Source organism: Triticum urartu, chromosome 7, assembly GCF_003073215.2.
Source record: "Triticum urartu cultivar G1812 chromosome 7, Tu2.1, whole genome shotgun sequence".
NCBI classification, from domain to species: domain Eukaryota; kingdom Viridiplantae; phylum Streptophyta; class Magnoliopsida; order Poales; family Poaceae; genus Triticum; species Triticum urartu.
The window spans coordinates 268,563,687-268,635,775 of record NC_053028.1 but is presented as its reverse complement, the minus strand read 5'-3'; the positions used below and the strand labels follow the sequence as shown (position 1 = coordinate 268,635,775).

General features: G+C 44.7%; 2 protein-coding genes across 2 annotated transcripts; both read left to right on the top strand.

Moving 5' to 3' along the window:
• Positions 1–29,107: 29,107 nt before the first annotated feature.
• Positions 29,108–33,451, top strand: LOC125520024 (ankyrin repeat domain-containing protein 2A-like). Its single transcript, XM_048684812.1, has 8 exons — positions 29,108–29,316; positions 30,170–30,288; positions 30,518–30,727; positions 30,827–30,975; positions 31,054–31,225; positions 31,832–31,924; positions 32,886–33,025; positions 33,106–33,451. The coding sequence occupies exons 1-8, from the start codon at positions 29,280–29,282 to the stop codon at positions 33,203–33,205; spliced, it is 1,020 nt and encodes a 339-aa protein (XP_048540769.1). The 5' UTR covers positions 29,108–29,279; the 3' UTR covers positions 33,206–33,451.
• Positions 33,452–33,603: 152 nt separating this feature from the next.
• LOC125520023 (disease resistance protein Pik-2-like) lies at positions 33,604–41,503 on the top strand. Its single transcript, XM_048684811.1, has 3 exons — positions 33,604–35,338; positions 35,706–36,449; positions 39,417–41,503. Exons 1-3 carry the CDS (start codon positions 34,268–34,270, stop codon positions 41,370–41,372), a joined length of 3,771 nt encoding a protein of 1,256 aa, XP_048540768.1. The 5' UTR covers positions 33,604–34,267; the 3' UTR covers positions 41,373–41,503.
• Positions 41,504–72,089: the final 30,586 nt, after the last annotated feature.

Sequence of the window (72,089 nt, the reverse complement as noted above, 5' to 3'; positions counted from 1 at the left end):
TAGTAGGCAGGCTTGAGCAAGGAAAATCCTACACTAAAAAAATTTTTTGTGCTACTTCTATTACTTTGGACCTAGGCCACTGCCATACTAGCTCAACTCTCAGGCCCATCGACAAATGCACAGCTCAAACGCGCAGAGATAAATAATGATGGCGTTCAAGAGAGTCCATCACAGATAGCTAAGTTGTCTGGTACCTCACTGCTTGTCATATATTAGGATAAAATAATCGTATTTCCCGTTACTACGAGTGCTCAGTGGACAATATATATAACATGTAGAGTAAAAAAAGAGATGCAACAAGTGTACAACCTCTTTGGCGAAGCCATGTCGATCTCAGTGTGATTGGGTTGGCCGGTGAGGATGCTCCGGCTGACTTGGCTGTTGGAGGAGGGGAAGAAGATCTTAGGCATATGGAGATGGAGCCCGAGGTACTGCTCCGCTGTGATGGAGGGTTTTGTCTTTGGAGCAGCTCCGGTGAGTTGTACGACGCCGAGGCTGAAGCAGGACAAGAGAGACAACGAACAACGTTAACCTGAGTGGAATTCTAATAGCATCTCCAATACATGACGTAAAATACATAAACACAAAGTGCTAGATGTAAAATACATCATCCGCTCATCTCTGAACTTAATTGTCGAAACTGAATTTAACTGTCGAAACTGAACTTAACTGTCGAAACTGAACTTAACTGTCGAAACTGAATTTTGCTGTCGGAACTGAACGCACTAGCAAGGTGAGGCTACACGTCGCTCGACTGACTTTTTCATCTCTGCTCAGTCGATTTTGCAGCCGTTGGATACGAAATCAAGGGCCTGCGGTTCATCTTCAACCTCCACCCCCCTGAGCCGGCCAAACAGCAGCCCGCCGCCGCCCGCCGCCGGCGGTGCGCCGCCCCGCCTGCCCCGAAAACACTCCCCACCACCGGTCTGCCGCCGCCCCGGCCATCCCTCTAGGCCCCCTTGTGCCGAGCTTTTTCTCCGGCGATCCCCATGCCACCGCCCCGCCAACGCCCCACCACTGCCTCCATCCTGAATCATAAGATAGATAGTGTGGTACCTCTCCGGCGAGCCCCCCTCCCCGCTGCGGCTGGTTCTTCCTTCACCCCGGCGGCATCGGAGTGAAGTGTAGCTAAATCGGAGCAGCATCGCAAGCAAGAGCAAGAGCGAGAGCAGTAGCGCGAGCAAGAGCAATAGTAAGAGCAGACTAGGCAGGGGACCGAGAGCAAGAGCAGAGCAGCAGCGCGAGCGAGAGCTAAAGCAGCAGCAGGTTCTACTAATGTGGACGTCGCCGCCGAGGGAGCGATGCCGTGGAGGAAGTGGCCGGCGACGCCGCCGTGGATGGAGCCGCGCCGTGTCGGCTCGGGACCGAGCGCCGGCAGCACCGTGAGATCCAATCAAGAAGAAAATGTGGCGATTAGTGTACAACCTCTTTGGTGGCGCCAATTAGGCCGCAGCTTCATCCGAGGAAACGGTGATGATGATGCTCTTCCGGTGGTGCAGGTGAAGACGACGGTGTGGGAATGGAGGTGGCGTGAAAGACGAGAGGAACGTCGGGGCAGCTCCTTGGAGGTGGAGGACGGTGTGGCTGAACCGGCGGGACGATGAGATCGACGACGGATCCTCATCCGGTACGATGGATGAGGGACGTCGAGGTGTTGCTGTGGACGACGTCGTCGGTGAAGAGGCTCCGGCTGGGTGGCGGGCGGAGCAGGGTGTGGGGTTTCGTCGCAGGTTTTCGCGGCCTTGGTGTACGAATGGGTGGGCGGATGGGATGGCAGTGGGGAACCATGGCTTAGAGACGCGCTTGTCCGAAATGTGGGGTAAGTTACAAAAGTACCCCCACCGATTTGAGGCGGTTCTTTCGGTTCAGGGGTACCATGGGCATTTCGCGTGTCGGGATTTCACAAGAGGTGGGAGTTTTCGCACGCGTTGTAATTTCGGAATAGCAAGGCGCAGGTTGAGATGGAGGGAGTTGTCGGAGCACAACGAGACAAAGATATATCTTAAATATTTCGGGCTAACAAGGCGCGGGTTGAAGAGGCGGGAGTTTCCCAGCACGATAGACAGAGACGCTAGCTTGAATTTTCGGCATAACAAGGCGCGACTTGAAATTTCGGAAGAACAAGCTTAACGTGTACCCAAAAAAGACAATTTGCACCTCAACACGCACAACACACACACAACACCATTTAGACTAGAGTAAGGTACACGTGCATTGCACGCATGAGATTTGGCAACCAAATTATGAATAAATACCACATTATAGCATGCAAGATTTGAGTCATATATGCATTATGTAGATGTTCGTTTAATTCTTATAGTTCATTTCATTCAATATCATCTAGTTTTTATAAGAAAGCTATTCTATTTTAAGATTCATGGAATTGTGCGTCGTAAGACATAAAGTAAAAATAAATAATGGAAAATCATGTAGAAAAACATTTGGGCAATTCTGATACGGAAGATTCTAGAACAAATAAGAAGTGCTTGTGTTTTGATGTTTGTGCATTATGCTTAAGTTCAACCATGGAGTCTTCTAGATTATACATGTGGCGAAATCTGGTGGAATCTAGATGGTATCCAACGGCCATTAGTGCTCAAATTTGCCATCTTTGGACCATCGGATTCGCCTCATCCAACGATCATCTTTCAAAGTTAAAGTTACCCGCACACAATATAAAAAATATATAAAATATGTGATGCAAAAGCCGCCCATCATCTCCAATTAGAATAGCGTGTCCATGCATGGATGCGACGTGGCCAAATGATGTCTGCCATCGGTATCTCAAATTCAAATCAGTCTGACCTTGTTCAATGTGTATACATTACAACATGCTCGTTTCCAAACCACACCGCGCATATCTCCGTTATATTCATGCATGCATGGGTTTCAAACATCAGGAACTCTTATTCAAATATTTGAATTCAACTTTACATTGATTGTGACCTCACCTATTCAGCTATTCTTTTACACCCACACAGTAGTCTTCTCTTTATAATTGTACCACTAATCTTCTCTCATGCATGCATGCACACACACTACCAGTCGGCATTATCCATCGCACGCATGCAATCTTTTTCTTCAGGTCGGTCTCCCATGAAGGCACACACCAACACACCCCCCCTCTCCATCATATCGGGCATTCTTTATCTCTCACGCGTGCATGCGCAACGATCGATGTTCCTCTATGTATGTGTGTATATAGCTAGGTCTTTCATAGTTTTCCACACAAACCGATCAATCGATATATCCAGTGAGGTCTCACCCTCTTTCCCACGTCCACATCGATCAATCTATACCTCTCTCTATAGGATTAACATATATAGCTAATACACCCACATTAATTATGTATCCAACGTCCCCCTCTCATCATCCATGCCTTCCGCTTCATCTCTCAGACGCGTGCACAATGGCGAAGACAGGGGGCAGTAAGGGCCCTGCCCCCCTCCCCCCTAACATCACTATATATCAAGGCTAATATGAATGTGATCATTAGACAATTGCTACTAAAAATGGTTTAAGTTCATGAATTGACCCTCCTCGTAAAGGATTAGCAATGCTTGGCCCCCTAGCTCATTTATTTTTCATGGCTCCGCCACTGCGCGCATCAGCGCATGTGTTCGCCCTCTCTCTCTAAATATCGATCTCGCACTTGTGCATTCCTTCATAGTCTCCCTCCACTCGGCCGCTCGCACCATCTTCTAGCCCCCCACCGGATTTTGCCACATGTACAATCTAGCAGACTCCATGGTTGAACTTAAGCATAATGCACAAACCTCAAAACAACAGTGGTTCTCTTTTGTTCTAGAATCTTCTGTATCATAACTGCCCAAACTTTTTTCTAGTTGAATTGCCATTATTTGTTTTTACTTTATGCTTTACAACGCACAATTCCATGAATCATAAAATAGATTAAGGGCTTCTTTGATTCAAAGGATTCTCAAAGGAATTTTAGAGGATTCTAATCATTAGGAATTTTTCTTCCTATCTTGGTTGTTTGATTCATAGGATTGTAAACCATAGGAATTTTTCCATATGATTCATTTGCACTAGATTTCATAGGAAACATCCCATCCACTCAAACCTCTTTGAAAGAATTCTATGTTTTTTCTATGCACAATCAAACACTTGTACAATCCTGTAGGATTCAAGACGACATTCCACTATAATCCCATGCTTTTCCTATTCCCGCGTTCTTAGCTTTTTTATAAAAACTAATTGATTTTGAATGAGATGAACTATAAGAATTAAATAAAGGGCTACATCAGGCATATATGATTCAGAGCTTACATGCTATAGTGTGGTATTTATTCATAATTTGGTTGCAAAATCTAATGCGTGCAATGCATGTGTACCTTACTAGTACTTCGAGTATGTGCAAAACACGTAAATTAGAATACCAATGGCACGCTACACAGTGTCTCTCTTACAGTTCATGAAGCCACGTGGCACATGTGTAGGCGTTGTCGCGACCTCCTTGCATGGATTGATCACAGTGATGTGCTGCTGGTTCCAGAAGAATGTACTCGTCCTCCCTGAGCCATACTGGTGGCACATGCACGAAGCGAAGATGTACACGCACGCCATGCACGCACTGATTCCTCGCACGCACATGCGGGTACACGGGCGGACGCAATTTTGTACCAAGATCCACCCCATGTGATAATTTGACGCGTGTAAAGTCGTTCACTTCATTGATGGTCAATTAATACAGCGCATGCAAATTGAGTGGACGTGAGGGCGGAAGAAAGACATTATTACTCCACTGCGCGCATGCGAGTAGTTAAATCGTGGGTTGCTAGTAGTACTTCCATTGGTCTCCTTCGTATTTTGTGCCAATTTTTGACAGTAACATAATATTTACGCATTTGAGAAGTGTAGTAATACTTGAAATTTATGTTCCCCTAAACTCATCGGGAGCCGTTTTGGGCCTCGAAACCAAAACCATCAATTAATCTTTACCTTGTTCCCATCACATTCGAAAGCCTGCTCACACCTACTAGTAGTACGTACCAAACCTGAACGTGTTCCCACTATGCAGGTATTAGTACTAGTGCTAGTACTTAGGTTATAAAAAGGGGAACTACCTAACCGAAAATCACTCTACCTTTCCTCCTCATAAGTGCTTCTTCTTCGTTCGTCGTTGCCATGGCCGGTGAGCAGAGCTCTAGGTCGAGAACTACTCGTAACAAGGGAGCGGCAACCAAGGCTGCGGAAAAAAAGAGAGGGCTCGCCGCCACGCAGAGACCTCGAAAGATCTCTCACGGGCAGGCAATGGCTCCCAGGACGCCCTAGCCGCGGAGGCGAACATGCCGAGCCGGCGGAGCTGGAGTCGTTATCCCTCGACGGCATGCCCGATCAGCTCAATAAGCAGAAGGAGTTCATCCAAGGCTTGATGGAGTTGCTGAAGGAGAGCCTCGACGACATGCCCGCTGAGCTCAATCAGCAGGGGGAGTTGACCGCCGGCTTGGTGATGCTGCTGAAGAAGAGCATTGCCTCGGAGAAGAAGGCGACCGGCGAAATCCTGCGACTTCGGGAGGACAATGCGAAGCTCTGCCACGAGATCGACCTGTTGAAGGAGAAGAACGCCGGCTGGAAGAAGCTGCATGAGAATAGTAGTTCCTCGATGAAGATGCTGCAGGCCCTCGCCATGGAACAGAAGGAAGAGTTGGCGAAGCTCCGCATCGAGCACCCGGCTGCTGTCAAGGTACGTAATATGGCCGTGGAACAGATGATGAAGGCTCGCGTCGAGAAATGCCGCGTCATGGACACAATGATGAAGATGGCGGAGGAGACGCGCAAGGAGATGGAGGTCGTGGAGGCGATGAAGAAGCAGTTACGACTCCGCGGCGAATTAGATCATTTGGGGTGATAATCTTCCTTCTTCTTTTGCTCCTGTGTTTCATCTTTTGCTTCGGGTGTTTCGCCGCATGTGTCACGTTCTTTGTGAGGCATGAATAGAACAATGTTTTTGAGGGAATGAATAGAACAATGCTAACAATGAGATGACTAGAAAATTAGATCATTTTTTATCGCCATATGGCACTGGGCTGCCGTGTTTCGTACTCCTCCATCGCAGTACTACTCCAGTGGAAAACTTGAGTACACTGCACGGTTCTTTGCTCCTCCTCGATCAGGTCGTCGGCGCATTTATACGAGCAGTCAAATCACAAGGCCCCGCCTTCCAACAGTAATGAGCTGTCAAATCACAAAGGCCCTCGCCTCTCGTGAAACCGACCAAGCTAGATTGCCCCGACCTCTAGCCTTTTAAAAAATGTATACTTTTGTACAGCAGTAGTATCGATGGATTGCGCCATGGAGCAAAACTTGAAATTAAAAAAAGGTGGTACATATAGATAGCGCTCATCGCCAAATTATGCATATAGTACTATTAAAAAGGCTAGTCACAATAATGGTGTCCAGCACAACCCACCCCTCAAATAAAACTAAGAGGGTGCTTGGATACGTTTTAGTCCCATGACTAAAAGTAGTGGGACTAAAACATGCTAGCCTCACTCATGCTTGGATCCAAATACTAAAAAGGCTAAAATCAAGTTCATGAGCATTTATTATCCTCCAAACCCTCCAATCCAGAACTCGCATGTGTTAAAGGAGAGGAGTTAAATGAGTAGAGAGAGGACTAATCCACATTTTAGTAGGGGTACCCCTGACTAAAATTTTTTAGTCTCAAGACTAGTTTTAGCCCCTCTTTAGTCACGGGTGCTTGGAACTTTAGCCTATTAAAGAGACTATTTTTAGTTAGACTAAAATAAGTCCCTTGGATCCAAGCACGCTCTAAGCATCCTGGAATTCTTTGACAAAACTAAGCACCCTGAAATTCTTTAACAACTAAACTGCTGGCTATATGATGTTGGCCATATATATTGTACGTATATAATGTGAAGGAACGAGTGGTAGAACTATACCAACTAAAAGATGAAATGTAAGAAATACTAGTATGTACGTACTGAAGAGTTAAAGTAACGAGAAGAAACATAACATAGTTCTGCTGGGGGCTCAGCACAACACACCCCTCAAATTAAATTAAGCACACCTAAAATTAAACTTTGCAACTATTCCGGTAGACACTGCATTAGAACCACCATGAGAAACGACACTGCCACCTTACTCGGAGTCCTCGTCCACGTCCTCGACTTCGTCCTTGTCCCTGTTCCTCTTGGCCGATACTTCTTTGCTTGAACCGCACACTTGGTTGTTGCTCTTCATCCAACCCTTGTAGATATTGAAGCAAAGGTAGCCATCCATTGCAGCGTAGTGGATGTGGTCTATATCTAGTACATTCCGCTGCCATGCATGACGATGAAACGTGTAATGAGGTTTCTCCAGTTTACCGTACGAAGGATGAACCATGGCTCCTGCCAGGGTCATCATTGAAGGCTGACGAGAGGACACCAGCCGATTCTTCTGGAGGTCGAAGGTGTTGCCTACAACGAGGCCTATCCGATGCAGGACTTCTTTGTCGTTACCAAAGTCTACAGTAACGAATTTGACTAGGTTGCTCTCGAGGAAGTCCTTAAAATCCTGGCACTCAACGTCGGCATGGCATATGTGGTAGACCAAGCATAAGTCATGCACGCAAACCTGGATCACGGCGGGCTTCTTCCTCTCTTTGCCCTTTATATACTTCTCTCGTCCCAGGACTGTGGTGTACTCAACATCTAGAACAGCGACCCACTCATCATCTGAGTCTTCAAACATGCGTCTGAAGCGAGAAAGGCATCCTTTCACCGACGCAGAAGAACAGGTGTAGATGACGTCGAACTCATCGCCGGTGATGGTTCTAACCTTGTACTCACCGCCGATCGTGGAGATTTGGGACGCCATGGATTTGGGAGGAGGGTTAGGATTAGTGGAACTGCCGTAATGTGAATGGATGGGACGAGTAGGAGCGAACCGCCGTAGTATTGAAGGACGTGCGGGGACGAGTAGGAGCGAACTGCCAGCGTGCGAACGGCAGGGTAGTGGCTTTCCATTCTCCCATGATACGAGCTTCCGAGAGCCCTTGGATCTGAGATCGAATGGTTGCATGGCGTGATTCTAGACCTATGGGTTAATATCCTATCCTGGAGGGTTATTCTGCAAATTTTCAGCAACTTAGCATGCGACCGTTTGATCTCAGATCCAAGGGCTGCCAGCAGCCCGTATCATGGTCGCGCCTACCATGACCGTCGCGTTGCTCGCACGGTCGCGCCCTTGGAGATTTAACACGGTGCGTTAGGCTATCTGATGTTGGCATGTCATACATTGTCATCACTTAGTCACTCATACTACAACAAGGTTGTCTATAAGTGTATTTTGTTTTACTCCTCTCTATCTCTTTCTTCGTACTCAAGGAACAAACGGTGCTAAGTGCGTGTATTTATTGCATTTGTCAAGGAGTGACCTCTTCAAATGAAATGGTGTTGCTAAGTTTGCTTCATTTAATTAGCTATAGACTCAAAATTGTCTTTTCACCTAGGTACACGCGTTTAGCACCGTTTCTTCCTTGGGTCACCAAACTAGTCTCTCTCTTCTTGATTAACTTGCCACATCAGACTTTATGCTTATGTGGCAAGCTTAAGCACCTGTAGGAGCAAGTAAAAGTAAGTACAATAGTGCGCTTTACATGGCATTTTTGCATATGTGGAGGAAAGAGAGGCAAGGAAAAAGTGGAGAAGTGGGCTCTCATGCAAGAGCCAGCCTCTACTACATGGTGGAGCATTGGGAGAGGCACCTATATGGAGGTGGTCAGGAATCTGGGAGACTCACGCCGGTCGTAGCGCCGTAGTTAAAATGATAATGGCAAGTCAAATCATGGGGCCCCACCTGTCCAGCAGTAACTTGCTGTCAAATCACACAGCCCTACGTTTGCAGCAGCCTACTCCCTCGTCTTCTCGCGTCTCTGTCGAACCGACTAGGCAGAACTGCCCCGCCGCCTACTGCGCAGGAAAAGCCCCGCCCTCGACTTTTAAATAGTATATAGTATACTAATTTTGTATCCATGGATTGCACCCGCGCCATGGAGCAAAGTGTCTAGAAAACGGAGGAGAGACAGTGGTATTGCAATAGAGAAGAGGGAGAGGCGAGACGGTGGTTTTGGAATGGAGATGATGGAGAGGAGAGGAGGTGGTTTTGCAATGGAGAAGAGGGAGAGGAGCGTGCGGCAGCGATTTAGGATTGAACGAGAGGGCCGGCGCGCTCTGACTGGATCAAAATCAAAATCAATTTGGTGACATGCATTCACATTTTGCTTGTCAAATACAGTACGTGGTCAAATTTTGACCCAAAATACGCGAAACAATAAAAAAATACTTCCAAGACCAACGCCGCTCTTCTCCTCTTAAACCACCGCCGCTCCTCTCCTGTTCCAATCTAAATGCAGCGCCGCTCCTTTCCTCTTCCATTTCAAAACCACCGCCCCTCCTCTCCTGTTCCAGTCCAAAACCAGCGTCGCTCCTGTCCCGTTCTAATCCAAAACCAGCGTTGCTCCTCTCCTCTTCCATTCAAAAACCACCGCCAGCGAGTGAATGTGCTGTGGAGAAGTAGATCGATGGAGGAGTACAACCGATACGTGAGGATCGCAGACGGCGACCCTGTGAAGCTAGCTAGGATGTTGGAGATACAGTCTTGGTTTGACAACAAGGACCAACTAGCGGCGACGGCGACATCCATGGCCAAATATCTACAACAGAGCGAAAAGGCGGCGATACTCCTGGAGGGAGTCGCGCCGGAGTACATAGAGCTGCTCCTTTGGGCCATGGAGCAAACAGATTCACTGAATCCGATCGTGAGGGAGCGGTGGTGGGAGTATCGATCCCAGATGGAGCATCCACCAGAGATTGAAGGACCGAGCATCTACAGGGTGCTGTTTGTGAGGGTGTCCTGCCAGAGCGAGCCGGTGGAGTCTTCGTCGACCGAACCCAACTGCAAGAGGAGAAAAGCAGTTGGCCCGACAACGCTTCCCCACCATCGTCTCCCTCGCCGTTCACATCATCTCACGGGGCGGCTGCCTGCCGCCGAGGAATATGAGGGGGCTGCCCCCCCCCCAGCCCAATACGGGCAGGTTGTGAATTGTCAGGAGGAGCTTAGGGCTGTCAGTATTTGCAGGTTGTGAATTGTGTTTTGTGTTGTGTATTTTGAGAGTACTTTCAGATATGAATGTCTTTTGAATTTCAGATTTGCAGTATTGAGCATATGAAGTATTTTATGAATTCTAGATATCTATTTTTAGCACTTAAAAAATGTAGTTTCATAGGAGTATAAAAGTGCAGACAATGTGATTCTCAGAGAAGAAACTGCAAGTTTCAGTTTTAGATAAGAAACTGCAAGTTCAGTTTCAGATAAGAAACTGCAAATTTCAGAGGCAGAGCATTTATATTAACACGGCCTTTTCAAACAGGGTTAACATCATGTTGGAAGTTTTATTCATGGTCGAAAATGGAACTACCAGCCAGTTAACATCATGTTGATCAACATTCATGCATAGCACATCTTTATATGATGCATAGTCAAAATGCCCACACGATGTCGAGTGTGCGAAACACAGAGAAAACGAGGGACGAAGTTTTGGCAAGTGTTGGACGTGGTTTTGGGCTGCCCCGTCTAGGCTTTCATTTTTAACATGCGCAGGCCACGTCCTCGGATGGGAGGTCCATAAGCCTGTTTGTATTTTCTTAGGGCCGTCATGTATCGACCGGCCTATGGACCTCCCATGCGAGGTTTTATTTTTGGCAGCCCAATTTATGTATTTTTTTGAAGAAAACGCAGAGGTCTGTTCTATTTTTCTACTAAGAATAGGAACGCCAGGTCAAACTTATGTTTCCCTTCTAACTATATTGTATATATTTAAATTATTTTATATGTTGATTGTTTAGTTCACATAATTGGCAAATAGATGACCGCTCTCGCGATCCCCTTCGCCCCCGCCACCACCTCCACCCTCGCCGCCGCCATAGATCTCGCCGCCAGCCCCCGCCTCCTGACTCCGGGCGCACCTGCCCCCCTCAGCAAGTCCACTCGCGCGCCCAATGGAGTCGCCGGTCATATCCACAGGGGAATGGCTGGAAGACAGGCAGATGTACAAGATGCATCTCCCACATGTCTACAAAGCCTTCCCGCGGATGCTCCAGCCGCTCGACTCCGTCGTGCCGACGGTGCTGCAGGAGACTCGAGGGAGGAGATGGAGGGAGCGGGCGATGCGGATCCGCGACGATGCTCTCTCCTGGACCCAGTGCACGCGCGAATGGAGGGAAGCAGAGGATGAAGCTGTGAGGGAGGAAGCCAAGGAGGGACCGAATCCGTTCTCTCACTCGCGCAGGTATGCTCGGATGTGCAAGGATCATGTGGATTGGGAGCTGCTGAATCTAGCCCTACAGATCTACTTCGAAGGAGATTTCTCGGAGAAGCACAGGATGCCCCACCCCAGTGAGCCGCCGATTGCGTTCGTTCGATGGGCGAAAGGAGAAGTGAATTCAGGAGATCCACGCCGTGCTGCGAGATGGGAATGCTTGACTGGACTCCTGCCCACCAGCACACCACCGGAGCCGGAGCAGGTGGATCCCCTACCTTACCTCTCCCCCAAACCTGCAGAAGATTGAAATTAGGCTTGCAATCTACTTCAATTGAGCTGTCTGGTGGTTATTTCTGCTTCCTGAGAGACAACATCTGGCTGGAGGATGTGAAGGAACCAGGAACTCCGATGAATTTCCCCTATCACAGTGGGGGGGAGCGCCGGTTGGGCAGTGGTACGACCCACCTCCACCCCAAATGGGGGCACAATATGGGCAGGCTCCTGTAATTGCCCAAGATCAATCTGCTGGTGGTTCTGACTCTCAGATCAGCGGGAAATCTCAAGGCAAGAATCAGCAAAAGAAGAGATAGGACATCCAGAAAACTGCTCCTGCCCCTGCTTCGGGCCTTATGGCATACTCTAAGGTGATCTGCTAAAACTGTGGGGAACCAGGGCATCATTTGGATAAATGTGTCAAGCCCAATAGTTGTTTTATCTGCAAAATGGTTACCCATAAAGTTGAGAATTGCCCTGTCAGAAAGAAAACTCACAGTTCTGCTAGATATGTTGGAAGTGCTGCTCCAGGATTATGTCCACCATTGACAGAATTTTTTGTGACACAGAATTAGATAGTTTTTCCCCTTTCTAGTTGTAGAGCTCTGCCCAGATGTGGTAGTGACCACACTCCTTTGCTCTGGGACTCTGGTCTTAACCAAACTCCAAAGAGCAATAGTTTTAAATTTGAAAAGTGGTGGTTGCTTAGAGAAGATTTTACTGAGCTAGTCAAGGAAATCTGGAATGAGCCTACTGGGAGCAGCTGCCCCCTAGAAAATTGGCAGTCAAAATCAGGAGATTTAGAAGAACTACCAAAGGGTGGAACTCCAATGAGGAAGCTAATCTTAGAAGATACAAAAGGCTTCTCCTCCTTGAGTTTGATTCTCTAGATATTAAGGCAGAAACCACTGACCTCTCTGAGGCTGAGACTAATAGATTAAACTTTGTCCATGGAGAGCTCAAGAAAATTTGGCTTCAAAAAGAAATCAAAGCCAAACAAAGGTCTAGAGATAGGAACATTAAGGAGGGTGATAGAAATACTGCTTACTTCCATGCAGTAGCTAACCAGAGGAGGAGGAAAACCCTCATTCATTCCCTTGATGGCCCTAATGGCCCTGTTACTGGGGTAGATGAGATGCTGAAAGTGGCTAGTGACTTCTCCAAATACCTATTTAAGAAAGAAAACCCTTCTGGGTTCTCTCTACAAAACAATTTTTCTCTACTTCTGAAAAAGTCTCTCCTGCTGAAAATGAGCTGCTAGAAGCCCCTTTTTCAGAGATAGAGGTGAAGGAAGCCATTTTTAGCTCTTATCCTGATGGGGCTCCTGGTCCTGATGGGATTCCCTTCTTGTTTTACCAGCATTTTTGGGACTGTGAAAAATGATCTCTTAGATCTTTTCCAAGCCTTTCATAGAGGAGAGTTGGATCCAACAACTTACTCATGGGGGGTCTGTTGGGGTCAAGTTAAATAACTGTGAAAGTGATTTTTCCCTTGCTGGTAAAGGCCTTAGGCAAGGTGACCTCATCCCCCCGCTTTTGTTTAATTTAGTAGTGGACGTTCTTACTAAAATGCTGAGCAAAGCTGCTGATCATAGTCTGATTGCAGGGCTCTGTCCCGAGGTCTGCCCTGGTGGCATCATCTGCCTTCAATATGCAGATGATACCATCCTTTTCTTAGACAATGACTCCACACATGCTAGCAATCTGAAAACTGTTCTAACCTGGTTTGAACAAGTTTCAGGCATGAGAATCAACTACTCTAAAAGTGAACTCATCCCTATCAACATGGATGATCAGGAGTTAGGTGACTTCCTCTCTATTCTAGTCTGTAATAAAGGTAACTTCCCCATTAAGTACGTAGGTATCCCTCTCCACTATGATAAACTGAGGAGAGAGGATATCCAACCCCTTCTGGATAAAATCATTAAAAGGATTGCTGGGTGGAGGGGCAAACTTCTCTCTTACAGAGGTAGATTGATCCTCATACAAACTTGTTTGGCTAGCATTCCAGTGTATCTCCTCTCCTTCTTCAAGTTCTCTAAATGGGCAGTGAACCTCATCAATTCTCAGATGTCTCATTGCTTGTGGAATGATTTTGAGGGAAATAGGAAGCTACACCTTGCTAATTAGGCCCTAGTCTCTATGAAAAAAGATTTTGGAGGCCTAGGCATACCTAACCTCCAAGAAATTAACAGTCTTCTAGGGTCTTGGATTAAAAAATTCTATGAGAAAGACCTGAAACCCTGGAAGCTTCTTATTGCCCATAAATACCTAGGAAATAAACCTAATATTTTTGTCCCTTCCTCCAACCCTAAGACCTCTAGATTTTGGAAAGGATTAAAATCTATTATGCATGCTGTGAAATTTGGCTACAGATGGAACATATGGGATGGGAGCAGAACCAGGTTCTGGGAAGATACTTGGTTTGGCACATCCCCCTAGCAGTCCAATTTTGGCCTATTTACTCTGTCCGCAATGAGCTTAACAAAAGTGTCAATGAAGTTTGGGACGATCAATGCCTAAAACTCTCTTTTAGAAGGAACTTTAGTGATAGTCTCATGGAACAATGGTTCCAGTTGGAGGAAATTGCCAAAAGCATTACCTTTACTGCCGAGCCGGATGCCCTGATTTGGCAGCTGGACAATAAGGGGAAGTATTCCTCCAGCTCCCTCTATCATGTTATCAACTTTAGAGGGGTTCAACCCGTGTTTATCCCTGCTATCTGGAAATTGAGAGTTCCCCCTAAAATTCATGTATTTCTCTGGTTTCTCTTCAAAAACAAATTGATGACTAGGGATAACCTTAGGAAGAGACACACCATCAAACCCCTTGATCGTGTTTACTGCTTGGAACAAGAGTCTTGTTCTCACCTATTTTTTGAATGTATAGTTGCTAAACATCTCTGGGCCCATATTGAGGAATATTTCTCTAGTTAGATTGGCTCATCCTTCAAATCTGTCGCCAGATTCTGGATTCCTACCAAAAAGTGCTCAGTTTTAAACACTATTAGCTCAGCTGTCCTTTGGTGCCTCTGAAAATATAGAAATGCTATGATTTTTAGTAACACCTCCTGGATTTCCATTCCGCAGGTCTTGAGGTTGATCAGGAACATGGTGAGGAACCGGGCGATTCTCTCCTCCGGATCAGACAAGGACAAGTTGATGAGCTTCGTGGAAACCCTAACAATATCCCTCCAGAAACCGTTGGCGATCACTTGTGGCTGAACAAGGCTCGATCTGCTCTGGGGCTGGACCCGTGGGCTCGTCTCAAGATCTCTGATGAAGATGATGGGCACCTGGCGCCGAAAAAGAGGGACATCCACCATGCTACGCCTTCCAGCCCGGTGTCTCCGCTTACTTACTGGTCGCCGCAGGCTAACACGGCCCCTCAGCTGAAGACCATGAAGGCTTCACTGGACCCTCCTTGTGTCATTTGAGTGCTCTATCCGCTCTGCCTTTGGCACCGCTCGGGTGATTTGTGTTATTCAGAGAACTTGTTCATCCACCCCCCTGGTTTGTAGCTTTTCTACCTTTGCTTTCGAACTGCTCTTTGAGCTGCTGTATCAGAATATGTTGTGGTTTCGTTCTCAGCAATGGAACCGGGGAGATGCTCCCTGTTTTTGTAAAAAAAAATATTTTATATGTTATTATATAAAGCTTGGTAATACTGTAAATTTAAGGACGAATGTAATAATATCACTTATTATTTAAATATATTTATAACAAAATGCTCAGCCCTTTTTTATTTTTTGATAACATTGCTGGCCCAACCCAACATTATAATTAGAATCAGCCCGGCAAAATCGTGTATTTCGAGAAAGTGCAAATGGGCTATAATATTTTAGGAAATAAAATAAACGGGCTGCATGTACGCTACATTATTTGTTCACCCAACCCAGCTAATGGTTGTAATTCAAAAAAAGATCAAATTGACTGTAAATTCTACCGCGCAAAAAAAAGACTGTAAATTCTGAAAAAATGGGTTGAATACGTGCCACATTTTTGAAGGCTGAAATGTGGGCCAATAGGTCGAAGCCAATGCAAGTCATTGTCAATTTAGTCAACAAATGATTCTGACATGTTAGCCGTTGGATTTACATCCAACGACCAGCATCCGTCTTCAATCTCTCGTATTCTTCCTCCAACGCCGCTGGGACCACCTCCCGCCTCCTGCTGTTAGCAGCTCTGCTTATCATGCTTCGCTCTGAAGCGCTACTCCACCGTTGGCCAGGCCATCCCTCCACACCTCCTGTTCTTCTCCACCGACTGCTGAACCACACCGCACTAGAACCAGTTAACCCTCATACACCTCTCTGTCTGCGACTCTACTCCCGCGTCTTCCCATCTCCGTCTCGTTGCTGTCCGGGGCCTCGCCATCGTCCACCACCTTGGATGCGCTCGGCGCGGCGTGGTCAACGTGGTCAACGAACGACACCATCGGAAGTAGACTGTGCGTGGAGAGGCTGACAGCTGGGTCCATGGCCGCACACAAGGAAATGCCTCCTTATTACACGCAAAATAATGATTCCTCCACCTGACATCTGGGACCCACCGGAAGGGCCTCTATATTTCGCGAAATAAAGTGCCCCCCGCTGACATGTCGAACCCACCAGCTATCTTCGCACGCAAGGAAGTGCCTCCTTATTACGCACAAAAGAATGAATATTTCCCCTGCCAGCTGGAACCCAGCATAGTGGGAGGCTGACTTGTGGGCCTATCAAGTTGACGGGGACGGAGGGCTTTGTCAACTCAGTCAATATGAACGATTCTAGCTCCTGTTACCGTACGATATTCATCCAACGGCCGTAGTGCTTCTTCAACCTCTGGTCTTCTTGCTCCAGCCGCCCAAACCAGCGCCGGTCGTGCCTCGTGCTCCTGCCTCCCGTGGCCGGCTGTGATGCCGCGGAGGCCTCACCGCCCCCTACTACTCCCACCGCTGGCCATGCCATCCCTCTACTCACCCACACCCCCTGTTATTCTGCGGCGACAGCAGCCTCACACCGCAGCCGAACCGGTGAACCCTCGTACTCTTCGCATGGGCATCCACTGCTGCGTCTTCCCCGGCTCCGAGTCGTCCCCTTCCTAGTCCTCGCCGTCGTCCACCGTCCCGGTGCTCTCGGCGCGGCGTGGTCAACGTGGTCAACGACCGACTTCCATCGGAAGAGTACTGCACGTGGAGAGGCTGACAGCTGGGTCCATGGCAGCCGCAAGGAAGTGCCTCCTTATTATGCGGAAAATAATTATTCCTCCACCTGACAGCGGGGACCCACCGGACAGGCCACCAGTATTTTGTGAAAAAAATCGTTTCCCCCTGACAGCTGGGACCCACCGGATGGGCCACCGTATTTCGTGAAAAAACGTTCCCCCCGCTGTCAGCTCGGACCCACTGGAAGTGCCTCCTTATTACGCACAAAAAAATGAATACTCCCCCGGCTAGCTGGGACCCACCTTGCTGGGAGGCTGACTTGTGGGCCTACTAAGTTGACGGGGACGAAGGGCTTTGTCAACTTAGTCAATATGAACGATTCTACCTCCAGTGACCGTACGATGTCCATCCAACGGCCGTAGTGCTTCTTCAACCTCTGGTCTTCTTGCTCCAGCCGCCCAAAGCAGCGCTGGTCGTGCCGCATGCTCCTGCCTCCCATGGCCGGTTGTGCTGCTGCAGAGGCCTCACCGCCCCTACTATTCCCACCGCTGGCCAGGCCCTGCGGCGACGGCAGCCTCACACCACAGCCGAACCAGCTAACCCTCGTAGTCCTCTCCGCGCGGGCTTCCACTACTGCGTCGTCCCCTTCCTAGGCCTCGCCGTCGTCCACCGCCGTGGTGCTCTCCGCGCGGCGTGGTCAACGTGGTCAAGGAACGATTTCCATCGGAAGAGTACTGTACGTGGAGAGGCTGATAGCTGGGTCCACGGCCACAGCCCAATTTTTTTTGTGATTTGCCAAGTAAGACGCTTTGTCAGGCTTGTTGGGCTGCAAATCTTTCAAGACGAGGAGAGCTTTCATTCAGCTGGCCAAGAAAATGGCCCATCAGTAATGAGCAATGGGTTGTACATTTTTAAAACACATCAAACCGGCAATTAGTTTCAAATATCTTTTTTTTCATTTCAAGATTTTAAATGACATTAATTTTTATGCGTGGAGAATTTGTTGGATTTTATATTGATATACATTTATTTTTAAAATCAGCTTGAATGTGAGTCGAAATTTTGGGATTAAAAACAGTTCGGACCGCACCAAAATATGCAAAATTTCGTATAATTTTTTAACCGTTGCCACAATATGGGTTGTAATGCTAACAAAAAGAATATGGGCTCCAAAAAAATCTTAAGAATTAGCAAATGGGCTGTAAATTATTAGAAATAATGGTAGATGGGTTGTATGCTGTTTTCCACAGATTTGAGGCTTTCCTAAAAAAAGGTTGACGCACAAGCACTGACTGTTGGATGTCCATCCAACGGCCGTCGTGCTTCTTCAATCTCTGCTCTTCCTACTCCAGCTGCTCAAACAAGCGCCAGCGGGACTGCCTGCTCCCTCCTCCTCGCGGCCGGCTGTGCTGCCGCGCAGGCCTCACCGCCCGACCGTACTCCCATCGCTGGCCTAGCCATCCCTCTACTCACCCACACCTGCTGTTATTCTCCGGTGACGGCAGACGAACCAGTAAACCCTCGTACAGTCGTACTCCCCTCCGCGTGGGAAACAATTGCCGAGTCTTCCCTGCCTCCGTGTCGTCTCCTTCCTAGGCCTCGCCGTCGTCTACCGTCCTGGTGCTCTCGGCACGGCGTGGTCAACGTGGTCAAGGAACGACTTCCATCGGACGTGGACTGTACGTGGAGAGGCTGACAGCTGGGTCCACGGCCGCAGCAAGGAAGTGCCTCCTTATTACGTGGAAAATAATGATTCCTCCACCTGACAGCTGGGACCCATCGGACGGGCCACTGTATTTCGTGAAAAAAACGTTTCCCCCTGACTTCTGGGACCCACCAGCTACATCTTCGCACGCAAGGAAGTGCGTCCGAGGAAAAAACGATTCGCCCCCTGACTGCTGGGACCCACCAGCTACATCTTCGCAGGCAAGGAAGTGCCTGACAGTTGGGACCCACCTAGTCGAAGCATACGTAGCATTGTCATTCTGGTTGCCAACGTGTATGTACATACTGGTTGATGTAGAGGCGTGCACGTGTCGTAGTAGAGGCGCGCACGTGTCGTAGTAGAGGCGCACATGTAACATTTACACGTACGTAAGTAGAGGCGCACACGTAGCATTTACACGTACGTACAGCGGCCAGGGTGCATGAAAGAAAATACGGCCACGTATGTGTACATACGGGCGGGGTCTCGAACGCCTACTCGCGCATACGTACGGCCAGGGCTCGTGTACATGGCTGGGTCGGAACGGAGAAACAACGTCATCGTCGTGTTCATGGGGAGGCAACAGAATGCGTCGTATTCATGGGGAGGCAACGGAATGCGTCGTGTTCATGGGGAGGCAACGGAATGCGTCGTGTTCATCGGGAGGGCTTGGACGGAACAGGCGATGGAAACGAGGCCTGGCGTACCGCAGAACGGAGGAAACGGCCTTGTGTTCGACCGACCATGTTCGAAACAGGATCCTGTTCATCGGGAGGGGTCTGGCATACCGCAAAACAGAGGAAACGGACCTCCTACGGTCGAAACGGGGGTCCTGTTGATCGGGAGGGGTGTGGCATATCGCAAAACGGACGAAACAGACTTGTGTTGGAGCGCTACGGTCGAAACGGGGGTCCTGTTCATCGTGAGGGGTGTGGCGTACCGCAAAACGGGACTCCATGGGATATTGTTCATCTCCATCGTCGACCTCCTCCAGCCTCCACGGGCTCCTGTTCATCCAGCCTCCACCGCGCGCTACTCCACCGGCTACTGTTCGACCACCCCTCCACCGTCTACTGTTCATCTAGCCCTCCACACCACGGGGTCCTGTTCAACCACCCCTCCACGGACACCCCTCCACCGTCTACTGTTCATACAGCCCTCCACACCACGGGGTCCTGTTCAACCACCCCTCCACCGTCTACTGTTCATCCAGCCCTCCACCTGTTCATCCACCCCTCCACAGGCGCCCCTCCATCGTCTACTGTTCATCCAACCCTCCACCACACCACGGGGTCCTGTTCATCCAGAGGCAACGCCACCGCTCACTGTTCATCCAACCCCCCCCCCCCCCCCCCCCGCATCACTCACTGTTCATCCCATCGATCGGCTTCAGTTAGCAGTAGTAGCGAAGGAATCGCTCGATCGGGTTCAATTAACAGCCATCGATCGATTGCTCGGGCTCAGTAACGTGTAGCTTGCAGTGCAATCGCTCGGGTTCAGTTAGAGCCCAACGCCTCGCTCGGGTTCAGTTAGAGCCAACGCCTCGCACACATGCGCATACGTGTACGAGAGAAACGCGCATCACTCGGCCCCCGACCTCCCACCGTAACCAGGAACTCCCCGAAATTTTCCTCCCCCTCGCTTCTACCATGGTTTTTTCCATCATGGATGGCCCAAAGAATGTCATGCAGCTGCGTCTCCAGCCCGCCCTGGACGAAAAGCCCATTTTTCTGTCATGATTTTTTGTCATAGAAGTAGGAGCCCACCACATCTATGATGATACCGGGTTTTGTCACAATTATCATCATAGAAGTGTCATATGTATGACAGAAAAAAATTTCGTTCGGCTCAAAATGTCACGGATGTGTCTTTTTTTTTTAGTGTATGAAAGTTTTTACTATATCCCTCTTGGATGCCCATCATATTAGGACTAGTTTCATAACCAAAGCAACCCACCATGCTGTTCTAAAGACTCTCAAAATGATATAAGTGAAGCATGAGAGTTCGTTAATTTCTATAAAATAAAACCACCACCGTTCTCTAAAAAGATATAAGTGAAGCACTAGAGCAACAACAAACTACTCCGAAAGATATAAGTGAAGATCAATGAGTAGTCGAATAATTATGCAACTATATGAAGACTCTCTAACATTTAATAATTTCAGATCTTGGTATTTTATTCAAACAGCAAGCAAAACAAAAGAAAATAAAATGACGCTCCAAGCAAAACACATATCATGTGGTGAATAAAAATATAGCTCCAAGTAAAGTTACCGATGAACGAAGACGAAAGAGGGGATGCTTTCCGGGGCATCCCCAAGCTTAGGCTTTTGGTTGTCCTTGAATATTACCTTGGGGTGCCTTGGGCATCCCCAAGCTTAGGTTGTTGCCACTCCTTATTCCATAGTCCATCGAATCTTTACCCAAAACTTGAAAACTTCACAACACAAAACTTAACAGAAAACTCGTAAGCTCCGTTAGCGAAAGAAAACAAAACACCACTTCAAGGTACTGTAATGAACTCATTCTTTATTTATATTGGTGTTAAACCTACTGTATTCCGACTTCTCTATGGTTTATAAACTCTTTTACTAGCCATAGATTCATCAAAATAAGCAAACAACACACGAAAAACAGAATCTTTCAAAAACAGAACAGTCTGTAGTAATCTGTAACTAACGCAAATTTATGGAACCCCAAAAATTCTAAAATGAATTTCTGGACGTGAGGAATTTATCTATTAATCATCTGAAAAAAGAATTAACTAAATAGCACTCTCCAATAAAAATGGCAGCAATTCTCGTGAGCGCTAAAGTTTTTGTTTTTTTACAGCATGATCACAAAGACTTTCCCCAAGTCTTCCCAACGTTCTACTTGGCAGAAACACTAAATTAAACATAAAAACTCAATCATAACAAAGGCTAGATAAATTATTTATTGCTAAACAGGAGCAAAAAGCAAGGAACAAAAATGAAGTTGGGTTGCCTCCCAACAAGCGCTATCGTTTAACGCCCCTAGCTAGGCATGATGATTTCAACGATGCTCACATAAAAGATAAGAATTGTAACATAAAGAGAGCATCATGAAGAATATGACTAGCACATTTAAGTCTAACCCACTTCCTATGCATAGGGATTTTGTGAGCAAACAACTTATGGGAACAAGAATCAACTTGCATAGGAAGGTAAAACAAGCATAACTTTAAAACTTTAAGCACATAGAGAGGGAACTTGATATTATTGCAATTCCTACAAGCATATATTCCTCCCTCATAATAATTTTTAGTAGGGGTGGGCACCTGCACCAATGTCGGCATCATAGGGGCCGCCGGTGTATTAGTGGTAGGTGGTATCCCTGATGAGTTTTGTGACGACCACCCTTGCCGCCCTTTGGCTTCCGAGGGCGCGCGGCCGCATGAAGACAGGTAGCGGCTGGATTTTGTGGCATGCGGGCGTTGAAGCCGGCCGCCACCTATGTCTCGGCTATATCAGGGTGTTGCATAGACTGAAACATTGCCATTTGTTGTTGCTGCTGCGCATAGCCACCCATCGGTTGAAGAAGGAACGGCTGTTGTTGCACGAACTGGCCCGGGGTAGCGAAGAACGGCTGCTGAAAGTGAGCTTGATATGCTGAGGACTGCTGCAGAGGCTGTTGTTGTAACCGAGGCTGCTGCACCGACACGAAGCCACCCGGCGTCACATACGGCTGTGTGGCCTGCACCGGTTGATAGACATCCAGAGCGAAGCCAGGCGCGCCGTCCGTCGGAGAAGAAGCCGGCTGGGAAGAAGTTGGAGGCTGCAAGGGCTGGTGACCGGTGGTGGTGCCCGGCGGCGCGGAAGGATCGCCGTGTGTCATCATTGGAGAGGCGACGACGACAGCGAATGTGCGATTGAAATTAGGGTTCACCCCCTGCACTTTCCTGTTCCACATATGTCCTAGCCAACGGCCGAGATCAACCATCCGAAGCGGATGCTCAGGATACGCCTGCAGACTTGGTGCGGCCGCCGATGTTGGATCGGGAACAACGATCGCCATGACGGCCCGTTCGGGTTGGCCCGAGGACGGCGGAGGCCCATGGAATTTCGGCGGGATTCCTCCATCGCCGAGACATGCTCGCGGTAGTAGATCACCGGGAGTTCTTGGCGGCGACAGCCGAGGTGGCGGAACCGGGCCGATCCAAGGCTTGATCAGAGGCCTCGACTGGCCGGGAACCCCAAAGACGCCGCGGGAGGGAGCTGCAGCCATCGCCAACACATTCAAGGAGGAGGCCGCCGCACCCTCCACCGAGACCGGTGAAGGTTCTCCGATCTTGTCCGACCTGCAAACAGAAGACACCTCACCTGCCCGTCGAGCCGAAGGTCTATCCCAAACTCTAGACGCTGGAGTAGGGTAGCCGATGTCCGCCCAAAACTTGTCTGCCAACTCCTCGTCCTTTTTCCTCCGACGAACTGCAGAAGACAAAAGAAGAGTTGTCGGGGGAGGAGTTGTCGCCCGTTTGCGTCATCTCCTCCGTGTCGAAAGAACCAAGGCAGGAGAACCGGGAGCCTGAGTTGCTCGGCGACGTCGGCGACCAACAAGGCGCCAGAGTCAGTCGCCGCCGAGAGGCGATCCGCATTTCTGTAAGCAGTTTGCTGTTGCATCACAAATGAATGCTCACTAATAGTAATTACCTCTTACCTTTACTTTGTGCAAGCTTATATTGTTTGTGTCTTGTGCTTTCTTATAAGCTTGTTATTGTGCTTGTCATATAAGTTGTCCACCTAGTTGCATATCTTTTTTTATCTAGACAACTTATTTTCTTGTTAACCCTAATTTGTTTAAAAGAGCTAAACTATTAGTTGCTTATTCACCCCACCTCTAGTCAACCTTATCGATCCTTTCACTTGGCCCATGTGCTTGAGAAGGGGGATTTGGTTTGCTTATCTACGCAAACGACAGCCGTTAAACCTATAAATATGTGGTCATGTGTTGCGGATAGACTCCACCTTGGGAATGTTCCGGTCCAGGGCCATGACCCTCCATAACTCTCTAGCCAGTGGGCACCTGCAAAGCGCGTGGAATCTGTCCTCACGTTCCACACCACAGAGGGGACAGGCGTCAGTAAGCTTGAGGCACCGTGAGGCTTTGTTGGCCCAAGTAGCGAGTGAATTAGTCACAACTCTCCATGCAAACACGCGTACCTTAGGGGGAGCAGGGCACCCCCATATGATCTTCCAGGTGGCGCGATGACCATCCGGTGCCTGGCTCATGGCAGTAGCCGATGGACGCTCGCACTCGTCCATGGCAAGGCGATAGGCAGACCGAACGGTGAAGATACCGTTCTTCTCCGGTGCCCAGGCGATGATGTCGTCGGTGACGCGCGGCGAGGTGCGGATGCTGGTGATGACGTCGATGTCCGCTGGGAGGAAGTGGCAGCGGAGGAGGTCGGTGCACCAGGACCCACCACCATCCAGGAGCTCGGTCACCCTCCTTAGGCGACAGGTGCCATGCTGCGTGATGGGATGGCACGAGGGCTCCCTAGGAAGCCAGCGGTCGCGCCAGATGTGGATGTCCCGGCCATCCCCGACACGCTAGATGATGCCCTTCTTCAAGAGCTCCAGGCCGTGCTGAATAGCCTGCCAGGTGGGGAAGGCGTTCCCCGAGAACACCGTATCCTCGAGGCGTCCATCATGATAGTACCGAGCCTTGAGAACTGCGCACATGAGCTGTTGGGTTTAGTTAGTAAGCGCCAGGCCTGTCTCGCTAGGAGAGCCTGGTTAAAGAGGCGGAAGTCTCTGAACCCCAATCCACCCTTGCTTTTTTGTGCCTGAATTTTCGGCCATGCTAGCCAGTGTGTCTTTCTCTTGCCCTCTTATGCACCCCACGAAAAATTACGAACCATTATGTTCAAATCATCACAGACTGACATAGGAAGCTTGAAGACACCCATAATATAAGTAGGTATTACCTGTGCAACAGCCTTAATCATCGTTTCCTTACCGGCGAGAGAGAAAGGGTGTCACCCCAAGCAATAATCCTCTTCATTAGCCTGGACTGCAGATTTTGGAATTTACCTCGCGACATGCGTCCGTCGGGTGTTGGAAGCCCTAGATACTTTTCCTCAAAGGTAAATGTACCTATGTTCAGAATTGCTCTCACCACTTCCTGTTTGTCCAGAACGCAAGAGGTACCAAACAATGTGCTACACTTTGCCAGATTAATAAATTGTCTAGTAGCTTTTGCATACGTATTTAGCACTTCATGTACCTTTTTTGCTTGGTCCTCCTCTGCCTTAAAAAACAACAGTGTGTCATCTGCAAACAGAAGGTGAGACACACCTGGAGCTCTGCGACAAACTTTCAACGGAGTGTAATCACCTTTTTTCTCACCATCTTTCAACAAAGCAGAGAGACCATCAGCCACAAACAGGAACAAAAATGGGGACAAAGGATCACCTTGCCGCAGCCCGCGCGACGGTGCGAACGATTCCAAGAGAGTTCCATTAAATTTAACTGTGTATCTCACCGAGGTGACGCAAGCCATAATCCAGTCCACCCACCGGCGAGCAAAACCCATCTTTTTCATCATTTGCTCCAAGAAGATCCAATCCACTCTGTCATATGCTTTGGATAAGTCCAGCTTGTACGCACAAAAACTTTTATTAGGGTCCTTTTCCTTCTGAATAAAATGAAAACACTCAAAAGCGATTAATGCGTTATCTGTGATCATCCATCCAGGAACAAAGGCGCTCTGCTCAGGAGAAATAATATCATCCAAAATGGGTCTTAGCCGATTTACCAAGCACTTTGCCACCACCTTGTAGATGACATTGCATAAACTTATGAGACGAAACTCCGTGAGCCTCTCGGGATTATCCACCTTCGGGATGAGGACAATGGAAGTGTTGTTCACCCCCTCAGGCATGACCCCTGTACGGAAAAACTCCTTACCCCTGCAATAACCTGCTCCCTCATTACTGTCCAATTTCGCTGGAAGAAGCGGGCCGGGAAGCCATCCGGACCTGGTGCCTTCAGCGGTCCGATCTGAAACAAAGCGTCAGCAATTTCCTTGTCCGAGAAATCTGCACATAGTCCATCGTTCATACGGTTAGTCACATGAGTTTTAATAAGATCAATTACTGGATCCGCACATAAAGAAGTGTCAGTAGCAAAAAGTTGTGAGAAATAGGCCGTGGCCATGGCCGACATGGACCCGTGGTCCTTATGCATGATCCCTTCATCATCAATAAGGGCCTTAATGCGGTTCTTACGGGCGCGCCATAACGCTTTCCGATGGAAAAACTGAGTGTTGCGATCACCTTCCCTCAGCCATGCAATACAGGACCTCTGCATCCATAACATCTCCTCTCTGTACAACAACTCATTCATCCGGTCGGTCGCCTCCCTGATATCTTTCTTGTCTGCATTCATAGACATAAGCTCCTCCAAACAAGAGCGGGATTTGTTAATTTCCTTAATAACATTACCAAAAATTTTCCAGCTCCACTCTTGCAGTTTTTTCATCATATTACCCAAACCAGAAGCAATATCACCCAGATTCAGCAAAGAACCCAACTCAGTCCAGGTGTTCATAATTACCTCAGGTAAGGATGGGTCCCTTTCCCACATGACCTCATATTGTCTGCAACTCCTTCCCGATTGCTGGCGTGGCTCCTCAACCTCACAACGGAGTAGGATGGCCAGGTGATCGAAGCTGGGCGCCACTAGGTGCTCCACCCTAGCATGAGAAAAAATGTCCCTCCATGCATTGTTGGCGACGACACGGTCAAGGCGTACCTTGATGTTCGCCCTTCCGCCTCGGCGAATATCAAAAGTATACGGGAGGCCTGCAAAACCGAGATCGCCCAAACCACAAACCTCAAGGACATATAGAAAATCAAGCATCCGACCCGTCGAACGCGGTGTGTCGGAGAAGTGCTCAAAACTCCACATCGCTTCGTTGAAATCTCCCACCACGACCCACGGCAAGCTGGCCTGTTGGTGAAGATTATGGAGGAGGGACCACATGTGATGACGGTCCTTCGTCCGCGACTCGCCGTAGACACAGGTGAGCCTCCAGGGTGGCTCACCCGCCGCACCAGTTACATACGCATCAATATATCGTTCATTTATTTCTTTTACATCGAGACTCACTGACTCATGCCAATACAAAGCAAGACCACCACTACGACCCGCACAATCAAAAGGTTCAAAACCTCTCAACCCTAACCTAGCACGGTACCTCTTCATATTATTTTTAGACTACCTAGTTTCACAAAGAAAAACGATACTAGGGGACTGAGCCTGCACTAGCCTCACAAGATCACGAACTGTCCGAGAGTTCCCCCCACCTCGGCAGTTCCAGCTTAAGATATTCATTGCTCCTGACGAGGCTCCGCCGGCCCCGTCAGTTCGTCGGCGGCCCCTGGGCCGACTGCCTCCATGGTGTTAGACGCCTCCCTCATCTCCTGGTCTGCCATCCCTCCGTCCAGCTGGGTCTGCTGCCCCTCTAGAGTCCCCATGGTCTTACGTTTCTTTGGTGTACCTGAAATCACACACTCAGCTGAAGTGGTCGTGGTAGCAAAAACCACCATAGTCATGTCTCCCACCTCCTCTCTTGTACCAGTAAAATGATCATTGGCAGTGGCGCGCTTTCCCAAGGTCAACACAGCCTCTGATAGCTCTGCATCAGCCATTCTTATTTCATGCAAGAGGTTACGCATAGCCGGAATCATGTCAGAGCTCCTTGGCTTTGAGCGGTTTGAAACCTGGGTGTTGGTTGAGGAGTTCTCACATGCATGTATGTTGGCTGCTGTAGCTGCATGTTGTTCCTCCGTCATACCCTTGCTGCAACCCGACATGGACTTCATTTGTTTAGCCAACAACTCATCAACAGTTGGGTTATCCGTTGCATGATCAGCAGCATACTCCTCCGCCTCACCCGCGGTTTTCATCTGGTTCCCAATCGCCAGTGTTTGCAGCCGCGGATTGAGACGCCCAGCAGCCGTGGATCCACCGTTGGAAGGCTTCGGGCGAGCAGCATCCACGGAGGGAGCCCTATGTGCGCCCCCACCGACCTTCGGGTTCACCTCGGCCACCAGCGACTCCTTGTCGGCCTCGTGTGCAGACGACGACATCCCGACAGGCGGCGGCGGCGGTGACGACGCGTGGGGTTCGCGATCCGACGACTTGTGTGGTTCCCTGTGCAGTCCCTCCGTAACCCTAGATGAGTTTTTGTAGGAAGAAGAAGACCTTCTTTCCTTGCGGCTGGGGTTAGGGCGTCCCTGATCCTCCTCGTGTCGTGATTCAGCAGGACTCCACCCCTCATACTCCAAGATGTATGCGGGATCGCAACGCCTTAGGAAGCCGTGCGATCGATTAGAGGACTCGGCCGCGGCTGTTCTGACGCCCAGCCAAGACTGAGACGCGGAGGAAAGGCCACATACAGCCGGCGCGGTGGCCGGGGGTGGTGGCTGCGGGGTGGTCGGCTCCATATCGCCAAGGGCGAGAAACCCTAGCGAGAGAAGACAATGTTGATGCTCATAACATTAGTTTTTACTAGCAAAAAGGCCCGTGCATTGCAACGGGAGAAAAAAACCCTCTCATATCTCTAGCTGAGTCAGTTGGACATACTGTGTGTGGCCGGTTGGCAGGTTATGAGATCGAACCCTACCATCGGCAATTTTATTTTTTTGCCGGCTCTCCAAAGCTGGGCCATGGTGCGCCGCCAGATGAGCTTCCTTCGTTGGGCCAAAACGGGTGGCAAGTAACGAAAGCAAATAGCCTATATGCAATTAATTGAAACAAGACCAAACGAAGCGGGACAAAACCAAGAATATCACCTTCCTTTAATAGTAGGTATAGATATAGATTATTATTATTATTATTAATGTTACTCTTGTTGGGCAAAAGAAAAAAAACTAAGGATGTACCAAACGGACAAGGAAAGACGTATGAAAGAAATATGAGTGCGGAAAAAATGAAGAAACAATCATTCCTTTAATACTAGGGGTATAGATAGATTGTTAATAATAATATAACTCTTGTCATGACGAAAGAAAAAAACTGAGGACGTACGAAACAAAAAATGAAAGATGTACGAAAGAAACCGAAGGACGAAAAAAAAGTGAAGAAACAATCCTTGTAATAAGCATAGATTTAGATATAGATAAATCATCCTATATGCGGACTGAACCGTAAAATTTCCCTTTCTTATTCCATGCCTAAAAATCATGGAAGAATATCATACGGAAACCAACATTTAGTTGGAACCGGTGAAAATCATGTGAAAACAATGTTTGGAAGTTTTTAAAAAAATCTTTAAAAAGTATGAGAGGTTAAGAGGGTGATGTTCTATTGCCATGCAAATCTCATGTTCAAACACATCATGGGACGTGAGCTATGAAAAATATAAAATCAACATTGAATAGTGCCAAACAATAATGTCACTATTCATTCCTGAATTTGTCTTTTCATTCATAGCTCACATACCGTAATGTATTTTTACTTGTAATTTTACGTGACAATAAAACATCAACCTCTAACATCCCCATTTTTCAGATTTTTTCAAAACGTGGTTTTCACAGAGTTTTCTTTGAATGTTTGGTTCCCAAAAATCATCAACCTGAGAGCTTACGGTGCCGGCCCATTCCAAAGACCTGAAACGGGCTCCTGGCCGTACATATCACTGGATCGACCTGGCCCGGCCCGGCCCGCACCATACCTTGTCACATCTCCCACTTCGCGTGGCAGTCGTCAAACCAAGTCTCGCACGCCATCTTGGCAAGCACTCTCTCCTCCCCCACCGCGCCGCCGAGCTCCGCCTCCGGCCGACGCAAGCAGCCCACCTCGGACGAATTCTTCTTCCCCTACCCCTCGTATCTACCGGGATGGCGTCGGGTGGAGATCTCCCATCCGGGTTCGCTGGTGAGCCATGCCCTTCCTTGCTTGGATTACCTGTTCTACTCTGCTCCGATCTCTCCTCCGCGGCGAGCGATCGAGCCCAATCTCGATTCCTGGACTAGCGTCGCCGTGATTTAGTGACGGATTTGTGTGCTCTGCCGCGGAGTACCGGTCTAAGTACGCCCACCCATGCCTCGATTCGGTTCGTTTTCTTCTTAAGCGCGCGCGTGCAGGATCGAAATCTTAGTGAGGGTGTCTCGTACCCTAAATCACTAACGCTAGCAGTTTCGATTCCCACAAAATTGGAGCCTCGTTAAGTCCGCCCCTGCACGCGGAGCAATGGCCAAGTTAATTGATGATAAGGAAATAAATGCCTGGCAACTGTTTGACGATAAGGGAATGTTTCGTCCAACTGATTCTCCTACTCATATCTTCCCCTGTTGTGCTATTATTTGTTTTTGTTTTAGAGAATTCCTGTTAGGCGGTTTGTTGTATACAATTCCTGTTAGGCTGTTATTACTCTCGTGTGTGATGCGTTGTAGAAGCACGGCTAGTTTGTTGTGAATGGAACCAAAGACCAAGATGCTTGATGCCATGTTAGTTCTTTCACCCTGTATCCTCATGCTGGCAAGCAAGAAAGATGCAGGTGTACAGAAGGCTCAGTTTCATTTGACAATTTTGCCTACATCTGACTGACATTGTTGATGTAGGTTGGAGTTTGTTTATTTAACTGCTTGCCATCTGGTGTAGTTGGTACAGATGAAACATTGCGTTCTCGTAAATAAATCTCAGAACTATGCAGAATTCATAACAGTGCTTCTGCTCAACTTCTTTACTATGTCATGTACGCTTCTGTTCTGAACCACTTCTTTTGCAGATGAGAGCAAAAGTAAAAAAACAGAAGGATCATCCAACGAAGGTCAAGGGGTTCCTCCAGCTGCTGCTGCAGGCTTGTCGGGTCCTTTCGATTTTTCTTCTATGCAAAGTTTGCTCAATGTACGCCCCCAACCCCACTCACTCACCCTAACACAATCATAATAAGTCTTGTACATGCTGACTATCCTATTGATTTTCATCATTTAAATATGCACTTGCTGGGTATTATTAATGTGTTCTTTTTTGATTTTACATAATTCTGCCTGTGGCAGATCCATTGATACTTGCACCTTTAACTTTTCAATTGAGAAATATTTTTGACTTCAACTAAATGAATTCTGGTTTCCAGGATCCGTCTATAAAGGAGATGGCGGATCAGATTGCAAGGGACCCTGCATTCAATCAGATGGCTGAGCAGCTACAGAAAGGTGCTCAGACTGCAGGAGAACAGGGCATGCCTCCATTGGATCCTCATCAATACATGGAAACAATGCAAAGGGTCATGGAAAACCCTCAGTTTATGACAATGGCAGAGCGCCTCGGGACTGCTCTTATGCAGGTACCATCTACTTTGCCCAAAGGACTCCCCTGGATTTTGTTTTCTGCTGTTTATTTTGCTGGCAATGACCTAATTGTCTTACCAACTTAATTGGCTTAGGATCCTGCTATGTCCAGTATGCTGGAAAATTTGACTAGTCCATCACATAAGGAGGAGCTTGAAGAGCGCATGTCTCGGATTAAGGACGATCCAGCCTTGAAGCCAATTCTTGATGAGTTAGAGAATGGTGGTCCTGCTGCAATGATAAAGTAGGGTATATTTTCTAGTGATATATCATATTAGACTGTATACAACTTGCTTGATGTGCTTTTCATTTGCTCATGTAGGTACTGGAATGACCCTGAAACTCTTCAAAAGATTGGCCAGGCAATGGGAACTACGATGCCATTTAGCACTGTCTCTACTGCTGAACCTTCTGGTACTGAAGAAACTGAAGAAGAAGGTGAAGATGAAGACGAGTCCATTGTCCACCACACTGCCAGTGTTGGTGACGGTGAGGTAATGGCGCTAACAGTAGAACTGCGGATTTGAATTTCCATTCTGTTTTGAGCTGATATATAATTGCATATGTTTATATGCCGTGTTGGTGTTACACTATAATTTGCTTAGTCAGTGTCCATTTTGACCATAGTTACTACAGGTTTTACGGTATTGTTTGGGTGGTAGTAATGGAAACAATTTTGCTTTATGACATTGTGCCTGCTTTTCAATACATGACCCAGCCTTATGTTGGTATTTGGAGAAATGACAGACTCTTGGCATGTAGGTTATGCTCAAGAAATTTGCCAGCTTGCAATCTGTGTGCCCTCCATTGCATCTGCCCCGCAGAATCGTTTACTATTCTTGCTACACAGTTCGGCTTTTTGGCCTCTTATGTGGAGCCTGCAATGGTGTGCCCAGTGTTCATGCTTCACATGATCACGAACATAATGTAATTTTAATAAGATGTATGCAAGGGTCAACTAGAGCAGCTTCATTTACAGTCTTCGTGATGTCCGTTTTCCAAAACAACTTCTCTAGATTTTCAAATATAGCTGCACTGTTATTTCTATTGGATTTGTTATTGCATTGCCGCCTTTATTTACAAAATAAGTCATCCAACAGGGTCTGAAGAAGGCTCTAGATGGTGGAGCAGACAAGGATGAAGAAGACTCTGAGGGAAGAAGGGCCTTGCACTTTGCATGTGGATATGGTGAGGTATGAAGATCTGCTCATTGCTCAACTCTCTTAGCCTATAACAGTAATCCAGTAATTGAACTTGTGATTGACATACTGTTTTTTCTACTTCATTACTACAACAAATGATTAGGCAAGCTAAGAAAAAACATACTATATATTGAGTTGCCGTCCATGGGAGGTTCATGGTAGTTACTCTTTGAGAAGTGCAAATATCTTGTGACCAGTGACCCTAATACTAGTGGAAGCTTTCTAGTTATTGTTCAATAAACAGCTAGACTTGAAATAGTGAGCTTTTTTTGCAGGAGAATAATGAGCCTGTCTAGGGACTGCAGACTTCTGATTTTTAGATCAAGTTATTTTAGCAACCTTTAGACTAGTTATTTTCACAGATTATATGAATTTTATTTTATTTTCTTCTTCTGCTTTGAAGCATATTCCATGGTTTTATTTGATAGAACGGAGAGCTTTATGCTTATTTGTCAGAAGAAAATTAGTTTTGGGTGAGTTGATTCATGAGTAGCCAGTGCCTAGCGACCTCTATAAGTGGTCAAGCTATAGTAATTACTTCTGTGATTTATATTTGTGAGCCATCATCATTAACTTGCCAGGAGCTGGTAATGACCAGTTGGCCAAGGGCCGCCTACTTAGAAATATAACTGGTATATCTGGTACCACTGTATCAAGATTGTAAATCTCCATCTCCAACTGTTTAAATTCTCCCAGTTGATGGTCTTTAGGAAGCCACTTCAAAAACTACACTTGTGAAGGTTATATTCAATGCTGGAAGCCTGGAACACAAAATCAATGAATTGCATTGCCATCATCTGCTGTTGTTTGTAGTCTATGCTACAATTGTGGAATCTAGATTGTGAGTTGGGTCAAATGCCATTAGTAACTGTATGGCCTCCTTGTATATTTGATGTCTGTTAGGTAGTTTAATAATTCAGTGACAAGGAATTGTATGAATTTTGCGTTTCAGTTCAAGTGTGCGGAAATCCTCCTTGAGGCGGGCGCTGCTGTAGATGCCATGGATAAGAACAAGAACACCCCACTGCATTACGCTGCTGGCTATGGCCGGAAAGAGTGTGTGGATCTTCTGTTGAAGCACGGCGCTGCTGTGTAAGTTAAATCCACTCTCCCCTGCCCTTCACAAGGTCTGATCCCTTGATGCTTATTTGATCATCTCCAATGTTCCGCAGCACTCTCCAAAACATGGATGGGAAGACGCCCATCGACGTCGCCAAGCTCAACAACCAGGACGAGGTTCTCAAGCTGCTCGAGAAGGACGTGTTCCTGTAAATCACTTCACTTGCCCCCCATGAAGAGACATGGACGTCATCATGTTTTACATTCCTTGGCATTGGTTTTATATAGTCATACTTGAATCGGCATTTTATTCGTTGTGTAAGAATCTACTACCTGTGGTAGCTAGCCTGCAGGCCGACTGGCTGAGGTTAGAACTGCATGTTACTGTATATGGCGACTTGTGTATCGTCCGCTTTGTTTCTGTTGATTTCACTAGAGTAATCCAAGACTGTAAGATTATTTTGTGTTGCGCAGAGTTTGAAGATGGTATGCGTGCCGTTTACTGGAAAGATAAACTGCGATTTGAAACCCTGAATCTACCCAGTCAAATCCATGGCAATAAAATGGATACTGGATGCAATCTCTTCCACCCCATGAAAAGCCGTTTGAACCTTGGGGATCGGGTTTTTGGTGTAGCATTACAGGGAGAAATTGCATTCACCTCCCAACAGAACTGCTCTAGTGTCGTCGGCTCCCCTGTCTCCACGACGGTGTGTTAAAAAGTGCCTCGATCATTGCTAATCTAATCGCGCATTTGAGCCATGCCTGGTTATGTTGATATAAATAGATTAGCAAGAGATTAATTGTGTGAATAACCAGCAACGCTATGAGACGAGCTGACGTTGCGCTGGTGGGAAAGGAACCCATGCTGCGCATTCAATTTCCTCTAGATCTGTGCAAAATGTTAGGTTAGTGTGAATGCTAGGGAACCGTTCTCCCTTGCAAGTTGCAACTGAGTCCAAAAGTCTTTCTCTAATTTCTGAATTGTCTGGCTTCACTGTTGAACATTAGGAACCTGCCCCTATTATTGAAGTTATCGAGTGTACTACAACTTCTGTATTTTACTTGATGACTGTTGACCTCATGACAGGTTCCAAGTCAGGCACCCTTATTTAAAATGTGAGCTTATGCAGTCCTGGATGTGAGCTGTATGTGCTTACTCGATGTACTTGCTTTGCTAGACCAGGCAACAGCCATTCTGAGCTCTGAGCTCTTCTGCACAAGATTTTACGAGTCCCAGAAAACAAATTCAAGAAATACTAGCATACGAGAGGAATGGAAGCCACTGTGGTGAGTGTCGCGAAGTCCGTGCTGAATGGAGCACTCGGAAGGGCCAGATCTGCCGCTGCGGATGAGGTTTCTCTGCGGGTTGGCGTCCAGCGCGATCTGGCTTTCATCAACGATGAGTTTGAGATGATGCAGACCTTCCTGATGGCTGCCGACGAAGACCGGGCCCAGAAGAAGTTGGTTAAAACCTGGGTGAAGCAGGTCCGCGATCTAGGCTACGATGCTGAGGATTGCCTCCAAGATTTCGGTATTCATCTGCAGAAAACTTCTCGGTGGTGCTTCCTCCGCACGCTGCTAGCACGGCGCCGCATTTCCAAGGATATCAAGGTGCTCAAGTCCAGGGTGGAGGATGTGAGCCAGAGAAACTTGCGGTACCGCCTCATTGAGGATTCTACCTCCAAGCCTGCCACCGACACCGAGCGATCTACTAACATCAGCAGGGAAGCAATATTTTGCAGTGATGGTCCAAGGATCACCGTAGTAAAGACGGACGAGCCAAAAGTGGATCTTCGCCGACTGATCACCAGCACAGATGACCAAGCTCTTAGGGTGATCTCGGTCTGGGGCGAATCAGGCGATGATCTGAAGAAACTGTCTGTCATCAGGGAAGTCTATGACAATCAAGAGATCCGCACAAAGTTTGGATGCCGTGCCTGGTTTAAGTTGATGGATCCCTTCAATCCAAACGATTTCCTCCAGTGCTTGCTCAGGCAGTTTTACTGGGCGTCTCTTCAAGAAAATGGGAAGACCCAACAAGGGGCAGCTACAGGGGTTGGTGTTCTGAAGAAGATGGAGATGGTTGCAGCAGATGGCCATCTGATTGACGAGTTTGATCGATATGTGAATGAGAATAGGTACCTGATTGTTATTGATGGCCTGTCTACCATAGTGGAATGGGATTGGATAAAGACATGCTTCCCTGACAAGAAGAACGGAAGCCGAATTATAGTATCCATGGAGCAAGTAGAAATTGCAAGGCTATGTACAGGGCACTCGGCCCAAGTAGCCAAGCTGGAGTTATTGTCATCACGCCAGCCGCTGTATCTCTTCTATGACAAGGTAATATTACTATAGTTCTGATACAACCACTCATGAAACAAGAAACATGTTATATATTGCTAACTGAAAGTATTTCCATTCCTTTTATTAAATTGGGTAAATATAATTTGTCTCCTTATGGTTTACAAGCATTGCATGAGGAGACTGTCCTGATGTCCTGGTAATTAATGTATCCTGCTCTTCCTAAAAGGAATTTTAAATCTTGATATATGATTAAACTTGTAATCTCCATCGAAAATTTTCTACTTCCGTGTGAATATGCCTTTTAACTTAAAGTCCTTTGGTTAGCCCTCTTTTCATTTCTTTTAGTGACAATGACAGCCGATTTGGTCGCAAAATTATTAACACCTTTCTTATTGTACTCCAGCCCGAGTCTAGTTCAAACAATGTCACCAGTGCCGATAGCATCCAGGTGGTAGTCACCGACCACATAGTGGAGGAGGATCAACCTGTAAGCATGTGCGGGACCAGTTCGCATGACCTCTTCCCTGAGAAGGACTCCAACACAGCTACTGGAAAGAGCCTTACTCGCAACTGGACAATGAAGGCGGCTTTGGAGCAACCTCAACTAGTCGGGCGAGAGGGAGCAATGTCTGAAGTCATTAAACTAATTCGTGAAGAGGGTGATCATTTACATGTTATCTCCGTGTGGGGAATGGGTGGCATGGGGAAAACCACCCTTGTTAGAAGTGTCTACGGAAGCGAAGAGCTTAGTGGCATGTTTCAGAAGAGAGCTTGGGTTACCATATTGCATCCTTTCAACCGTGAGCAGTTCTTTAGGAGCTTAGCCATGCAATTACACTCAGATGATACCGGAAAGGACGTTAGCTTGATGGGAGATGGCACTGAAAAAAGGTTGCAAGTGATGGAAATTGCGGATTTGATAAAAGAGACATTCCGGCTTTTAGACAGGCTAACGTACCTCATTGTTCTCGATGACCTGTCGTCCAACACAGAATGGGATTCAATAATACCGCATTTCCCTAAGGATGAGATGGCCAGTCGGATCATAATCACCACAAGGGAAGCAAGTGTTGCTAGCCGTTGTTCCAAGAAATACAAGCTGAGATCTCTAGGGGATGATGCCGCACTAGACCTCTTCAAAAAGAAGGTATGAATGGGCACAATTTTTTTTCCGGAAAGATGCATGGGTACAAATGAGATCCCTGCTTCTTCCTTTTGGTTTGAAGTTTATGTTCCGGCATCATGGCAAAAACTGCACTCCTCAGCCATGCTATCACAGGTTAGATGTAACTTCAAATGTGATAACAATGAAACATAACAATAGCAAAACTTACCACCATGATGTACCACTAGAAAAATACCAAGGAAAACTAGGGATATAGGCATAGCACATGTAAAATTATTTACATTTCAGAATGTAAACACCAAATTTGTCTGTGATATCAGAAACTAGAAAATGTCAACTAGTATGTACTGAGAATGTTAAAAGTGCATGATGGGCTAGTGATCTTTGTTGGGGATGGATAGAAACAATGGGATGGACCAATTCATCCACATGGCAAATACGCGCATCCCAACTCGCCTCGCCTTGTAGTGAACTTTGAGGATAGTTTCAACCAACAGGAAGCACCGGAATAAACAAAACATGATTTAAGTGGAAAACCTCCTCAACATTTTTTTTTTGAAAAAGGAGGATAACCTCCGTCCTCTGCATCAGAATGATGCATGCAGCCATATTATTAAACAAAGTGCGGAACAAAGTCTGAGGTTCAAATCTGGCTCACAAACTGAGCTTAACAAAACAGGAAAATAAAAGATGCCACAGCCGGCGAAGATAGCAACAGGCTACAATGCCTATACACCTAGCCTATTATTAGCTCACCATCCAAATCGGTTGAAGTGAAGATAACCCGTGCTACCGTCTCCCACTGGTTGCACCCAGTAACCAAAAGCTCCCTGGAGTCCGCATGAGTGAGTAACGACCACATACGGATCCAAGCAGTGGCTCTGTAAATAACCTACAAAAAGTTGATAAAGTTTTTCTGGTTAAAGATCATATCATTTCTGTTGTTCCATATAGCCCAAAGTAGTGCACATATCCCTATCCGAATATGTCTTGTCATATTTGGTTCCACTCCATCTAGCCACGTTCCAAATAACATGTTAATGCAAGTTGGAGGGCTAACGTTGAAGGCTATATGTATTGTGTGCTATAGTAGTTTGCCAACGGGCACTCGAGAAAGAGGTATTGTATAGTTTCATCCTGGTCACAAAAACAACATCTGGAGCTACCTACCCACCTTCGTTTTACCAGGTTATCTTTCGTCAAAATAACTCCCTTGTGGACAAACCACATGAAGATTTTAATTCTAAGCAGAACTTTAATCTTCCAGATATGAAGGGATCCCGAAATTGGCCCAGAGTCAATTAAATCCAAATACATTGATTTCACTGAAAAACTACCAGTCGTAGATAATTTCCAGTGTATGGTGTTTGTCTGGTCAGAGAGTTGAACCTCCATCAACCTGCGGACCAGATGAAGCCACGAGTTCCAACGTTCCCCCACCAGAGACCTCCTGAATTGGATATTAAGGGGGACCGACTGTATTACTGTAGCAACATAATCTTCCTTACGTTGTACAATATTATATAGAGTGGGATATTGTAAAGCCAGGGGCGTCTCCTCTAACCATGCATCTTCCCAGAATCTAGTCGTATTACCGTTACCAACGATGAATTTTACCCTCATCCTTATCAACCCTTTCCAGAACGACGAGTCATTGGGCCTTACAGTTACCTGGGCCAAAGTCTTAGATTGGAGATACTTATTCTGCAGAATTTGAATCCATGTACCCTCAGTCTCGGTAGATAATCTGAATAACCATTTAGAGAGAAGGCATTTATTCCTAACTTCTAAGTTCTCTATCCCTAACAACGGTGCGTCATGATTAAAGCTCATTGTCGCCTTTGTGCCTCCATCTTACTGGAGCAACCTTGTTGAAACCCAGGAGTTTGGAGAAGCAGCGACTAGGAAGTCATCGATACAGGCCATGGGACGCTGGCGACCACGATCCGGATAGATCGTCGTCGCGGGAAGCTAGCACTGAGGAGGGATAGAAGATAATCCCAACTCTGGAAAGAAGGAGGAGGGGACAAAAACCTCGCAAGTTCTACAACGGAGCCTTATCTGGCTAAGCTTCATCAGACAGAGATGGAGATGGAGCTGGAGAACAAAAACACGCCGCAATGCCATCCCCTCTGCAGGCCACCACCAACGTAGACAAACTCTAATTATGCCAGGTCGAATGCCCGATGATCGACACCATCCTCCGACTCGTTGACGCCACTCCGAGGAAAGACATCGACATGGGGAAAGCCAAGGAATCATTATTCTCATCGCCGCCGCCACCCCAACTTCATCAGCGACGAAGAACTTGAAGACCCTACAGGACATGCACTGGACACATAGATCTGTGGTCCGCCCACCCTCCTGCCGCGGGGAACCCGCTGGCGGGAGGAGGGCGGTGACATGGGGAACACGCTGGCGGGTCGAGGGGAAGTGCTAGACACCTCCTTTTCACCAAACCCTAGAAAAACCAACGGCATACGAGCCCTTGCATATTGTATAGAATTATAAATAGTTAGATCAGATACAAAAAACATGTTAGATTTGTCACAAATACTTTCATCATGTTATTATTATTTTTGTTTTATAACTATATTACAATAGAAATAGTCAAAGTCCACATGTTTTGTGAAACCAGAACCTGGAGGGAATAAGATGCTAATTTGAATTTCCTAGAATAAGAAATAACTGAAGGTTCTCCTTGAGCTCTTTCTACATGTACTTTGTCTCCATGCACTTTGATCATGTTTTTTTCATCTGAATAAAACCAACATCGCCTCAGTTAAAAAAATGATGTATTGCGGCTACAGTTTGTAGTAATTCATGCTAATCTTTGATTTATTGTTTATATTTAATTGACCATATGTGGCTTGAATAACTCTTAGACTTTTTGTGATTAAAGAATTTAACAGATGCAAAGAGCCTACAGCCTAGAACTGTATACAGTTCCCGTGCATCAAGTACTCACTTTCTTGAATCATGTTTCAGGTGTTTAGTGGTACTGAAATGGTTGATTTAACCGGTACCATGAGGGATCAGGCAGAACTTATTCTTAAAAAGTGTGATGGGCTTCCCCTTGCCATTGCCACTATAGGTGGCTTTCTAGCAACCAAACCCAAAACAAGTTTGGAATGGAGGAAACTGAATGATCATATCAGTGTGGAGTTGGAGAACAATCCAGAACTTGAAATGATAAAGACAGTCCTTATGTCAAGTTATGATGGTTTACCCTATCATCTCAAGTCTTGCCTTCTGTATTTCTCAATTTTTCCGGAAGACAAAAACGTTAGACATGGACGGCTAATAAGGCGGTGGATTGCTGAGGGTTACTCAAAGGAAATGAGAACCAAAACTGCCGAGGAAGTAGCCGAGGAATACTTTACTGATATTATTAACAGGAGCATGGTGCAACAACTGAAAACTAGAGCTCCTTACACTGGGAAAATTACTGATTCCTGCCAAGTTCATGATCTAATGCGTGAAATATGTATCTCAAAGTCAGACGAGGAGAACCTTGTTTTTGTACTGGATGAGCATTGCACCTTGCAACCTACAGATAAAATACGGCACCTTGTTGTGCGCGGTAGTTGGAGCAGAGACCAAAAGAAGAAAGTGTTGGGAAGTGTATTGGACGTGTCCCACATTCGATCCCTGACTGTATTTGGAGAGTGGAAATCTTTTTTCATTTCTAAGAAAATGAGATTGCTTCGGGTGCTTGACTTAGAAGACACCGAAAATCTGCGGGATCACGACCTTGCGCCAATTGGGAAGCTTCACCACCTGAAGTACCTATCTTTAAGAGGTTGCTTATATATATACCATCTCCCAGATTCATTTGGTAATCTGTCAGAGCTGGAGACACTGGATATAAGAAGTACATTTGTGGTCACATTGCCAGCAAGCATCACAAAGCTCTCAAAGTTAAAATACTTCCGTGCCGGTCTCGTACCTACAGATGATGTGCTTCCCAGCAGTTATGTCAGAGAAATTGATCAGCCCTTGAAGGAGTTTGGCTTAGCAGCTTACAAGAGCTACGTACAGAAAAAATCCATTCATGACTTGGATGCAGTACCATATCTCTTCTTTCAGGCCCGTATCTGGTTGCGAGGGTGGGATGAGCATGGCATGAAAGTGCCCAGAGGGATTGGGAGAATGAAGGCCCTGCACACACTGGGTGTTGTCAACATTGCACGGGCGAGGGCCATGCCAAAGGAGCTGAAGAAGCTTACTTGGTTGCGTAAGCTTGGAGTGACTGGCATCAACAAGAAAAACTGCAAGGAGCTCTGCTCTGCTATCGTCAATCATGGCCGCTTGCTGTCCTTGTCGATGCGCACCGAGGGTGAGCCTGGCTTAGAAGGATGTCTGGATGACTTGTCCCCTCCTCCAGATAGCCTCCAAAGCCTTAAGTTGTATGGCTATCTGGTCAAATTGCCTACATGGATCGAACAGCTTCAGATGCTAACCAAGTTAACTCTACGGAGTACCCAACTGGAGTATCATGCCATATTAGTACTTGCGAAGCTCCCAAATCTTGCCATTCTGCGTCTTTGTGATGGTTCGTTTAGGTGGGCTGAACTCAACTTCCATTTCTGCCCTGAGAGCTTTAAAAGTCTGACGGCATTGGAGCTTGAATTTCTACCTGGCCTCAACTCGGTTGAGTTTGAACAAAATGCAATGCCTAATCTTGAGCTGATACGGGTACTCCATTGTTTTTATGGAGGTGCCGATGGGTTTTCCGGGATACAATTTCTGTCAGGTCTCAAGGAAGTTTCACTCAAGGGTCACAAGGGCGACTTCAATGAAAAATTCAAGAAAGACTTGCGGGAACAACTGTCCAAGAATTCTAACAAGCCAAATCTGAAGATGGAGGACATGGCGAAATGGCTCTCGGCTGCACCTGCTCCCGCTCCTATCTTGAACAGTAAATTCGAAACAAACAATTAGAATTGTCAAAAAGAATCCCCAAAACATACATATTAATGCTTGAATCATGTATATTTTCTGACTTTTCATGGGAAAAAAAATCATTTTTTGCGCCATCTGCACACAAAAAAGAAACAATTCAGTGCGGACAATTTGATTGTTAATTACTCATAATGTCTTGTTGAAGGCTTATGCCATTACTTCATTACTTGGGTCTGTCTGCCTGCTCTTTACTCGATGGCATTTGATGACTTTTGGTTGCTTTAGACATTTTGCAAACATTGAAATGCACCAGGTCCAACATCTGAGAGGAGGTAAACTTTTGAAAACAACCCTATGCTGCTTTTTAGGATGCAATCTGAAAATTTATTTACGTGAACACCTTTCAAAAGATTCTTCTTCACTAGCATTTTCATTCCCTTGTCGCTCATGTGCCCAGGTCTCATGCGTCACATAGCAAAAGGATCATCTCTCTTCAATGTATTGATAAACACGAGAGAGCTTATCTTGAACATTGATACATTTTACCTTTTGCAACAACCATGTTGCCTGTGATCAAGTACCCATCTTCGTCAAGCAATCCAACTAAAATCATGTTGATATGCAGTGCCTCAACTAACCTCGGATACTTGAGTGATGGTTTCTTTATCATTGTTTCTTATCTCCACAACACCCAAAATCACTAGTTGTATAGTCTATGAAGAGCTCTCTGCGAGATGTAGCAGATGGTATCACCGCTGCCTCGTATCCATATCATTGCTTCACCATCCACAAGGTGATTCTCTCCCCAACAGTGGAACCAAATATGTCCTCATTTTCTTTCATGCATAACGAACATGATCTCCTCAATTGCACTATTAGTCCGGTTTCCCTCACTATCACTGTTGTGATCTTGTTTCTAAGCACTTCCTTTTTGTCTTTATTCCACTTGTGGAATTGCCACTTGATGTAGCATGTCTCATGGCAGTGATAGACCGATAGCATACATAATCAGCATACTTGCCTATTTATTTGCTTCTACTTTTAGATGCACTTTTTTTTATCTTTGCACTTGCTTCTTCCAGGTGACTCGGTCACCAACATTCTAAATTTTAGGAAGAGCTTCTTTTAGAAATCTTTCTATACTCTCCATTTAGTACCTTGGTCTTCTGAAGCAACACAAGGTTGTGGAGGAACAACTCAACATTTTTACTACAAAGTGTACATCACTAGTGTTGAAGGAACTACTTCAATGTGTTGCGCTAGATATCGCCCTAGAGGAAAAATAGGCTGATATGGCAGTCCAAAACTTCTAGAGCACAAGATATAGTTCAAGATCTTAGATAAGAACTCCAAGTTTTATGCTATAGTGGGTACATATATAGGCTGGTTACAAACTAGATTTATAGTGCCTTGGGAAGCCTTCGCATATCAAATTTTACTTATAGCTAGAACACTCTATCTAGAAAAGAAGTACTTAAGAATCAACGTTCTAATCATAGCTAGAAAACAATAGCTAGGGTTAAGAAAAGAAAAGAAATACTAGACGAGACTAGAAGTATCAAGAAGTAGTCAAATATATTTGACTTCTATTTTTTTCTTCTTCTCTTACTTCTCTCTATTGTTTCTCATCATTCTCCCAGGTTGTGTGGAACTCAACCTTGAGTTATCTTTATAGAGTTTGTTCTGGGTGGTAAAGAGTCATGTCCGCAACGTTGAATGTGTTGGATATACCCATCTCACCGGGAAGATCTATCACATAAGCATTTTCATTTATCTTCCTCAGAATAGAGAATGGCCCATACCTTTGCCACATAAGCTTCCCTTTAAGACCTGAAGGTATTCTTTCTTTTTAGAGGTAGACTACCACCTTATCACCAATTTGGAATGATTTCACCATCCTTTTGCAGTCAACAAGTTGTTTATATTTCTGATTTTGTGCTTCCAAAACATTGCTAGTTTCTTCAAATAATTCAGTGTAGTTATCAGCAAAGAACAATGTTGATTTTGAGTTTCCGCTTAATGGTAGCTTAACCAAGTCCACCACATGTGTTGGAAATTTAGTGTAAAAAATAGAAAAATACTCCTTCATTTGGATCTATGCTTGGAGTTGTCGTAGGACAACTCGACAAGAGATAAAGCCAAATCACATTGTCCGTTTCTTTCTTGACAAACCCAATGCATCAGATTACCCAAAAAAGTGTTCATCACTTCCATTTGACCGCCATGGATGTGCAATAATGCTAGATTTTTTTTAATTTTTTATAGAATTACTTCCACAAATTGGGCCAAAATGCAGCAACAAACTTGCTATCACGGTTTGAGACGATGGACCATGGAACCCCATCAAGTCTAGTCACTTCTAGAAAGAATATATTTGCCACATGACGAGAATCCTTTGTCTTCGACATCGAACAAAATGAGCCACTTTAGAGAATCTGTTCATAGCCACAGACACAACGCCAATCCCTCATCTTGTTCTTGGCAAACTGGTGCTTGCAAGCCAAACAGGGTTATGTAGCACTTTCATGGAAGTATCCCAATTAGTTATCGTCCCAATGAAGAGCAGGGAAGAGTATTTATATTGGCATTTATGTTACACACAAGGTGTCATATTTCTCATGTGAAGTAACTGCTTGAGCTTCTACAAATATTGTTACTGTCCTGGTGGACGAATAAACCAGAATGACTAAGGTAGAAGATTTATAGTAACGAAGGTAAAAGCTCTTAAAAGTAAATAACATAAATAAAAGTTGGAGTTGAGTTTCCTACAATGAAGAAGTTAGGCGCGAAGAGAATTCAGTTCATGGTAAGAATGTATCAAGTGTGCCAGCGCGACAGTAATACTAGTTACCTTGTATCATACTCATAAATATTTGATATGTGTGTTCCATAGGCAGACCACCCTAAAGTGATGAAACTCCTCCTCTCAGGATTATATTTCATTCTATGGTCCTGCTTAGTCGTTGCCACAGAGTGGTCATCTCCACAATTAAGGTCCTTAGACCGGAACAAAGCATCAAGTTTCGTGGATCATCGTTATCTTATATTGTCTTCGGTTCTCATAGATATCTCCACCTGTCACGTCAGAGGTCACGAATTCCCTAAACAATATGTGTTACCTGTGTAGGTCTCGAGATTATGTTGTCCACGCCCTTAAATTGGACAACATGCATAGGGTTCACCACAACATAACAACATACTAGACAGATCGTACTACTATGAATACAAATGACGACATATAGATTAGGCACAGATGAATCTTACCACTCACCCACATCTCCCATGCCTATGGAGGATTACTCACACATCATAAGAGAGAAACCAATCACACCAGAGATTATACCCACGAAAACCATATCGTTAATACCGTGAAGATCCACAATAAGATGAAATGGGTAATTCAAATAGTCTTGTTCTCAATATGAGATTGAATAGAGTTACAATTGTTCTCACAACTTGGAATTCCTCTTACAGTAATGGAGGGGGAGATGATGATGAAGATGAAAGCTAAGATCTCCGAAGGTTCTTCAAATCTCCTCTTCTTCTGTTCTAGCTATGTTGGCAGCGGCTAGGGTCTCTTCTCTCATGGGTCCCTTCATGAAAGTGTCTTGTATAGACGTGGTGGAGTTGTTATAACCTCATACGACCGCTCATACGAGAGCTTGCAGTCGTATGGAAGGTCGCCTTTTTCTCTGGTGCGCCTGGTGGCTTGGCTCTCCACATGGAAGTTGCTCCATTTGACTTGATTTGCAGTAATCCTCCTTGGTTTCCTTCCATATATGATATTTCCTGCCAGATAATGGAAAATCATATTTTCTTCTCTTTCAAAGGATTAGCGTCAGAAATAACCAAGAGGTAATAAAGGTGAGAACCAAATAAGAATCACTCGAAAAGCATTACAAATTCTCGAGCCATCACAAACCAAAGACGAAGTCCATAGAGATATCCTCAGATGGTGCAACAAGAACATGCAAAGGCATGTATGTGTTATGGACCTGGTCATTGCAAGTTTGACATAGGGGGTACTACTAAACAAACTTCTCAACATCTCTCTCTTTAGTTGTGTCCAAAGCTAACGAACCTCCAGGTTAGTGATAATCTTGTCGCGCCCAACATGGAAACTGAGATAACTAGAATGGAGCTCTCTAATCTGTTTGTCACATATAGAACTTTGGTGTACAAAGGATCATTTGTTTTTGCAAGATAGCCATCTTGCAGCAAATAGTCATCACCTAATGGCTGGACCTTTATGTGCTTTACCCAAACATGGACAAACTCTCCTTCGTGGTTCCTGCTCCGCTTCCAAGCTTCTCCTGATGGTGTCGGTGCTCTCTTGTGCATGACTGGCACATCTGGTGTTTGTCTCAAACGTATAGGCACACATGTTAGAAGTATCAAGTAGTATATCATCCATGGGAGAACCAAGTAGACACGCGAAAAGGATAGGGTTCACCTTAGTATATGCGATCCATGTGTCCCTTGGAGATGACCCTAGGGTGCTCCGTACCGCCAAGGTCATATATTAAACAAAAGTCTGACATTACAAGATTTCTTATAAGAATATGAAATTGCAGGAAAGTTATTGAATAAATCAGCACATGTTTCATTTTGCACCCATCGGCGGCACGCCGTGAGCAGAGCTTGTTGTTGCATCTAGGCCTCCATCCTACCAAAGCAACCTTGTTGAAACCAAGGAGTTTTTAGAAGTAGTGGTTGGGAATTTGTCGATTGTTGGAGCTAAATCCGGTAGATCCCTTGGTAGGGTATCACATAGCTAGGCAACTTGGCAAGATGGTAACAAAGACAAGGGTTTTTTCTAGGTTCAGGCTCTCACGGTGGAGATGATACCCTATGTCCTGCTCTTTGCTTTATTACGTTGAGGTGTATACAAAGTACAAAGTACAAAGTATCGAGAGACTCTAATGTGTTGAATGTGTTCTGTTGACTAGCCTGGCCCCGACTTATATAAGATACCGGGGCCCAAGGATTACGAGAGTCCTAGTCAACTACGTCAGTGAAGGGGAGTCCTCCATGGGTATGGAGTCGTCTTGAACATCAAGGCTTTCAGAGTTTTCGCATAAATCGCCATGGGCCACCGAAAGTAGCCCAAGACAGAATTGTCGGAGCTAAATTTGACGGATCTCGGGTAGGGGGTCCCGACCTGGTAGTCTTGGCTAGATGGTAACAAGGACACAAGGGACACGAGTCTTACCCAGGTCCAGGCCCTCTCGAAGAGGTAGGGGCTGTTTGGATCATGCCCGCCAGCCCCGCCAAAATTGGCATGCCAAAGATTTGACGCAGGATTTTGCCACCGGGATCTCGCCAATGCGCGGGCGCAGGAACTGAATGGGACAACTAAAAAATTGGCGTGGTTCCTATTCTCTGGCGCTGACCCAAACGGAGCTCCTAGTGGCAGTCAACGACCAAAAAATTGGTTGGGTGAGCCGCGGCTGCAGTCCAAACAACCCCGTAATACCCTAAGTCATGCTTTGTTTTGTACTGATTGTGATGGGGTACAAAGTATAAATGATCACTGGTACGCATCGGTGCTATACAAATGGTTTTTAACCCCTTTTCGCGACGGCATTTGGGACCATCATCAAGTGAGTGTGGGCGATAGGGGGTCCTTCCCACATGACCCAGAAACCGTCGGGGATATGGAGCAATGATCCAGAGGCATTCTAAAATGTAATCATGTGCAATGCAGCACACACTAAATTCTTTCACACGTGTGGGATCGGTGATTAAACGTTTCTAATGACGTAGTGAAACCAAACGGTGTGTCGTAATGAACTGTTTGGGAAACAATATGTAAGGCACACGGGCCAACGTATGAACTGTGTGCGATTTGTGCCCCATCGCACATGTTTTTCTGCGTAACCCGTCTGCTATGCAAGACTCCATCACACATGTTTCCCAACAATTACCGTCTGCGATAATGTTCTATCACAAACGGTTCAGAAGCCCCTTCGCACACATACAAGTGTTGCAAACCGTTTGTGATTTTTTGTGTATCACCGATGTTGCGGCAAGAGTGACGTGTGCTTTTCGTTTGGGATCCCACACGTATCCTAAAAAATTACGACCGGGATTGTATTTTACATTGGGCACGGTTTACTACGAGTTCTCGTGTGCGATAACGCGATATCACAAACGGTTTCGGAGACCCTACGCACACGTAGTAGCGCTGCAAATCGTTTGCGATCTGCTGTGTATCACCGATGGTTCAGCTACGATTGACGTATGCTTTCCGATGTGGATCGCACACACTCATTTAGTTAAACCGTGTGCGAAGCAATTGCCAGGTTAAAACAAAAATATCTCATTTTGAATTGGCATGCAAAAAGCAAATTCGCCACAATATTCAATTGAACAAATAAACAAAAATATCCCATTTTAAATTGGCACGCAAAAAGCAAATTCCCCATAATATTCAATTGAACAAATAAACAAAAATATCTCATTTTGAATCGGCACGCAAAAAGCAAATTCGCCACAATATTCAATTGAACAAATAGTGTCCACAGGAAGAACATTCATCAGATTTCGTAATAATTGCAATTGAACATATGGTAGCTAAATCCTAATGATTTGTCCACACATATATGCATTACATAATTAATCATAGTGTACGAAATACGAAGACCTCATCAGATGGAAAACAATGGATCTATGCGTATATGTTTAGCGGCTAACTCTTACTCAATGTTTCAGGAGAACGCATGCTGAAATCTTCATTATCACCAGTGGGATTGATGTAGTGATTCAAGAATAAGTCACTGATAAATCTCCGAACCATCAGCAATTCACCAGCCGGGAGCGGTTCAGGGGTCCTTGGTTTTAAGATGAGCTGCAGTATTTTTAAGATCAAAATGTGCCATATGAGTGGAGTAGATGATATTAATTAAGATAGACTTACTGGTACTAATTCGCGAGGATCATCACAACTATCCGAAGATTTGCAGATGGAGATCACGTGTCTGCAAACATAGTATCCACAAAGGTTGGTCCCTACTTCTTACCGAGGACACTGAATTTTTTTGTACAGAATTAGTCATGTATTTGTCCTGTTAGGAACAACCTAACCGGTGTTAGATGTATTATTTTTTCTTTGGACAAAATAGAAAGAGGTTTATTTAGAAGCTTGAACATTTGACTAGTATAAGAAAAGGTATCTGTAGACTGTTGGATAAATTTTCCGAAAATAACGGATTTTGGTGTGTTACTGGAGAAACGATCTTGTGCTGCAGAGGTAGTTCCCTCTTGAACATGTTCCCTGGTTTAATTTTCCACAATGCGAGCACACTGCAAATGAAGATGAATTTTGACAACATCAATTATTGAACCAGATATGAATGTAAATTAATTTCAACATAATAGAATTCAATACCTATCCATGAATTGTTGAAGATGCGTCAAACTCTTTGAGAGAATCGATGTAGTAAACTGTGTTCTTGTTTGGAACAATGAATACCAATATCTAGTGATTGCTACATATTAAGAAAGCCATGAACTTACGAATTATGTCGAAATCTGGAAGACAATCAGTGTATGCGTGGTTGTTTACTTGACTTACCGTTCATGATATGGCCAGAGAAATGATTCTGCATGGGGCATGTTTTCGAAGAGACGGACGACCGTGTAAACAGCCCAGTCCCGTAGATCCTTACAATGTATTGTTGTGCCATTTGCTAATTCAGGATCTATGACATACACACTCTTCCTTTTTCTTCTTTGTGCGTTCAATCCCCTGAGAGGAATAAAATGCAGTTAGTTGTTTATCATTTACAGCCTTCACTGGTACGCGTCAGTCCTAAACAAACGGGTTTTAACCCCTTTTCGCAACGGCATTCGGAACCGTTGCCAAGTGAGTGTGGGCGATAGAGTGGTCCTTCCCACATGACCCAGAAACCGTTGGGGATATGTCTTCCTGGCACACACGCTCGTCAAAATGAGGTCGTGTGCGACCGGCGAGCACTCAAATACAGAAATATGTACAATAGTGCTAAAAATACAATTATACAGGCGAAATCATTTCCAGTCATAAGTACATCCCACACAGTCAGTCACCACTAAACGTTTCCGTTCGTATATACATCCCACACAGTCACTACAAGAAAAGCATTTGCGCAAGGTGGCATAACGCAAACAGTTTTGAAGAGAATGTCATGTGTGATTGTTCATTGATCCATCATGGTTTATTCATAGAAACTGTGTGCGTTGCCTGAGGTCATTGCCCACAGTGGTTTCTCATTAACCATTTGCAATAGGAAAACTCAATTAGCAAGCTAATTGACCAATTAGCGGGCTAATTGCCCTATTATTAATAATTCATTTACTAATCTAATTGACATTCATATTAAGCACATAATATATCCCATTTCCATATTAAGGAAGCAGGATTTCATAACTGAAATACATCAGAGTACAACATGATATAGCTTCAACATTGAGCTACCCCATTACATAACTGCACCAGCAGCAAGTTTCACATGCAACATCTAGAACCTTTCGAAAATAGCATCATAGATGGTACATAGAGAGATGCATCTCATCTGGAAAACTGCTGAAGCGGAAGGTGAATATTGAGCCTTCATTCATGTTGAAGGTCTTTGCAACTTTAGGCCAGTGCCTGTGGATGATTGACTGTCCATCCTTCGACCTCTTTAGGAACACTTCAGTATTGAACCATGGGTGTTGTATGAAAACTTTTCTCGCCTCCTGACCACAGAGGTGGTTTGAGAGGTAATCATCAGTGAAGCCTGAAAACAAGGATGTGCATAAATATCTTCTCTATATTGCAAATGGGGCAAAGGAATACAAAAAGGCAAGGTATAATAGTTAGTATCATCTTGTAAACCTCAGTGCTTCCCATTGTTTCCCTACAACACATATAAGGTATTTAGTCATCAGGTTAAGTAAGGGTTCGCATGCTATCAATAAAATATGTTGATGATAAATAAGCACATTGCAGATTCATCATATTAATTCAAGCCACATGGTAAACCCATTTATCCAAACCAAGCATGATTAAGAACTAGGAAATATAGCACTTGTATATGTTTCTCATGTATTAAGTGCAGCCAAATTCGATTTATTCCTCACATGGTATACAATAACAGAATGCAGCCACAACAATTGAACATCGCATTGCAGAATTGAACCAAGCAGTTAACTAAACACCACAATAAATGAACCAAATGTTAACCGAGCACCACATTGCACAATATAACATACTCCTAATAGAAGATCAGGCAGTTAACCAAACCAAGCATGCTTAACAACTTGGACATGTAGCAATTGTATTTGTTTCTCATGTATTTAGTACAACCAAATTCAATTTATTCCTCACACGGTATACAATAAGAGAATGCAGCCACAACAATTGAACATCGCATTGCAGAATTGAACCAAGCAGTTAACTAAACACCACAACAAATGAACCAAACGTTAACTGAGCACCACATTGCATAATATAACATACTCCTAATAGAAGATCAGATAGTTAACAAAATCAAGCATGCTTAACAACTTGGAAATATAGCAATTGTATTTGTTTCTCATGTATTTAGTACAACCAAATTCGATTTATTCCTCACATGGTATACAATAACAGAATGCAGCCACAACAATTGAACATTGCATTGCAGAGTTGAACCAAGCACTTAACTAAACACCACAACAAGTGAGCCAAGCCACAACAAATGAACCAAGCAGTTAAATAAACACCAATTGAACAATATAACATACTCCTAATAGAAGATCAGACAGTTAACCAAACCAAGCATGCTTAACAACTTGGAAATATTGCACCCTGAAGAATTTAACATCACATTTGCAGAATTGAACCAAGCAGTTAATTGAACACCACATTGCACGACATATAGAACATATACACTATAGCAGAAGATTGCATGGTAAAAGTAGATATCACAATTCACTGGAATTTGTTAAGGAAAGGCAGTAGCTAGAAAACTGAACATGGGTCCTTATAGTGAGCTAATAAGACAAGCTACTCCTCATTGTCGGAGATATCGATGACGATTAGCTCCTTGGACATGGAAGAGGGCGAGGCCTCCACATCGTGGGTACCCTCGTTGTAGTGGTGAGTTTCCTGAGCCGCTCCAGGCACCAACCTGCTGGCTCTCGAGATGAGGTAAGCACGTGCACGCTGAGAAAACACCCTGTAGTCTTCGTCGAAGGCACCGACGGTGGCCTTGAGGAAATGCCACGAACTATCGTTTAAAGCAGCCAACCGCGTCATGACGTCGGCGCGCGAGGCGTCAACGGTGGCCTCGATGGCGAGGTGCTCCTCCAAGATCTGGGGGTCGGCATGAATGGCAGCCATCGCGGCCTCATCCGCGCGTGCGGCCACAATTTGCTTCTCCGCTGCCAAATGCTCCTTGAGGTCCTGGCTATACTGCGTGCACCATGGCTTAGGTCGGCGCTTATTTGGTGGAGGGGTTGGTGATTTGGGTGCAAGGTGTCGCGCTCGCGCCGACGGTCGGGGCATGTGGGATGTGGAAGGAGGAGGAGGATGGGGCCGGGTGTGGATTACCTGCCTGGATAGGCGAGGCCGAGCAGCGTGAAGGTGGGTCACCGACGAGGAGGCGGTGGCGTTGCAAGCAAGGAGTGAAGGTTTCAACTTGGAAAGGAAGGCGGAAAGAAAGAAATGCGGATTTTGTTAAGGGGGAAGGGGCGGGGAGGTAGATATTTCAACGGAAGCCGAAAATTTGGAATCACTTCAGCCAAAAAACTGGCGCGCAAAGTGTCATCAGACACAGTCCCTTATTCAGACACGGTCCGAAGATATTTTGTGCTGCATCTCACACGGTTGGTTATAATAAACTGTGTGGGATCTACTTGATTTTTTGTCTTGATTTGAATTACATAATGGGGTCACAGTGGCCATGGACGGTGTTTGAATTGCTAGACCTTTTATCTGCAGTGATCATAAAAGAATTAGAATTATTCAGGGTTCGTTTGGACATTTTTATGCATCAAGTGAGTTTTCAATGCATTTATGTGCATAATTCAAATTTGAACTATATGCACATGCTCCAGTGCATATAAATTGGTCGAAAAATCAAATCTTTGTCTTTGGGTGCATGCTTAGGACCCGTTCAAGAAATGGGAATGAATTTCAAACACCATGGCACCGTTGATAGCCGACAAAACATTGAGATGCCTTGTTTTTAAATTCTAGTAAATCCAAAACTCGTCTAAAATTCATGAAACCTGGCATGCTATCATGGAGCGACCACAACATGCCGTGGTAAATTTTTTGTCCCATTTGGGGCAGGTTTGGATATATGCTTCTCACAAACCGGAGCTTCTCACAACAAGCATGATTGTTTTTGGTAGGGAATGTCCCACCTTTGGGGACGAAACGATATCCATTGCCTCTTATTGCTTTCAAATTTTTTTCTCGTGTCAACATAGAACAACACGATTGTTGTGTGAATTTTTGTGATTTTTTAGGGTCCGTTTGGACATTTTTATGCATTAAGTGAGTTTTCAATGCATTTATGTGCATAATTCAAATTTGAACTACATGCACATGCTCCAGTGCATATAAATTGGTCGAAAAATCAAATCTTTGTCCTTGGGTGCATGCTTAGGTCCCATGCAAGAAATGGGAATGAATTTCAAACACCATGACACCGTTGATAGCCGGCAAAACATTGAGATGCCTGATTTTTAAATTCTAGTAAATGCAAAACTCGTCTGAATTTCATGAAACTTGGCATGCTATCATGGAGCGGCATCAACATGTCGTGGTAAATTTTTTGTCCCATTTGGGGTAGGTTTGGGTATATGCTTCTCACAAATCAAAGCTTCTCACAACAAGCATGATGATTTTCGGTAGGTGATACGTCTCCAACGTATCTATAATTTTTGATTGCTCCATGCTATATTATCTACTGTTTTAGGCAATATTGGGCTTTATTTTCCACTTTTATATTATTTTTGGGTCTAACCTATTAACCGGAGGCCCAGCCCAGATTTGCTGTTTTATACCTATTTCAGTGTTTCGAGGAAAAGGAATATCAAACGGAGTCGAAACTGAACGAAATCAACTGGAGAAGTTATTTTTGGAAGGAAACCTACCGGATAGACTTGGACCCTATGTCAGAAGATGAAGGAGGAGCTCACGAGGGTAGGGGCGCGCCCCCTGCCTCGTGGCCACCCCTTCGGTCCACCGACGTACTCCTTTCACCCATATATACCCACGTATCCTAAAACTTCCAGAACGGAGAAGATCGGGAGTTCCGCCGCCAGAAGCCTCCGTAGCCACCGAAAACCAATCTAGACCCGTTCCGGCACCCTGCCGGAGGGGGCAATCCTTCCCCGGTGGCCATCTTCATCATCCCGGTGCTCTCCATGATGAGGAGGGAGTAGTTCTCCCTCGGGGCTGAGGGTATGTACTAGTAGCTATGTGTTTGATCTCTCTCTCTCTCATGTTCTTGAGATGATACGATCTTGATGTATCGCAAGCTTTGCTATTATAGTTGGATCTTATGTTTCTCCTCTGCCTCTTCTCTCTTGTAATGAATTGAGTTTCCCCTTTGAAGTTATCTTATCGGATTGAGTCTTTATAGATTTGAGAACACTTGATGTATCTCTTGCCGTGGATATCTGTGGTGAAAATGGGATATCACATGATTAACTTGATGTATGTTTTGGTGATCAACTTGCAGGTTCCGCCCATGAACCTATGCATAGGGGTTGGCACATGTTTTCGTCATGATTCTTCAGTAGAAACTTTGGGGCACTCTTTGAGGTCCTTTGTGTTGGTTGAATAGATGAATCTGAGATTGTGTGATGCATATCGTATAATCATACCCACGGATACTTGAGATGACATTGGAGTATCTAGGTGACATTAGGGTTTTGGTTGATTTGTGTCTTAAGGTGTTATTCTAGTACGGACTCTAGGGCTGTTTGTGACACTTATAGGAATAGCCCGACGGATTGATTGGAAAGAATAACTTTGAGGTGGTTTCATACCCTACCATAATCTCTTCGTTCATTCTCTGCTATTAGTGACTTTGGAGTGACTCTTTGTTGCATGTTGAGGGATAGTTTTATGATCCAATTATGTTAGTATTGTTGAGAGGACTTACACTAGTGAAAGTATGAACCCTAGGCTTTGTTTCCTAGCATTGCAATACCGTTTACGCTCACTTTTATCACTTGTTACCTTGCTGTTTTTATAATTTCAGATTACAAATACCTTTATCTACTATCCATATACCACTTGTATCACCATCTCTTCGCCGAACTAGTGCACCTATACAATTTACCATTGTATTGGGTGTGTTGGGGACACAAGAGACTCTTTATTATTTGGTTGCAGGGTTGCTTGAGAGAGACCATCTTCATCCTACGCCTCCTACGGATTGATAAACCTTAGGTCATCCACTTGAGGGAAATTTGCTACTGTCCTACAAACCTCTGCACTTGGAGGCCCAACAACGTCTACAAGAAGAAGGTTGTGTAGTAGACATCAAGCTCTTTTCTGGCGACGTTGCCGGGGAGGTGAGTGCTTGAAGGTATATCTTTAGATCTTGCAATTGAGTCTTTTAGTTTCTTGTTTTATCACTAGTTTAGTTTATAAAATAAAATTATAGAAAATGGAATTGAGTTTGTCTCATACGCTTCACCTTTTTAATATCTTTCGTGAGTATGATGGAAAGGATAATTGTGCTCAAGTACTAGAAGAAGAAATCTATAAAATGTTTGGCACTAAATATTTGAATGATGAGCATGATTGCAATGTTGTTAGTATAAATTCCTTGAATATCCATGATGCTAATGATATGCAAAGCCACAAGCTTGGGGAAGCTATGTTTGATGAAGATGATATTTTTTGTCCCCCAAGTTTTGATGAGCAAATTTATTATGATGAAAGCATGCCCCCTATCTATGATGATTATTGTGATGACACGTATTATTTAAAGAATAATGATAACCATGAAACTTGTCATCTTGATCTTAATTTTCAATCACATGATAGTTATTTCGTTGAGTTTGCTCCCACTATTATTCATGAGAAGAATTTTGCTTCTGTGGAGAGTAGTAAATTTTCTATGCTCGTAGATCATGAAAAGAATGCTTTAGGTGCTGGTTATATTGTTGAATTCATTCATGATGCTACTGAAAATTATTATGAGGGAGGAATATATGCTTGTAGGAATTGCAATAATATCAAGTTTCCTCTCTATGTGCTTAAAGTTTTGAAGTTATGCTTGTTTTGCTTTCCTATGCAAGTTGATTATTGTTCCCACAAGTTTTTTGCTCACAAAATCCCTATGAAAAGGAAGAGGGTTAGGCTTAAATGTGTTTCAATTCTTATCCTTTATGTGAGCATCATTGAAATCATCATGCCTAGCTAGGGGCATTAAACGATAGCGCTTGTTGGGAGGCAACCCAATTTTATTTTTATTCCTTGATTTTTGCTCCTGTTTAGTAATAAATAATTCATCTAGCCTCAGTTTAGATGTTATTTTATGTTTTAAATTAGTGTTTGTGCCAAGTAGAACCTTTGGGAAGACTTGGGGGAAGTCTTTGTGATCATGCTGTAAAAAACAGAAACTTTAGCGCTCACGAGAATTGCTGCCATTTTTATTTGGAGAGTGATATTTAGTTAATTCTTTTTTAAGATGATTAATAGATAAATTACTCAGGTCCAGCAATTTATTTGAGAATTTTATGAGTTCCATAAGTATACGTTTGATCCAGATTACTACAGACTGTTCTGTTTTTGACAGATTCTGTTTTTCATGTGTTGTTTACTTATTTTGATGAATCTATGGCTAGTAAAAGAGTTTATAAACCATAGAGAAGTTGGAATACAGTAGGTATAACACCAATATAAATAAAGAATGAGTTCATTACAGTACCTTGAAGTGGTGATTTATTTTATACTAACGGAGCTTACGAGTTTTCTGTTAAGTTTTGTGTTGTGAAGTTTTCAAGTTTTGGGTAAGGATTCGATGGACTATGGAACAAGGAGTGGTAAGAGAATAAGCTTGGGGATGTACAAGGCACCCCAAGGTAATATTCAAGGACAACCAAGAGCCTAAGCTTGGGGATGCCCCGGATGGCATCCCCTCTTTCGTCTTCGTTCATCGGCAACTTTACTTGGAGCTATATTTTTATTTACCACATGATATGTGTTTTGATTGGAGCATCAATTTATTTTGTTAGGATTTGCTTGCTGTTATTTAGAACAATTTTTTTCATATTTTATTTCAATAAAAGTGGCATTAATAGTCTTTACTATGCCTATGTTACAAGTATACATGTTGCTGTTTGAAAACAGAAAGTTTACCGCTGTTGCAATAATTCCCTAGAAAAGTAAGAATGTGATAAAATATTGAAACCTTTTGCATATTAAGCTCTGATAAATTTAATACAATTGGAATTTTATTTCATAATTTTTGGATCTAGGGAAGTATGGATGTTGCAGCATTCTTTACAGACTATCCTGTTTAGGCAGATTGCTGTTATGTTTGCATTGTTTGCATATGTTTGCTTTTTTAATGATTCTATTTGAGGATAGGACTATTAAATATGCAGAGACATTTAGTATGCAATGTTGAATAATAATTTTAGTGGTTTGCTACAGTAGTGTATGATTAGGTTTTTGCAATGGTTTATACTAACTTATCTCACGAGTCCTTGTTGAGTTTTGTGTGGATGAAGCTTTTGAGATTTAGGGAGACCGTGATATGAGAGGAATTAAGGAGACACAAAAGCTCAATATTGGGGATGCCCAAGGCACCCCAAGATAATATTTCAAGAAGTCTCAAGCGTCTAAGCTTGGGGATGCTCGGTTGGCATCCCACCTTTCTTCTTCAACAACTATCGGTTAGTATCGGTTGATCCTAAGTTTTTGCTTCTTCACATGATGTTTGCCATTCTTAGAATATCATTTTATTTAGTTTTGCTTGCTGTTTGAATAAAATACCAAGATCTGAAATTATTAAATGTTAGAGAGTCTTCACATAGTTGCATTATTATTCGACTACTCATTGATCTTCACTTAAATCTTCCGGAGTAGTTTGTCATTTGCTCTAGTGCTTCACTTATATCTTTTAGAGCATGGTCGTAGTTTTATCTTGAATAAATATATGAACTCTCATGCTTCACTTAGATTATTTTGAGAGTCTTAAATAGCATGGTAATTTGCTTAAAATCCTAATATGCTAGGTATACAAGATTAATAATAAAATTCTCTTATGAGTGTGTTGAATACTAAGAGAAGTTTGATACTTGATGATTGTTTTGAGATATGAGGATAGTAATATTAGAGTCATGCTAGTTGAGTAGTTGTGAGTTTGAGAAATACTTGTGTTGAAGTTTGTGATTCCCGTAGCATGCACCTATGGTGAACCGTTATGTGATGAAGTCGGAGCATGATTTATTTATTGATTGCCTTCCTTATGAGTGGCGGTCGGGGACGAGCGATGGTCTTTTCCTACCAATCTATCCCCCTAGGAGCATGCGCGTAGTACTTTGTTTCGATAACTAATAGATTTTTGCAATAAGTATGTGAGTTCTTTATGGCTAATGTTGAGTCCATGGATTATACGCACTCTCACCCTTCCACCATTGCTAGCCTCTCTAGTACCACGCAACTTTCGCCGGTACCATACACCCACCATATACCTTCCTCAAAACAGCCACCATACCTACCTATTATGGCATTTCCATAGCCATTCCGAGATATATTGCCATGCAACTTTCCACCGTTCCATTTATTATGACACGCTTCATCATTGTCATATTGCTTAGCATGATCATGTAGTTGACATCATATTTGTGGCAAAGCCACCATTGATAATTCTTTCATACATGTCACTCATGAGTCATTGCACATCCCGGTACACCGCCGGAGGCATTCATATAGAGTCATATCTTGTTCTAAGTATCGAGTTGTAATTCTTGAGTTGTAAGTAAATAAAAGTGTGATGATCATCATTATTAGAGCATTGTCCCAGTGAGGAAAGGATGATGGAGACTATGATTCCCCCACAAGTCGGGATGAGACTCCGGACGAAAAAGAAAGAAAAGAGGCCAAAGAAGCCCAAATAAAAAAAGAGAAAAGAGGCCATAAAAAAGAGAAGGCCCAAATAAAAAAATATAAAAATAAAAAAATGAGAGAAAAAGAGAGAAGGGACAATGCTACTATCCTTTTACCACACTTGTGCTTCAAAGTAGCACCATGATCTTCATGATAGAGAGTCTCCTATGTTGTCACTTTCATATACTAGTGTGAATCTTTCATTATAGAACTTGGCTTGTATATTCCAATGATGGGCTTCCTCAAAATGCCCTAGGTCTTCGTGAGCAAGCAAGTTGGATGCACACCCACTAGTTTCTTTTGTTGAGCTTTCATATACTTATAGCTCTAGTGCATCCGTTGCATGGCAATCCCTACTCACTCACATTGATATCTATTGATGGGCATCTCCATAGCCCATTGATACGCCTAGTTGATGTGAGACTATCTTCTCCTTTTTTGTCTTCTCCACAACCACCATTCTATTCCACCTATAGTGCTATGTCCATGGCTCACGCTCATATATTGCGTGAAGATTGAAAAAGTTTGAGAACATCAAAAGTATGAAACAATTGCTTGGCTTGTCATCGGGGTTGTGCATGATTTAAATACTTTATGTGGTGAAGATAGAGCATAGCCAGACTATATGATTTTGTAGGGATAACTTTCTTTGGCCATGATATTTTGAGAAGACATAATTGCTTTGTTAGTATGCTTGAAGTATTATTATTTTTATGTCAATATGAACTTTTGTCTTGAATCTTTCGGATCTGAATATTCATATCACAAGTAAGAAGAATTACATTTAAATTATGCCAACTAGCATTCCACATCAAAAATTATCTTTTTATCATTTACCTACTCGAGGACGAGCACGAATTAAGCTTGGGGATGCTTGATACGTCTCCAACGTATCTATAATTTTTGATTGCTCCATGCCATATTATCTACTGTTTTAGACAATATTGGGCTTTATTTTCCACTTTTATATTATTTTTGGGACTAACCTATTAACCGGAGGCCCAGCCCAGATTTGCTGTTTTATGCCTATTTGAGTGTTTCGAGGAAAAGGAATATCAAACGGAGTCGAAACGGAACGAAATCAACTGGAGAAGTTATTTTTGGAAGGAAACCTACCGGATAGACTTGGAACCTACGTTAGAAAATGAAGGAGGAGCTCATGAGGGTAGGGGCGCGCCCCCTGCCTCGTGGCCACCTCTTCGGTCCACCGACGTACTCCTTTCACCCATATATACCCACGTATCCTAAAACTTCCAGAATGGAGATTAGATCGGGAGTTCTGCCGCCAGAAGCCTCCGTAGCCATCGAAAACCAATCTAGACCCGTTCCGGCACCCTGCCGGAGGGGGCAATCCTTCCTTGGTGGCCATCTTCATCATCCCAGTGCTCTCCTTGACGAGGAGGGAGTAGTTCTCCCTCGGGGCTGAGGGTATGTACTAGTAGCTATGTGTTTGATCTCTCTCTCTCTCTCTCGTGTTCTTGAGATGATACGATCTTGATGAACCGTGAGCTTTGCTATTATAGTTGGATCTTATGTTTCTCCTCCCCCTCTTCTCTCTTGTAATGAATTGAGTTTCCCCTTTGAAGTTATCTTATCGGATTGAGTCTTTATAGATTTGAGAACACTTGATGTATGTGTTGCCGTGGATATCTATGGTGACAATGGGATATCACATGATTAACTTGATGTATGTTTTGGTGATCAACTTGCGGGTTCCGCCCATGAACCTATGCATAGGGGTTGGCACATGTTTTCATCATGATTCTCCGGTAGAAACTTTGGGGCACTCTTTGAGGTCCTTTGTGTTGGTTGAATAGATGAATCTGAGATTGTGTGATGCATATCGTATAATCATACCCATGGATACTTGAGGTGACATTGGAGTATCTAGGTGACATTAGGGTTTTGGTTGATTTGTGTCTTAAGGTGTTATTCTAGTACGAACTCTAGGGCTATTTGTGACACTTATAGGAATAGCCCAACGGATTGATTGGAAAGCATAACTTTGAGGTGGTTTCGTACCCTACCATAATCTCTTCGTTCGTTCTCCGCTATTAGTGACTTTGGAGTGACTCTTTGTTGTATGTTGAGGGATAGTTTTATGATCCAATTATGTTAGTATTGTTGAGAGGACTTACACTAGTGAAAGTATGAACCCTAGGCCTTGTTTCCTAGCATTGCAATACTATTTATGCTCACTTTTATCACTTGTTACCTTGCTGTTTTTATAATTTCAGATTACAAATACCTTTATCTACTATCCATATACCACTTGTATCACCATCTCTTCACCGAACTAGTGCACCTATACAATTTACCATTGTATTGGGTGTGTTGGGGACACAAGAGACTCTTTGTTATTTGGTTGCAGGTTTGCTTGAGAGAGACTATCTTTATCCTACGCCTCCTACGAATTGATAAACCTTAGGTCATCCACTTGAGGGAAATTTGCTACTGTCCTACAAACCTCTGCACTTGGAGACCCAACAACGTCTACAAGAAGAAGGTTGTGTAGTAGACATCAGTAGGGAACGTCCCACCTTTGGGGACGAAACGATATCCATTGCCTCTTATTGCTTTCAAAGTTTTTTCCCGTGTCAACATAGAACAACAGGAGAATTGTGTGATTTTTTGTGATTTTCTGGGTTCGTTTGGACATTTTTATGCATTAAGTGAGTTTTCAATGCATTTATGTGCATAATTCAAATTTGAACTACATGCAATGCTCCAGTGCATATAAATTGGTCGAAAAATTGAATCTTTGTCCTTGGGTGCATGCTTAGGTCCCATGCAAGAAATGGGAATGAATTTCAAACACCAAGGCACCATTGATTCCCGGTAAAACATTGAGATATTTTGTTTTTAAATTCTAGTAAATCCAAAACTCGTCTGAAATTCATGAAACTTGGCATGTTATCATGGAGCGGCACCTGACATGCCGTGGTAAATTTTTTGTCCCATTTGTGGCAGGTTTGGGTATATGCTTCTCACAAACCGGAGCTTCTCACAACAAGCATGACAATTTTCGGCAGGGAGCGCCCCACCTTTGGGGACGAAACGATATCCATTGCCTCTTATTGCTTTCAATTTTTTTCTCGTGTCAACATAGAACAACAGGAGTGTTGTGTGAATTTTTGTGATTTTTCGGGGTTTGTTTGGACATTTTTATGCATTAACTGAGTTTTCAATGCATTTATGTGCATAATTCAAATTTGAACTACATGCGCATGCTCTAGTGCATATAAATTGGTTGAAAAATCGAATCTATGTCCTTGGGTGCATGCTTAGGTCCCATGCAAGAAATGGAAATGAATTTCAAACACCAGGGCACCGTTGATTGCCGGCAAAACATTGAGATGCCTGGTTTTTAAATTCTAGTAAATCCAAAACTCGTCTGAAATTCATGAAACTTGGCATGCTATCATGGAGCGGCACCCAACATGCCGTGGTAAATTTTTTGTCCCATTTGGGGCAGGTTTGGGTATATGCTTCTCACAAACCAGAGCTTCTCACGACAAGCATGATGGTTTTCTGTAGGGAACGCCACACCTTTGGGGACGAAACGATATCCATTGCCTCTTATTGCTTTCAAATTTTTTTCTCGTGTCAACATAGAACAACAGGAGTGTTATGTGAATTTTTGTGAATTTTCAGGGTTCGTTTGGACATTTTTATGCAAACTGATTTTTCAATGCATTTATGTGCATAATTTAAATTTGAACTACATGCACATGCTCCAGTGCATATAAATTGGTTGAAAAATCAAATCTGTGTCCTTGGGTGCATGCTTAGGTCCCATGCAAGAAATGGGAATGAATTTCAAACACCTAGGCACTGTTGATTGCTGGCAAAACGTTGAGATGCCTGGTTTTTAAATTCTAGTAAATCCAAAACTCGTCTGAAATTCATGAAACTTGGCATGCTAACATGGAGCAGCACCCGACATGCTGTGGTATTTTTCGTGTCATTTTGAGAGAAGGAGCACTAGAATAATGACTGCCAACAAAGGCATTTTGAAAAAATATTTGCCACTTTAATATCTCAAACGTTTGTATAATTCAAACCGTGTGCGTTCGGTTAACCATTCATGTGACGCCACGTGTCTTGGTTTTCAATGGCTATAGGATGTGCCGTGTGGATAGCTGCTTGACTGAATGGGAGGCGTGCGAGTGCAGTCCGGTGCACAGGCTTTCTGGGAAGCGTACAAGCTGTTCAACGCAGTTCTGTGCATCTCTTCAACACAAATAGTTCAGATTACGGTATGCAAATTAAAGCTAGACTTCGGCGCTAAGCCAAGAGACACTGTGATTTGTCAAAATATTGAGCTAAAAATCAATATCACTATCTATTTTTTGCAACTAAAATTCAGTAATTAAGCATAGATTTCATTCATACTAGAGATTAAGCAGTCATTCTCACCGGGAAGCGAGACAGTCTTGGACCGCCGCCCGCCTCGCTCCCACTGGTCTATATTAATGGCGCCGCCGAGCGGCCGCACCCCCCATCCTCGCCACACACAAAATTACTCTCTCTCCGCCCGCATCCTCGACGTCACTCTGAGTCCTCAAAGCCGTTAATCTACGAGGATGCCGCCGAAGCACCCCATCGGAGGGAGTGGCGACGCCGGGGCTGCTGAAGCACCGGAGCACGACGTCAATATGGAGATAGAGGTTTTCGTCCCCGCCAACGAGGTGGAGAATGAGGCTGCCAACAAGCGGAGGCGGGTCGAGAAAGAACCGCAAGCGACTCCAGCAGGCCTAGACTTCATCAACAACCTCCTCGATGATATGTTGATAGTCATCATATCCCTCCTCCCAATCCAAAATCGGGCGAGGACAGCCGCCGTTTCCTGGCGGTGGCGCACCATATGGCTCTGTACCCCTGTCGACCTCCTCCACGCCCACAAGCTCTGCCATGGCTATCACCAAAGCTTGGATGCCTTCTCCCAGATCCTCGGCAGTCACCATGGCCCAATCAAAGGCCTTATCGCGGGCAAGTTCCGTTCCAATGGCAAGGAGCGAGCCAAGATTGATGAGTGGTTCCGATCCCGCGCCATAGATTAGCTTGAGAAGCTAAGTTATAATGATGGGCATATGAGCTTGCTGCCAACGTCCGTGCTTTGCTTCGTGCCCATGCTGCGCCTCGCCAAGTTCATGAACTGCCATTTCCCCCCTCCCCCTTAATGACGCGCCCGCTCTTTTTCTACCACGACTGAAGCACCTCGAGCTCGTCGCCATCCGCATCCCAAAGGATGACATGGAGTGCCTGCTCCGTGGCTGTACTGCACTCTAGTTCCTTTGTCTTCAGGCGATGAATTGGTCGAGTACCTTGCACATCACCTCCAGGACTCTCTGCACTATTTATGTGTGTTGCTGGTGCTGCAACGAGAGATCACAAAAGGCGGACCACAATATGGTCATCCAGGACACACCTTTGTTGGGGAACGCAGTAATTTCAAAAAAATTCCTACGCACACGCAAGATCTATCTAGGTGATGCATAGCAACGAGAGGGAAGAGTATAGTCCACGTACCCTTGTAGACCGTAAGAGGAAGCAATATGACAACACGGTTGATGTAGTCGAACGTCTTCACGATCCTATCGATCCTAGCATTGAAGATACGGCACTTCCGCGGTCTGCACCCGTTCAGCTTGGTGACGTCCCGCGAACTCTAGATCCAGCTGAGTGTCGAGGGAGAGTTTCGTCAGCACGACGGCGTGATGACGGTGATGATGAAGCTACTGGCGCAGGGCTTCTCCTAAGCACTGCAACGATATGACCGAGGTGGATTATGGTGGAGGGGGGCACCGCACATGGCTAAACAATATCAACTTGTGTGTTCTAGGGTACCCCTGCCCCCGTATATAAAGGAGCAAGGGGGAAGGCCGGACGGCCCTTGGGGCGCCCAAGGAGGGGAGGAATCCTCCTCCTAGTAGGAGTAAGATTCATCCTTTCCTAGTCCTACTAGGAGGGGGAAGGAAGGAGTGGGAGAGGGGAAGGAAAAGGGGGCGCCGCCCCCCTCCTAGTCCAATTCGGACTCAAGGGGGAGGGGGCGCGCGGCCTACCCTGGCTGCCCCTCTCTCTCTCTCCACTAAGGCCCATCTAGGCCCATTTGTTCCCCCCCGGGGGGGGGGGGGTTCCGGTAACCCTCCGGCACTCCGGTTTTATCCGAAACCACCCGGAACACTTACGGTGTCCGAATATAGCCGTACAATATATCAATCTTTATGTCTCGACCATTTCGAGACTCCTCTTCATGTCCGTGATCATATCCGGGACTCCGAACCACCTTCGGTACATCAAAACACATAAACTCATAATACCGATCATCACCGACGTTAAGCGTGCGGACCCTACGGGTTCGAGAACTATGTAGACATGACCAAGACTCATCTCCGGTCAATAACCAATAGCGGAACATGGATGCTCATATTGGTTCCTACATATTCTACGAAGATCTTTATTGGTCAAACCGCATAACAACATACGTTGTTCCCTTTGTCATCGGTATGTTACTTGCCCGAGATTCGATTGTCGGTATCACAATACCTAGTTCAATCTCGTTACCGGCAAGTCACTTTACTCGTTTCCGTAATGCTACATCCCGTAACTAACTCATTAGTTAAATTGCTTGCAAGGCTTATAGTGATGTGCATTACCGAGAGGGCCCAGGGAGACCTTTCCGATACACGGAGTGACAAATCCTAATCTCAATCTATGCCAACTCAACAAACACCATCGAAGACACCTGTAGAGCATCTTTATAGTCACCCAATTACGTTGTGACGTTTGATAGCACACTAAGTGTTCCTCCGGTATTCGGGAGTTGCATAGTCTCATAGTCATAGGAACATGCATAAGTTATGGAGAAAGCACTAGCAACAAACTAAACGATCATCATGCTAAGCTAATGGATGGGTCAAGTCAATCACATCATTCTCTAATGATGTGATCCCGTTTATCAAATGACAAACTCTTTGTCCATGGCTAGGAAACTTAACCATCTTTGATCAACGAGCTAGTCAAGTAGAGGCATACTAGTGACACTCTGTTTGTCTATGTATTCACACATGTACTAAGTTTCTGGTTAATACAATTCTAGCATGAATAATAAACATCTATCATGATATAAGGAAATATAAATAACAACTTTATTATTGCCTCTAGGGCATATTTCCTCCAGTCTCCCACTTGCACTAGAGTCAATAATATAGATTATATCGTAATGATTCTAACACTCATGGAATCTTGGTGTTGATCATGTTTTGCTCGTGAGAGAGGCTTAGTCAATGGGTCTGCAACATTCAGATCTATATGTATCTTGCAAATCTCTATTTCTCCCTCCTTGACTTGATCGCGGATGGAATTGAAGCATCTCTTGATGTGCTTGGTTCTCTTGTGAAATCTGGATTCCATTGCCAAGGCAATTGCACCAGTATTGTCACAAAAGATTTTCATTAGACCCGATGCACTAGGTATGACACCTAGATCGGGTATGAACTCCTTCATCTAGAGTCCTTCATTTGCTGCTTCTGAAGCAGCTATGTACTCCGCTTCACATGTAGATCCCGCCACGACGCTCTGCTTGGAATTGCACCAACTGATAGCTCCACCATTTAATAAAAATACGTATCCGGTTTGTGACTTAGAGTCATCTGGATCAGTGTCAAAGCTTGCATCGACGTAACCATTTACGACGAGCTCTTTGTCACCTCCATAAATGAGAAACATATACTTAGTCCTTTTCAGGTATTTCAGGATGTTCTTGACCGCTGTCCAGTGATCCACTCCTGGATTACTTTGGTACCTCCCTGCTAAACTAATAGCAAGGCACACATCAGGTCTGGTACACAACATTGCATACATGATTGAACCTATGGCTGAAGCATAGGGAATGACATTCATTTTCTCTCTATCTTCTGCAATGGTCGGGCATTGAGTCTGACTCAACTTCACACCTGGTAACACAGGAAAGAGCTCTTTCTTTGCTTGATCCATTTTGAACTTCTTCAAAACTTTATCAAGGTATGTGCTTTGTGCAAGTCCAATTAAGCGTCTTGATCTATCTCTATAGATCTTGATGCCCAATATATAAGCAGCTTCACCGAGGTCTTTCATTGAAAAATTCTTATTCAAGTATCCTTTTATTCTATTCAGAAATTTAGTATCATTTCCGATCAACAATATGTCATCCACATATAATATCAGAAATGCTACAGAGCTCCCACTCACTTTCTTGTAAATACAGGCTTCTCCAAAAGTCTATATAAAACCATATGCTTTGATCACACTATCAAAGCGTATATTCCAACTCAGAGAGGCTTGCACCAGTCCATAAATGGATCGCTAGAGCTTGCACACTTTGTTAGCACCTTTTGGATTGACAAAACCTTCTGGTTGCATCATATACAACTCTTCTTTAAGATATCCATTAAGGAATGCAGTTTTGACATCCATTTGCCAAATTTCATAATCATAAAATGCGGCAATTGCTAACATGATTCGGATGGACTTAAGCATCGCTACGGGTGAGAAGGTCTCATCATAGTCAACTCCTTGAACTTGTCGAAAACCTTTCACAACAAATCGAGCTTTGTAGACAGTAATATTACCGTTAGCGCCAGTCTTCTTCTTGAAGATCTATTTATTCTCTATGGCTTGCCGATCATCGGGCAAGTCAACCAAAGTCCACACTTTGTTCTCATACATGGATCCCATCTCAGATTTCATGGCCTCAAGCCATTTTGTGGAATTTGGGCTCATCATTGCTTCCTCATAGTTTGTAGGTTCGTCATGGTCAAGTAACATGACCTCCAGAACATGATTACTGTACCTCTCTGGTGCGAATCTTTCTCTGGTTGACCTACGAGGTTTGGTAGTAACTTGATCAGAAGTTTCATGATCATCATCATTAGCTTCCTCACTTACTAGTGTAGGAATCGCTGGAACTGATTTCTGTGATGAACTACTTTCCAATAAGGGAGCAGGTACAGTTACCTCATCAAGTTCTACTTTCCTCCCACTCACTTCTTTCGAGAGAAACTCCTTCTCTAGAAAGGATCCATTCTTAGCAAAGAATATCTTGCCTTCGGATCTGTGATAGAAGGTGTACCCAACAGTCTCCTTTGGGTATCCTATGAAGACACATTTCTCTGATTTGGGTTCGAGCTTATCAGGTTGAAGCTTTTTCACATAAGCATCGCAGCCCCAAACTTTAAGAAATTACAACTTGGGTTTCTTGCCAATCCACAGTTCATAAGGTGTCGTCTCAACGGATTTTGATGGTGCCCTATTTAATGTGAATGCAGCCGTCTCTAAAGCATAACCCCAAAACAATAGCGGTAAATTAGTGAGAGACATCATAGATCGCACCATATATAATAAAGTGCGGTTACGACGTTTATACACACCATTACGTTGTGGTGTTCCAGGTGGCGTGAGTTGCGAAAACTATTCCGCATTGTTTCAAATGAAGACCAAACTCATAACTCAAATATTCACCTCCATGATTAGATCGTGGAAACTTAATTTTATTGTTACGATGATTTTCCACTTTTACGAAATTCTTTGAACTTTTCAAATGTTTCATACTTATGTTTCATCAAGTAGATATACCCATATCTGCTTAAATCATCTGTGAAGGTAATAACGATACCTGCCACGAGCATCAACACTCATCAGACCGCATACATCAGTATGTATTATTTCCAACAAGTCTGTTGCTCACTCCATTGTTTCGAAGAACGGATTTTTAGTCATCTTGCCCATGAGGCATGGTTCGCAAGCATCAAGTGATTCCAAAAGTCCATCGGCATGGAGTTTCTTCATGCACTTTACACCAATATGACCTAAACGGCAGTGCCACAAATAAGTTGCACTATCATTATTAAACTTATATCTTTTGGCTTCAATACTATGAACATGTGTATCACTACTATCAAGATTCAGTAAAAACATACCACTCATAAAGGGTGCATGACCATAAAAGATATTATTCATATAAATAGAACAACCATTATTCTCGGATTTAAATGAATAACCGTCTCACAGCAAACAAGATCCAGATATAATGTTCATGGTTAACACTGGCACCAAATAACAATTATTTAGGTCTAAAAGTAATCCCGAAGGTAGATGTAGAGGTAGCGTGCCAACGGCGATCACATCGAATTTGGAACCATTTCCCACGCGCATCGCCACCTCGTCCTTAGCCAATCTTCGCTTAATCCGTAGACCCTGTTTCGAGTTGCAAATATTAGCAACGGAACCAGTATCAAATACCCAGGCGCTACTGCGAGCATTAGTAAGGTACACATCAATAACATGTATATCAAATATAACTTTCACTTTGCCATCCTTCTTCTCAGCCAAATACTTGGGGCAGTTCCGCTTCCAGTGACCAGTCCCTTTGTAGTAGAAGCACTCGGTCTCAGGCTTAGGTCCAGACTTGGGCTTCTTCACTTGAGCAGTAACTTGCTTGTTGTTCCTTTTGAAGTTCCCCTTCTTCCCTTTACCCTTTTTCTTGAAACTGGTGGTCTTGTTGACCATCAACACTTGATGCTCCTTCTTGATTTCTACCTCCGCAGCCTTTAGCATTGCGAAGAGCTCGGGAATTGTCTTATCCATCCCTTGTATATTATAGTTCATCACTAAGCTCTTGTAGCTTGGTGGCAGTGATTGAAGAACTCTGTCAATGACACTATCATCAGGAAGATTAACTCCCAGCTGAGTCAAGTGGTTGTGGTACCCAGACATTATGAGTATATGTTCATTGACATAACTATTCTCCTCCATTTTGTAGCTGTAGAACTTATTGGAGACTTCATATCTCTCAATCCGGGCATTTGCTTGAAATATTAACTTCAACTCCTGGAATATCTCATATACTCCATGACGTTCAAAATGTCGTTGAAGTCCCGGTTCTAAGTCGTAAAGCATGGCACAGTGAACTATCGAGTAGTCATCAGCTTTGCTCTGCCAGGTGTTCACAACATCTGGCGTTGCTTGTGCAGCGGGTTTGTCACCTAGTGGTGCTTCCAGGACGTAATTCTTCTGTGCAGCAATGAGGATAATCGTCAAGTTACGGACCCAGTCCGTGTAATTGCTACCATCATATTTCAACTTAGCTTTCTCTAGGAACCATTAAAATTCAACGGAATAACAGCACGGCCATCTATCTACAACAACATAGACATGCAAAATACTATCAGGTACTAAGTTCATGATAAATTAAAGTTCAATTAATCAAATTACTTAAGAACTCCCACTAAGATAGACACCCCTCTAATCATCTAAGTGGTCATGTGATCCATCAACTAAATCATGTCTGATCATCACGTGAGATGGAGTAGTTTTCAATGGTGAACATCACTATGTTGATCATATCTACTATATGATTCATGCTCGACCTTTCGGTTTCAGTGTTCCGAGGCCATATCTACATATGCTAGTCTCGTCAAGTTTAACCCGAGTATTCTGCGTGTGCAAAACTGGCTTGCACCTGTTGTATGTGAACGTAGAGCTTATCACACCCGATCATCACGTGGTGTCTCGGCACGACGAACTATAGCAACGGTGCATACTCAGGGAGAACACTTGTACCTTGAAATTTAGTGAGATATCATCTTATAATGCCACTGTCGAACTAAGCAAAATAAGATGCATAAAGGATAAACATCACATGCAATCAATATAATTGATATGATATGGCCATCATCATCTTGTGCCTTTGATCTCCATCTCTAAAGCACTGTCATGATCACCATCATCACCGGCTTGACACCTTGATCTTCATAGAAGCATCGTTGTCATCTCGCCAACTATTGCTTCTACGACTATCATTGCCGCTTAGTGATAAAGTAAAGCAATTACATGGCGATTGCATTTCATACAATAAAGCGACAACCATATGGCTCATGCCAGTTGCCGATAACTCCGTTACAAAACATGATCATCTCATAAAATAAAATTTAGCATCATGTCTTGACCATATCACATCACAACATGCCTTGCAAAAACAAGTTAGACATCCTCTACTTTGTTGTTGCAAGTTTTACGTGGTTGCTACGGGCTAAGCAAGAACCGTTCTTACCTACGCATCAAAAGCCACAACGTGGTATAGTGATTTCTTTTTGATCTTCAGAAAGAACCATGTTCATTGAATCCGAATCAACTAAAGTTGGAGAAACTGACACCCACTAGCCACCTGTGTGGGAAGCACGTCAGTAGAACCAGTCTCGGGTAAGCGTACGCGTAATGTCGGTCTGAGCCGCTTCATCCAACAATACCGCTGAATCAACTAGTGACGGCAAGCAATATGTATATACCCATGCCCACAACTCCTTTGTGTTCTACTCGTGCATATAACATCTATGCATAGACCTGGCTCGGATGCCACTGTTGGGGAACGCAGTAATTTCAAAAAAAATTCCTACGCACACGCAAGATCTATCTAGGTGATGCATAGCAATGAGAGGGAAGAGAATAGTCCATGTACCCTTGTAGACCATAAGCGGAAGCGTTATGACAACGCGGTTGATGTAGTCGAACGTCTTCACGATTCGACCGATCTTAGCACCGAAGATACGGCACCTCCGCGATCTGCACACATTCAGCTCGGTGACGTCCCGCGAACTCTAGATCCAGCTGAGTGTCGAGGTAGAGTTTCGTTAGCACGATGGTGTGATGACGGTGATGATGAAGCTACTGGCGGAGGGCTTCGCCTAAGCACTGCAACGATATGCCCGAGGTGGATTATGGTGGAGGGGGCATCGCACACAGCTAAACAATATCAACTTGTGTGTTCTAGGATGCCCCTGCCCCCGTATATAAAGGAGCAAGGGGGGAGGCCGGCCGGCCCTTGGGGCGCTCAAGGAGGGGAGGAATCCTCCTCCTAGTAGGAGTAAGATTCATCCTTTCCTAGTACTACTAGGAGGGGGAAGGAAGGAGTGGGAGAGGGGAAGGAAAAGGGGGCGCCGCCCCCCTCCTAGTCCAATTCGGACTCAAGGGGGAGGGGGCGCGCGGCCTGCCCTGGCTGCCCCTCTCTCTCTCCACTAAGGCCCATCTAGGCCCATTTGTTCCCCCCCCCCCGGGGGGGGGGGGTTCCGGTAACCCTCCGGCACTCCGGTTTTATCCGAAACCACCCGGAACACTTACGGTGTCCGAATATAGCCGTTCAATATATCAATCTTTATGTCTCGACCATTTTGAGACTCCTCTTCATGTCCGTGATCATATCCGGGACTCCGAACCACCTTCGGTACATCAAAACACATAAACTCATAATACCGATCATCACCGAACGTTAAGCGTGCGGACCCTACGGGTTCGAGAACTATGTAGACATGACCAAGACTCATCTCCGGTCAATAACCAATAGCGGAACATGGATGCTCATATTGGTTCCTACATATTCTACGAAGATCTTTATCGGTCAAACCGCATAACAACATACGTTGTTCCCTTTGTCATCGGTATGTTACTTGCCCGAGATTCGATCGTCGGTATCTCAATACCTAGTTCAATCTCGTTACAAGCAAGTCTCTTTACTCGTTTCCGTACTGCTACATCCTGTAACTAACTCATTAGTTACATTGCTTGCAAGGCTTATAGTGATGTGCATTACCGAGAGGGCCCAGGGATACCTTTCCGATACACGGAGTGAC

Bases quoted from the DNA above. Each gene is read 5' to 3' on its own strand.
- LOC125520024 (XM_048684812.1), top strand. From the start codon at position 29,280: ATGGCGTCGGGTGGAGATCTCCCATCCGGGTTCGCTG. The intron at 31,226-31,831 runs GTAATGGCGCTA...GTCATCCAACAG, and splicing joins CCAGTGTTGGTGACGGTGAG to GGTCTGAAGAAGGCTCTAGA. The intron at 33,026-33,105 runs GTAAGTTAAATC...AATGTTCCGCAG, and splicing joins TTGAAGCACGGCGCTGCTGT to CACTCTCCAAAACATGGATG.
- LOC125520023 (XM_048684811.1), top strand. From the start codon at position 34,268: ATGGAAGCCACTGTGGTGAGTGTCGCGAAGTCCGTGCTGAATGGAGCA. The intron at 35,339-35,705 runs GTAATATTACTA...ATTGTACTCCAG, and splicing joins TGTATCTCTTCTATGACAAG to CCCGAGTCTAGTTCAAACAA. The intron at 36,450-39,416 runs GTATGAATGGGC...ATCATGTTTCAG, and splicing joins TAGACCTCTTCAAAAAGAAG to GTGTTTAGTGGTACTGAAAT.